The sequence below is a fragment of the Phyllostomus hastatus genome, unplaced genomic scaffold (genome assembly GCF_019186645.2).
Source record: "Phyllostomus hastatus isolate PE091 unplaced genomic scaffold, TTU_PhHast_1.1 phas_scaffold_216, whole genome shotgun sequence".
Lineage (NCBI taxonomy): Eukaryota > Metazoa > Chordata > Mammalia > Chiroptera > Phyllostomidae > Phyllostomus > Phyllostomus hastatus.
The window spans coordinates 20861528-20931773 of NW_025334018.1; the positions used below are offsets into that span (position 1 = coordinate 20861528).

Below are 70246 nucleotides of genomic sequence, written 5' to 3' on the forward strand. Positions count from 1 at the left end.
GTCATCGAACTCCCGTGATAAGAATTTCCTGAATCTGATAATGGCTAAGGTCTTGTCCAGTGGTTTGTCCTCCAGAAAACTAATGTCCACTTCAAATGCAGCTGCCCGGCACCCCCTGCCAGTGACTGGAGCGGGGTAGCCCTGGTGCGTGGGCCACACTCGGGAGGAACCGTGTGGAGCCCCCTCCACGCTTCCCCTGGACGCGAAGTGTTCCGTCCAACACCTTAGCTCATCATCGGGCAGGGAACCAGGGGTCACGTGGGACTGAATGGAAGAAAGGGTGATGTTGCAAGAATAAACATGCCAGTTATCATCTGTGAAGTCCTGGACGCTATCAGGATACTCCAAACCCAGTCCCTAAATAGGAGGCTAATTACTGCACACAGCTTTCGGGTGTATGCAGAATTGAAGTCGCCCCCAGATCCATTGAGTTGGCTCTTGGCGGGAGGATGCGCCTGTCTCAAAGCCTCATTGGTTGGGGGGGGGGGAATGTGCTTATGTGTCAGCGTTGAAGGTGGGTGTTTCTGGGATGAGGGGCAGCAGCTTCCTGGGACCTTTCTCTTGGGTCAGTGAATACACCATAGTCAGTTATTTTAAATAACTTTATTCTTAAATTTAACAAGCTCTTATTAGAAATGCTTTGGTATCAATACAATAAAAATACACTGCTTCCCCCCAATGAATCATGTCAAGTAACTGGAAAAGTTAAGTGTTTGTGCTCCCCACCTTTTTTTGCAATTTTTTCCACAAATAATAACTACTGCTTATTCACATGGCTTAATATGGGTGTCATTTTTTTGGATCTCCAAAAAAAAAAAAAAAAAAAAGAAAGAACGGAAAGAAAGAAAGAAAACAAAGTATCCAGCAGAGAAAGCTGCAAACATTTCTTAGTTTCTTCTCCAGAGGATGTTTACGTAGATGGTACACCTCTCAGATAACTTTTTTCCCCAGCTTTGCCATTCTCATTCTTAAAGCTGCAAACGAAAGAAAAAAAAACAGTTATAAAAAAGCCTTAATGTTCACTCTAAATGGCCATTTCATAGAAGGCAGGAAAGTTCGGCACATACCTCGGATGAGTTTCTCCAGCAATGCAAGCATCGTTTTAGTGGCACAAAAAGACAGTAGAAATAATGAGCTATGATTAACTTAGGGCAGAGGTAGGTTCAGAACTAGAAGGAGCCTATTTCTATCAAGATTAGAAAAATTAGTAGTGTGAACAAGGCATAAATTGAGTCAATTTAGTGTTAGTGCACAATTCCCCTCGGAGCCATAGAGAAATTCCGTTCCGGCCCACGACTGTGTCTGGGGCCTATTTCTGAGCTATGCACCACTACAAACAGGCACCGACACAGACTGGGTTCACGGTTAGCTTATCTTTCAACTCCTCAAACTGGGGGCTCCATCCTTGGATAGAGAAAGACAGAAATGGAAGTTTATGTAATGAAACAATGGGAACCAGTAATTGAAGTTGGAGTACTCATAAAATGTCTTTGTCAAGGTGGAAGTGTTTTCAAATAGCAAATATCTATTTTTGAGCATGGTCTACCTCGAAGGATATACTGGCTGCGGAAACCGATTTGAAAAAATGTCGATTTGGGATTCATGGCACTCCCCTCACGTTCGGGCTTTGATAGTCGGGGCTTCCGAGTCCAGCCGCGTCTGTCACGGTCCCAGGAGCTGAGGAGCTTGCAAGGCACCGATTGCTACATTCCGACTGCAAAGCTTTGTTTCATGAGAATAAAAGAGGGAAGGCGTGTTCTCTCATGTCTCAGCCATGTGCCATCCATTGTCTGCTAACAAACGACATGACGGTATCTCCCAGAACGTCTTGTCCAGGAACAGGACAGGGAACGAGGGTCCAACACTGGAAGGGGACAACGATCATTTTTCTTGTCGCTCTACTGACACGCGATGTTTTCATCCAAGTGAAAAAAAAAAGTCACATTCCCCTTGGGACTCGAAGGGGCACGGTCACTTCCGGTGGGCGGGGTCAAGGGCATCCGTTGAGTTTAGGGTCAGACCAGGAGCGTGCTCTCTGTTTTTGGGGGGTGCTGGGTGCGGACGGCTGCGAACCCCATCCTTCCACGACGGGAGGGAAACTGAGAGCTGGGTGTACCTCTATCCCGCCCAGAGCAAAGAAGAGAGCCGGGGTGCAGAGTTTCATCTTCAAGGACCTTCTCAAGGGTTTCTACCGCACCATGCGAGCGTTGCTTTAGCAGCACAGAAAGACGGTAGAAATAGAGCTACACTTAGCGAGGGGCCGAAGCAGGTGGAGCACGAGAGGGAACCTATCTCTGTAAAGATGCAAAAAATGAGTATCGCAGACACAGCGCGGCATTCAATGACTTTCTTCAAGGGCATCTTGGGCAGGTGCGTTCTTGGGAGTGGGGCAACCCAGTCCCCACTCTCTCTGTCCCCTTCCTTCAGGGGACAGTGAACTCCAGCTCCTCGAGTGTGCCGTTTCCTGTCCCAGTGCCTGCGGAAATCGGTGGTGTGAGTATCAAGTGCAGGCGTGGGGCCAGAGCAATGGGAAGGCTCCAGGGGCCACACCTGCAAACCTCGGCTGTGGGCTCCCCGTTTCGCTTCTTCTCCTTCCTGCTCTTCTCTGCTCTTCACCCGCCCTCCCCACGGCAGGCAGACTCCTGGTCCGGCTGCTGGAACTCGGGGGAGGAAAGCGTGCCCCTCCCCCTCCCTCTCAGCATCTCCTAGGGCTGCCAAGGTGGGCAACATTGGCACTGAGAGCCTGGGAAGCCCCTGGAGCTGAGGGTCCCTGCCTCTCCCTCCTGACATGTCATTGGCGCCTCGAAGAGGGGGAGCGGAGCAGAAGGAGCACCAGGGTAAGTGGGCGAGGGTGCGGAGGAGGCCCACCCTCTGGTTGGGGGCGGGGCGGGCCAAAGAGAAGTCCCAGTAAAAGCCTGCAGGGGGCGCTCGAGGTGGGGAGTGCTGGCTTTGAACTGTCCCCCGATCACGGCTCTTCCTGTTTCCATCAGCAGGTAGACACGGCGTTGCCTCAATGTCCTTGCCGTGGCGAGCCCTGTTCAAAGTTTTGCCTGAAAAATATTACCTGTAGGTTCTCGAGCCTCCACCTTTCCCATCTTTCTCCCTCTTTCACGCTCTTTGCCAAGTTAAGAACTGCCGCTAGCTAAAGCTTTCATAACAGCATTTACACTCACAGAAAACCAGTTCTGAACTACTGCACCTTCCAGAAGTATTTGTATTTAGCAGGGGACCCATTCCATAAATAAAGGAACTGACTGAAGTGGTGGATTTTTAAGTACTGACAATAGCATTTTGGGGGGCTGGAGGGGAGCAGCTGGCTCTACTTGGTGCTTGTGAAATCAAGGTGCAGAGGTGGCTGCATGTCCCCATCCACGGGTGTTCCCCCGAGGGCACGTGCCAATAGGAGGGACTTACTTAACAACCCGCTGCACACGTATTATCAGCTCTGCGATCCGCGCATGGAACTAGAGAACGGCGGTGCACAACAGCCTCAGGAGGGCAGGGAAGGCATTTGGAGCTTTCTGTTTATGAGATGCTCTGTGTGATAGCATGGAACCTTGCATTGTTACTTTGTCTGGAAGGCGTCTTCCTGTTTTCACTATTTCCATTCGGCGGCATAATTAGTGTTTTCTGGAAACGCTGTTACTCACTTCCTGTCTTTTTCTATGAGGTCAGCGTGTTGACCCGGTGGGGGTGAGGGGACCAGGGTGTGTGCAGCAGGAGCTGCCGCCCAAGTTCACCATTGGGAGGTTTTGGGGTGGGGTGCTGTCACCGCTCTCGACCTCACACAGTGCGCTCCCCTAAGTCTTCTGAATTTAAGGCGTGAAGTTTGCTGAGCAAACAGAGCTCATTCTCAGAGCAGAAGGGGACGTTTCGTCTTAGCAGGTTCCTTGGAGGGGACACACCATTCAACTCGGTGTCGGAAGGTGATGTAAGTGTCGGCTCACCCGGAGGCTAGAAATTCTTCCGATAACTAAGTTCATGATCGGTAAGCCTCATTTAACTCCGTAAAAGATGGGAATGGATCCATTTGATTGTAGTTTCGGCGAACAGAGACCAGGTTTCTTGGGTGCAGAGGGGGGCACCTTCCGGATCGGTACCGGAGCAGCACACGTCTGCAGAATTGTCGAGTTCTGCTTGCCCGCCTCGCTGGGACGCAAGGTGTTGCTTTTCAGTGAGAATTCCTCTGTTAGAGACATTTAAAGTGACTGTCCCTTTCATGTTGCCTGGATGTCTGGGTAGCCTATGTCTTAAGAGTACACCTTTTACAGCTGATAGGTCAGAGTCTTACTTAGTCTTTATCAATAATGAGTGGAATGCACTATTCTGGTACTAACAAGGACTCCAAAATGGAAGAATGATCACTTTTGTAGAAAAAAGTGTTATTGTCCATTCAATGCTAAGAAAGATAGATAGCTATAAAACTTTATAGAGCATGAGAAATGCCAATATATAGAAAATATAAATGTGCTGAGTTCGGGAAGACTATGCAAAATAAAATGTTATCGATAGTGTTCGATAGGTAAATTGACATTCTATTTTAAAATATAGAAAAGTAAAGGAAATAATAAAACTAGGCAAGTAGAGAAAAACAAGATATAGCCAAGTAACAAAATATTACACCGAAAATAAGATTTGTGTCATGTTCTTTCTTGCAAAAGTAAGGCCATTTGTTAGCGTATGTAGGAAGTTTAAGTCACAGAGAGGCCGGCATCCAGTTCTGGAGGGAAAAGATACGATACTTATGACCCAACTTATTAGCAATCCACATATTTCCCGACACAGCACGTCACTATGTTAGAAGACGAATGCCATGCTGCTAATGTCAGTCAATGCAATACCCAAATAAGGCAACCGTTAAAAAACTAGTTTTTCCTTATGGTTTGAATTGACTGACTCACTCACAGCGGCAACGGAACCAGCGTTAAGGACAAATCTCAGTGTGGGTTAGTCTACAGGGCGGTCAGAGAAGCTGAGAGCAGGCGGGCTGGCCGACACCCCAAAGGCAAGACGGTCACATGACGCGACAGCAGCGGCAAGCCTTGTCGTTTTTATTACCTGTCAGGGACGGGTCCTCGGTTCCGTCCCCCGCGCCCTGGACGGCCGGCGGAGACCGGTGCGCGGGGCTGCCCAGGCTTTCTTCCTGCTCTTGCCGGGAGATGGAGTTTTTGTGCGGAGGTGGATGGTGCGCGTCCTCACGGGGGTTGGCTTCTGCTCTCTTTCTAGGGAGCGGCGTCGGTTTGGCGGGCTGCTCGCCCTGGCTGTGGGGGGCGGCGGGGCGGGGGGGTGGCTTCTCCTCCTCTCCCTCCCCCTCCTCCTCCTCGTCAATCACAACCAGCTCCGCGTGGATGACCCCGTCGTACCCCGTCAGGAGCCTCTTTTCTTCCTCCTCGTCCTCTGCCTGCTGGTACCCCATGAAAATCATCGTCACGGGCTCTGCCCCATCCATGTCCGCAGGCAGGGAATGGACGATATTGTATCTGACGTCTTCCTCGTACCCCTGGCAAGCTGGCGAGGGGCCCTGGCGTTCCCACTCCCCAGCCGGGGCTTCTCTGGGACTCAGTCTCGCCTTCGGAGCAGGTGCGCCCCCGTCCTGCATCCCGTCCGACTCTTCCCAGGGGGTCGCCAGCCTCTTCTGGAGAGGGTGGGGGGGCGTCTCCTGGCCGCGCTGAGACATGGACCGGGGGTGAGGGACTGGCCGAGCGGGGCCGGCGTGGTGCCAGCCCGGGCCTCCGTCCTCCGCGGCGAGGCCGTTGTCCGCGCGGGGCAGGGGCGCGCCCCTCTCGTTCCCCAGTCCGTTCACTTTCGTCTTGACCCTGTCTTGGAAGTTTGGTCCGGGGGCTGCTTGCTCTCGCTGCGGAGTCGTGGGCCTGCAGAAGGGGTTGGCGAAGACGGGCTCGTGGTACTCGGTCGGGGATCTGGAGCTCCTCTCCGAGGCCTGTCTCAAGAGCTCCTCCACCTCCACGGGCGCCAGGCCGGCGGTGCCGTTGACCGCGGCCTGGGGGCCGGCGCCCACCGCGTACACCGACTTCCGCCCGTCGTCGTACACCTTGACTCCCGCGCCTCGGAAGTCGTCGGACGGCAGGGGGATGGACGACAGGACCGTGCTTTCTCCGGTCTTCAGGTCCTTTTTGACTTTGATCTCCATGGCGTACAAAGCTGTTGGGAGACACATTTGATCTTTGATTTCAGTTAACGTTTACTCTTGTGAACTAGCCTGTTTTCACAGGGTTTGTTTTTAAAAGTACTTTAAAAAGATGTTATTTATTTATTTTTAGAGAGGGGGAAAGGAGGGAGAAAGAGGGAAACATTCATGTGTGGTTTTTTTTCTCTCGAGCGCCCCCTATTGGGGACCTGGCCAGCAACCCAGGCATGTGCCCTGACTGGGAATTGAACCGGTGACCCTTTGGTTCGCAGGCTGGTGCTCATCCATTAAGCCATACCAGCCAGGGCTCTTTTTTAAATATTAAGTTCCCTTTGATGGTTTTCATGGGAGAGGTCTAGTTTTTAATTTCTGATTCTATTCGTGAGCTATGTAGTGAGCAGTACTGCAGTGATGTGGGTGTTTAGGTCAGGATGTCTGAAATCAGAGGGAAATGGGGAGGACTGGAGAAGAGAAGCGGATGGTTTCACTGCAGACCCAAAGATATGTTCTCTGTCATGAATAAACCCAACGAGACAGATTTCCACTCTTTTACGTGACTCGGCGGGAGGAATTTGACCTTCTCTTTGGTTAGGGCGGCGTGTGCCTCACCGCTGGTAAAGGTCTAGCACTGGGCACACGTTTTATTAAGTTGCCCCCTCGCTGCGCAGGTGAAACCACAGAGGAGAGTTCCTCTGTTTTCACGGCACGGAGGTTGTCCCTGCCTCTGCTGCTGGCTCATACACCTCCGGGGAGTTTGCAGACCGGACCACCGCTTACCCTGGAGGCTCAGGGTGTCACAGCAAGTTGCTGATATTGGTCAGTGGTAGAGTCTGAATTTGAGAACCTGCCTTTGGAGACGGATTACCCAGGTACCTTTTCTATCTTGTTCATCATCTTCTATTCCATCGTTTCTTTCTTTCCTCAGTCTGGAAGGTACGTAGGACTTCGGAAGGTCGGGGATGTTAGCATAGATGTCTTCAATCGACTCTGTAAAATTAATACTCATTCAGAAGACATCTAGGATATATGTATAACAATGGAAAAATTTCAGTGGGCTTATCAAAAATACTATGTCACTAGACATAGAGTAGAATGCTCAAAAACATACCTCTGGTCGTTTCTTCCTTTTCCACTTTCACAGACTATAAGAAAAAAGAATTCTTTACGTTAATACAGTTGAAAACATAGATTCTAAATGTGGCTCTACTTTGAAGAATTATGTACTATGCGTGGACTCACTTCGAGGGGAAATCATGATTTTGAGATTGGCCACTGCTCACCCTTATTATGTCTTCTGTCGTCCTCTCAATCGATTTCAGTTTCTTTAAAATTGCCTCTTCATTAGTGGAGATTTGCAGTTCAGCCTTTTCAAGATCTTGGATCTCTCCCTCAAGTCTGACAACAGAAAGAGACACTTTTTTATTGCTTAAGGCAATGCGCATGTCAGAGTTCTCAGATATATCTTCCCTTTGTCTGAACTTCCCTTGGAATATCGCCCGTGAGTGTTCCTGCGCCTTCTGGGGCTGCAGCGCCACACCACACCTCACACCGAGTGCACAGAAGGTGCCCAGCGCCTGACTTTGATTTAACAATTTTCTATTCAAGTTAAAAAAAAATTTAGGGGGTAAAAGGAATTCTTGGGAGAAGTATTTGACCCCTGCCCCATTTTCTTCACTGCGATGCCTCCTGTTCCTTCCAAATGAAACCGAGAAATTTCTTTTATAGAGAGACGTACATTTAAAGTTGAACCCATAAGAATGGTGCATCTGTAGTTCACCAACATTCCCTACCCAAGTCTCCATGTAAACCATTCAGGAAAATCGAGATAATTTTTTCTAGCCAATCAAACATCTTAGTTATTATACTTGACTTAACAGTCGCAGCTATTTAACACCTAAAGACCCTGCATGTCCTCACACCGAGAACGACACTTGGTTTTAGATGCACAGCTTCCAACGCGTGGTGCCGCGTGACAGCGAGTGGGGCGAAGAGACGAGCCGTGAGTGGACAGACTCTCGGACGGTGGCCTCAGCTGCTGTTGCTGACAAAAAAAATAAATGCTGGGGGAGATGGGCCCACGTGACCCAGGAAAGGGTAAGGGAACCTACTGGGACACAGAGACACAGACGTCTGAAATGGGACCGTCCCAAACATCCCGAGTGGGTCTCCTGACCAGTGCACAGCTGCATCAGTGCCAGATTCAAGCTCACTGCCGGGTGCGGCATCGTGACAGGCGTCCCGTGTAAAGACCTACAGACGCCGGCACCTGTGTCCGTAGCCAGGCCGGCCCCCAGCAGCTGTGACACCCTCGGCGTTTCTGGGCCAAACGCTCGTAAGCTCTCCAGCCGGCTGCCCGGGAGGACGGCCGACGAGAGGCGGCAGCTGGGCCTGGAGGCGACAGCTGTGCTCATGAGTGTCGGCAAAGGGGTTTGTTGGTTTTCTTGGCTTCCTTCTTGGAGACGCTCACGGACCTGGCACAGCTCGAAGGCCCTGTGTGGTTGTCACACCACCCACGTCCCTGGATTCTCACTCTCGACGATTCTCCCGCCTGTTGCTCCGGTTTCCAAGTTCTGACTGCGGCCACCGCTGGTCCCTGGCGGGTGCCCGTTCCCAGGGGAGGAGGTTTTCCTCCTGCAAATATCAAGCAGCACCCCTGGCTTCTGAGGAGCTGCCGAGGTGTGACTGCCATTCTATTAAAATCCCTTGTATCCATGGCGACGCATCAACAACAGAGCTGTGGGAACATGTGTTGGCTGCTAGAGTGGAAAGTTCTTTGGCCTGAGTGACAAATCCGGATTATTCTGTTTCTGCCCCTGGCTCTTCGGGAGAGCCGGTGCCTGGAGCCTCCCCGCCTCTCGCTTTCGCAGGGTGCGCAGAGAGCGTACAGGGCCTGCCTTACTCTACTCAGAAAGTCGGTGAAGCCAAGGAGACGTGACGTGCGTGAACGCACGCGGAGTGTGGTCGACGTCGGATGTGAGTGTCGTCACGGGGTCGGCGCTGAAGGTTTTCTGCGGCACCCTGTGTCTCCCTCCCCGCGTGCCGGAGACCGTGTCCCGCAGAACCCCTGGGTGGAACGCAAGGAAGGTCAAGTCGTTGCTGCCAGCAGCTCCCGCGCCTCAGGCTCCAGCGGTAGAACCCGGTGGACCCGGGTTTGAATCCCAGTCCGTCTGCCACTTTCCTAGGGGACCCCAGACAGGTCACCAGCGCTCGCTGAGCCTCATTGTCCTCATTCGCTCATTCGTTCGTTCACTCACAAATTTCGGCATCGCCTCTGCACCCGGCGCTGTCCACGTGTGGGGGACCCGGCGGAGCACAGGGCGTTTCCCTCCCGGCGGGGGGGACAACCTTCCCTGGGAGGGGCCGGATGCGAGTGCCGTCGGCTTTGCAAGCTGTGTTCGGTTTCTGTTGCATATGTAGTCTTCTTTTTTAATTTTTCCCTTTTATAACCTTTTCCTCACATAAACACCAGTTTTAGCTCACGGCTGTCCAAAAACAGGCCAGGGCGAGGTTCGACCCTGGGCTAGAGTTTGCCAGCTCTCCTGCAAATGTGTGTGTACGTCTACAAAAACATACATTCAATAAACAAATGAGTGTCTACACGTACGCCTGCACTGGATTACGAAGAAACATACTTCCATGAAGAAAGTAGAATGAGACCACAACAGAAGATGGAGGGGCGGGGGGAAGACAGCGGCTGGGGAGGGGCGCTGACTTGCACAGCGTGGTCCCGAGCGTCTCTCCGGTAAAGTGTCCCTGCAGCAGAGGCCTGAAGGGAATGAGGGGGCCTCGGCGGGTTTTGGGGGGGCTGCTTCAGAGGCGGGGGAGGTGAACACAAAGACTGGTGGGGTGAAGTGGCGTCAGAGCCTGGCGGTGGCCGCAGGGTCGCTGGCCTCGGGCGCCGGAAGGCCTTCGGGGAGCAGAGGAGGGAGTCACGTGCCGTGACTTGCAGCGTAAGCAGTGACGGACGTGGGCTGCTGCCCCGAAAGTGGACAAGCCTGGGGGTCGGCCGTGCTCATCCAGAAGGAGGTGGCTTGATCCGGGGCGGTTGCCAGTAGCAGGGCGAGAAGGGGTTGGATTCTGGAGATGTTTCAGAGGGAGAGCGGCTAGGGTTTGCTGATAGATTTTACATATGAGGTGGGAGACAACGCGGTGTCAAAGGTGATTCCAGTGACCGTGACCTGACTAACTGGACAACTGCAACCACAGTCGGCTGGACAGGAATCTGGGAGAGAAGAGAGGAGGTCGGAGGTGGGTGCCTTAACTTTGGATCAATCAGGTAGTGACATGGGGAAGAGATCTGGGTCTAGCAGTCGGAGCTCAGAGAGGTCTGGGTTGGAAGACATGAATTGGGACTTGGTATTTTTCTCCACAGATGTGGGTAAGATTTCCGAGAAAGCCAGGGACTCCTAGAACTGAGTCCTGGGCCACCTAAACATTGGGAAGTCTGGGCGTTGCTCACTACTCCCCGGGTTGAATACGGAAGAGAATAGCAGGCCCCGGGCTAGTACCAGCGTCCTCCTGTCTCCGCCCCTTTCGGTCCTGGGGCCCCGGGACGGGCGGGGCTCTCCGTCAGGGGACTCGGCGGATGCGCTGGGGTCTGCTGTTCTTTCCCTCTGCAGAGGAGCCCATGCGTGATGGAATATCACGCATATGCACACGTACATATTCATTTATATGGGTATACTTACACATTTAGTTTTAGATCTATGTACATGGGAACTTTTGGGGGAGGTTGTAGGAGCATCATTCTCTGACCTTCACCTTTTCGCCTCTCTGCCGACGGGTTAGGATTTCACAGTTGCTGCCGCCCCATCGTCAGAAGGTGATACCTTTCCAAGTGGCCACTGAGCTCCTGGAAATGCTGACTCAGTGTGGCGAGAACCAGGTGGCGAAGAGAAATATCCTCCCCACAGCCTCCGGGCTGTGCGGCGGGGCCCCACGGATGAGTGGGTCCCTCCTCTCACCGTCTGAGAGATGCGTGGCAGGCGCCAGGTGCCAAGTTAGACAAGCAGAGAACGTGAAAAAGGGTTTGTAATGCTCCCCATTATTGAAATCTTTCTCCTTGCCCATTTGCCGGGGAAATGGAGGGTTATTTTCCAGAGTTCCCCGGGTGAAAGCAGGTGGCTTTCATTTCGAGTACCGGTCTGCTAATGACCTCCCTTCGTCACCACGAGATAATGTCCCCTACCAATTGCTGACACGCAATTTCTCTGCTTTAGAAAAAGCACAGAACGTACATGCTGGATGCGCCAAGGAGGGGGTTATTTCGGTCGGCCATTTTTTTGCTGCTAAGGGTCCATGTATCTCTTTCTGTTTTTGGTGGAGTTAACAGAAGAGGAAAACCACCGGATGGAGTTTGCCGTTAGGGGCCAAACAGAGTGGAACTCAGGAGGAAAAAAAAAATCAACAGTTTGCGTCCTGTTTCACAGCACCCCTTGGTAGCAATTATAACAACACGCAGCATGGATGGAGCGTTCACACCGTGGCAGGCGCTGGCCTAACGAGCCCTCGCCACATGCCCCGCGGGTCCTGCCATCAGCTCTGATTGACAGACGGGCGGGCTGGACGGAGAGGCCCCCGGCCTGGCGGCCGCGCACCTGCGGCCGGACGGAGCCGGAAACCAGGTCTCTGCGTTCGGAGCCGGAGCTCCTAGCTCCTTCCTAATTAGCCGCCGTGGGAGCCAGACTCCTGGAGATGGATCCTTACGCACACGGACACAGCATTCTTCCCGCTCAGCGGTAGAAAAGGACGTCTCACTTTTTATGATAATAAAGGAGGTGAGGATGGAAGTGCTCGCACCCGTGTGGAAAGGTGCGGACTCAGCACGTGCAGAAGGGGCATTTCTGCCCCGACCTCCGTCAGGGGGTTCGGTTGGACGAGGGATGTCCCTGCTCGGGTAGACCGTTCAGTTGGACCGGGGCCGAAGTCCCCCCGTTGCCCGTCTCTTCTCTGGCGGCTTGAGTCTGGTTTCCGATCAGCATTTCAGAACAGTCTCCTTCCAAGAGCAGCTGGTGGGGTGGGGGGAGGGGGGTTCCCTGAGCGAGAGCCACTTCACAGGGAGACCTTCTTTGCTTGGACGCAGGACTGGTGTTCGGAGGAAGAAGCTGCAGGAATTAGGCGGAAAGCCGGCCGATGGAGTCTGCTGGTAATAGTGCAGTTTGGGTGTGATTACCAGCGCTGTGTCAGCCGTGCCGTTTATGGCCGGCCTCACGACGCACTTTGAAGGGACTGAGGAGTCGCTGCCTCTCGGGAGCCCCGGCGCCCTCATTACGACCCGGGGCTCCACCCAAAGAGGGGCCGGTGGCGCTTCTCTGGGGCGGCCTGGGTCAGCAGGGGTGGGACCCAGGCTGTGCGCTGAGACCAGCCGACGGGACACGGAGAGGACACCCCCAGCCCTCCTGCACCCCCCGAGCCTGACAAAGGGCGCCCCAGGGTCTCTGGGACTCATGGGCCCTCAGAAGGTGTTTGCCTCCAGCGGGGGCCGAATTCCGCCTGGAGCGGCGGGCAGTGGTGACCCTCGGCCCTTCCTCTGGGCTGGAGAGTTCCTGTCCTTTCTCCCCCACTGAGTCTTGGGAGGTCCGGAAGTGGCTGGTGGTTCACCTCTATTTCGTGATGGTTTGTGTGCAAAGGTCCACTTTTCCCCTCCCCCTCTACCCACGGAGACAGAAGGGAAGCCCACCTCCACGTACCGTGTTTTTTGGGCTATAAGACACACCTCCCCCACCCCCCGAAAACTTGGGAGGAAGAATGGTTGTTAATGCTGCTGTTGAGTTCTGTTTACATTCACGTTAGTGAAATATTATTTATGTTATTAAACACCACATTTTTTGCTTCAAAAAAATTTTTTTCCCTATTTTCCCCCTCTAAAACCTCGGCGCGTCTTATGGTCCGAAAGCACGGTGACACATGTGGCTTAGTGATGGAACCCCTCTCATCTGGGGACTAATCATAGGGTTCACAGAGGGTTTTCTTGAGGACGTAAATGAGGTCATGTCTCTGAACCGCTCCTCAGTGATGACTGGCTGCCTCTGCCCTTCCTCGCCTGCTGGGGAGGAGGAGGAACCGGGGGGGGGGTGGGCAGGCTGGGGGTCTGCTCCTCGGTTTCAATGTCCGTGAGGTTGGACCAAGCAGGTTGCTCACGGAGCCTCAGGGACAGCCTGTCCCGGCAAACCCTGTTCTAGGCGGAAAACCAAAGCTGCGCTCCAGCCTTATCCGGATTTGTAATGGCGTTTATGGGGATGGTGTTTATTTAGTCAACGTTATCCATGTAATAAATGAAGGAGTATGCGAGTGTTTGACAGCCTGCCGATACTCCCGCCCTCGCCCCGTTCCTCCTGCCCTTTTCAGCTGAGAACTCCTTGGGTTTTACGTGTCTCCCGCCCACAGGCTACATTTCCCAGCCCTCCTCGCCCCCCCCCCGGGCATTTAAATGGTGCCACGCGTTAAATCCTGGCCAGCGGGATACTAGCAGAAGTGACCTCTGCCACTCTCAGGCCATATCCCTGAAATGGAGCTGTCTGTCCTCCGCTTATCGCCCCTCCCTGCGCTGGAACGCGGAGGTGGAGGTGGGGAGCCGCCGCGAGCCACGGCCAAGGGCAGCCCTTCGGGGCGAGCGAAGAGCAGAGCCGAAAACAGCAGAACAGACGGCAAAACCACGGCTCTCAAGCACCCCAGGTGCCGCTGCCACGGGCGTGCCCTCGAATGACCCCCGGCCAGCACTGTTCACGCGTGCGACAGAGGTGAACCCTCGTCACCCCGGGGAGAGCTCAGCGATTCTGGACTCAAAGCCAGCTTGCTAACGACTGCACAGCCTTCCGGGGACGAGTCCCAGTGTGACCGACCTTATGAACTTTCTCATCATTTTTTTCCCCCCGCTGGTTGGCAGAATTAATTACTCCCTGGTTTCTTGGGTGTTGGGTAGTTAGCCAGGAAAAACAGAACAATAAATCAGTCTTTGCTCCTGGTGGTTAAGGAAGTTCCATGTTTCTAAATGATCTGTCAGATGCAGCGCGGTGGTGTTGACATTGGCTGGTTAATACGGACTGGCCCGAGTCTGCAGTGAGAGCAAGCTGTGGGTCAGAGGTCACAGAGCTGTCCCTTTAAACGGTGGCTCTGGAGTCCCCGAGGGCGCCATTCCGCACACGCCAGCAGCTGAGGTCTTTCCTCGGGCTGTCCCGCCAGAAGCGTGCTGGTCCCGCGTCACGGGCACGTAGGTTATTGCGAATGAGCCTCAGGCAAACGTATTTTATCTTCAGAGGTCATTCGGCTGAAGGTAACGGCACACTGTATTTCCTCAATAAAATCGAGAGTGTGTCCCCTAGTAGAATGTAGGCTGTTTGCTTTGCCTTTTTATTTTTCAACAGGGGCCCCCTAAACTTCACCAAACATTTAACAGATGTTTAGGAAGCACTCGCTACACGTCAGGCACCTGTGATTCACCGACCGAAATAAAAGCGAATCAGAACGGACGAAGCATGCCTCTCTGCACCCAGGAAGGGCAAGGACTGTCTCACCACCAGCCGAGGCCACGAGGCATGCGCATAACCACGAGGAGGCGCGGACCCACCGGCGCGGAGGGTCGCCTGCCGCCGTGAGCATGCGCGAGAGTGCAAGGGCCCTGGGCGCCCGGCAAGCGGGGGGCTGGCCCCACGCCAGACGCAGTGCGTCTCGCCCTGACCGTGTCCCACGTGTACCCGCAGAACCGCGACATGCAACACGGCGGCTTCCAGGCGGGAGCAGCAGCACGCTCCCCCGGGGCCAGCGTGGGGACGGGCGTGGGTCTGCCCTGACCGTCGCGAGCCGAGCGGATGTTCAGGAAAGGGGGAGAGTTCACGGCCTCGTGGGCGGAGCTTTTGCACAGGTGGGTCTCGTCACCAGCTCGCACGCGGAAAACATTAATAACTACCTCGGGGGCGATGACGCTGTCACGGTTAACTGTCGTGTAGGCACGTGATGTCGGAAGAGAGTGATTTAGGAGAAAAGTAAACCTCCTTAATCAGAGTCATATTTGGCCAGTGAGGGGTTTCATGGGCCATGGATACGAAGGAAGCAAACCGGTTTCCAGGGCCCCGGGCACTGTCCTGTGCGAGTCCCGAAGGTAGTTTTCAAATGAACGCAGGGCCGTGCACCCCCGAGGCCGGCGGGGCGAGCTGGTTCGTTCCGGGCTCCTCGGGTGCATCGGCGGGACGGGGCTGGGTGTGCGGTTTTTCATTACGGCCCGTGGAGAGCCGTGTAGTGCGTGCCCCACACTAAATAAGAGCTACAGGACTGTACTAGCAGTTCCAGTTGTCCTCTCTGTGGGTGGCTGGGGTTCCCCCACGTGGCCTTCAAACACTGTCCTGGCCGGGACGTGGCGAGCGAACTACGGATGTTCTTAGGCTTGCCTTTGGGAAGCTCTGTTGTTTTTTTAAAAACAAGCTGTGGGGGGAACCATGTTTAGTGAATAGACTACTTGTAATCGCATAACGAAACAGCAAACCGTATTCAGTGATGTACACAGACATCGACTCTCTCTGTTAGACATAATTGCCGGCTCTATGCCTCTCGGCCCTTTCCATTCTTCTCGACCAGGATCACAGGGCGGCCACTGTGCTTTCCACGTTCTAGCCACTTCATCTTGGCTTGGCTCCTGGTGCTAACTGCTCGCATTTGACGCCAAGAACAGGCCTCTGTTATTTGAAGACCCAGGAACAGGGGTAGAGCCAACAAGGACCCGTCAGCCTTGGGTGGTCTCGACGAACTGAGTGACTTTTGCCTCCCGGTAGACCAGACGCATTGCGAGGGTCGGGGGGACATCTCTGAGCTGGTGACGTCAGCCGTGAACCCTCCTGGGGGGTGAGGAGGCCTGTGTCCTGCAGCAGCGCAGACCCTGCTCTCGGACGATGGGTCTCTGCCCTTGGCCTTCCTCTCTCTGTGATGGGACCTGGAGGACGGGTCACTGGAACCACCCCCCAGCCCCCACCCCCCACCCGCCCGCATCATTCAGTTCCTCCTTCATTCCTTATTCACGTCGAGACCCCAAAGGTCCGCATCATCTCTGCCGGGGGTCTGACAACTGTGTGTCAGGTTGCTACCACGGTTTGGAACGAGATAATTACTGTAAAACACTTGGACAACCTGAAGGATCTAAAGAGAGATAGAAACAAATGGCACTTGTTCTGAGAAGCTTCTGAGGCTCACGTCTCCTCTGGAAGGCCGAAGACTTCACACCTTCACACGGGCAGGCCCTCGCAGACGGCCACTGAGACGGATCGGGAGTAATCTCGGCGAGGCGTGGTGGGGGGGGGTCTGCGGCCAGGGTGGTCCGGGTGTGGCTCACGGCTCGACTTCCGTGTCTTCAGGTGTAACACGGGGCTGTCGGACTTCCTTGGAGGATTATTGTTTTCTGAATAATGCTTAGCACGCAATAGGAGCTCCATAGGGGTAGTTGTTACTGAATTGAGGTGGGATGGGGAGAGGACCCTCAGACGTTATTCCTATCTACCTTTCAGCCTGTCGCTGAGCAGGAGAGTGCTGATTCTGGGCACCACCTAAAGCTATTTGGACTAACAACATGTCAATGAGGTGGGCAGGTAGGGGGGAGAGACTGCTGGGAGGGAGGGGTAGGGCAGGGACAGGAGAGGTGGGGAAGGGGGAAGGGCGAGGGGGTGGGTGGTGGGGAGACGACTGGGACGTGCCGTCAACGACTGCCCCTCGACCAGGGCGCCGCTACCCCGTGACCCTGCTGCCCTTGACTCAAGATGCTTGAGGGTTTATTCTCTTTAATGTTAAAAAGAATTTCAGGACTTTTCTTTGTAGTTCATTAATGTTCAAGTCATCGTCTAGTCTTCATCCGGTCCCCTTAAATCGGAGCCGTTTTCAAGTCTGTCCATTCATCATCGGTTTTTTCATTCATGAATTTATTAAGCTGTGTAGTCGCATCTCTGCTATGTGCTCGGCATTGTATTAGGCATTTTGGGGGTGGTAGTGGGTAGATTTCTTCCCCTTTTTTTCCTGGAAATTTGGTTTACTTAGCTCCTTTTGTTGAATTTAAAAAGCTCCTACATTAAAAAACGCCAGAATATCTGGGAAATTAAGAACAACAACAGATGAATGATCGCAAAGCCGGTACACCAATGAGTTAAATATGGAGAGCGAAAAACACGCTTGGAATGATTTTGACTCATGTAATTGCCTCGGATTAATTTCTTCAGTGTTTCTAGGCAACAGCACCTTTAAGAGGATGAAACAAATGGAGTTATTTTTCTCCCTTTCTGCCTGTTTCCCCCACTTTTCGCTTCCCCTTCCTACTGCCCCAGGACGGCAGCCCGTCGGGGTCCCTACGGCGTGACGCTGGGCACGGCCGTCAGGCCAGCAGGAAGGCGGACACAGGGGAATGGGTGTTTCCCAGGCAGCATGCCTCTGCCTGTCTGAGGGGACCTGTTTCTTTAAGGCACGGCTGCCCTGCACAGGGGGTGGGAGCATCAGGCAGGGGCTCAGCGAGGGTAGGAGCAAGGGTGATGTAAAGGGCGATGAGCCCCAGCCAGCGACCCAGTCCTTCCGGTGCTTTGGGCTCCTCCGTGGCCTGGGAGCTGCCCGCGGTCTCCGGGGCCGCTGAGTGGACGAGCGGCATGTGTGCCGTGGCCCGTGGCGTGGACTGCGTTCTCCGGTGTCCCCATCCCCCCTTCCCCCGCTCGTGGAGGAACCGCCCTGAGGTTGGTGGGGCGGCTGGGCCGCCCTTACACCTGTCCCCCCCTTCTCGTGACGCACACCCGCGTGGGAATCAGTGCATCAGGGGCACCTCCCCACTAGCACCGTATGCGGAAGGCGGCTGCTGTTTGGACTGGAATGAAAGTGCATCCAGCCCCTGGGCAGAGGGTCGGAGCGCTGCTCTGGAATACGCTAACGCCGCTCACTGGAGAGCGTTTCACCCTGAGTGGAGAACCCTGCTCAAAGAGAACGCAGCGGCTCCGCAGCGGCCTCCTCGGCAAAGTGGCCTCTTTGCATTTTCTGCTCTGACACTCCCGTCCGGCGCGCTGCGTGCTCCACCGAAGCCACGGGTCTTTGGACACGGGGGGAAGGAGCAGGGGTCTGCAGAGGAGCCGGGGGCGGGGCAGCCTGGAGACCGCGGGGCATCTGGGGAGGAGGGAGGGGCCCGGGTGCGGGCGGCACAGCTCCTCTGGACACAGCAGTCTGTGCTTGTGGGCCTCTGGACCGAGATCGGGGCTGAGTGTGCGCCTGGGTCTGCGGTCCGGGTCACCGGAGCTCGGGGCTCATTTGGGGGGCGAACTGAAGCTGTCTTCCTCCCGGGAACGTGTCCTCCCAAGGTCTCAATCGGGGGGCCAGGCAACCCACTGACAGCGTCCCAAAGCTGAGCACATGACTCAGAGGCACAGGGCACAAACACCCACCGATGATCGGAAATGCCGCCTCCTTCGGCACACAAGGTGGGAGGATGAACAAACAGACGGACTTCACCTAAAGGTCGCATGTGAGTCAGGGGAGCTGCCAGCGTGCTGTGTGAGTGTGTCTGTGCAAAGTGACGCGTGCAAGAGGGAGATCGGAGCATGGGTGGGAACTCGCACGTGCTGGGAAAGGAGGGTTGCAGGCGCAGGCAGGATCCACCTTCTGCAAAAGTTTTCTGCAGTAGCCAAGCCACAGTTGATTGTCGTGATGAAGGCTTTTAATTAGATTTTAGATCCTGGCTCTTCATGTCTTTGGTTGTGTGACTCGGGGCAAATTGGCCTCTATAAATGTCAGTGTTCACCTTTAAATGTTATGTGCCTCCCGCGGCGGTTGTGAGCATTCCGTGGACTGACGGAGACGGAGCGCTTCGCACGGCGCCTGGCCTGCGGGGCGTGCATGGTAAAGATGAACTCCTGTTACTAGCATGCGCGTCTCCAAGCCACAAGAACACCTGCCCGTTCTTTCCAAATTCTTGCTGCGTGCTCATCTCAGTTCACCGAAGAAAGAGATTTTCTGTGCTGGCCTAGAGAAAGGAGAACTCTTGGCCACAAGATGGACAAGTGTCCACAGAGCTGCAGGCGGTCTTTCTGACGCCCAAGAGGGAACGGCATCTAAAGTATATTTTTGGACACCTGTCCTGGGTCAGGCCCGCTGGGGGCTGTGTCACTCACAGCAGGCCTGTGATGTGGCCGTTGTCATCGTCCCACGGTCGCCAAGGAAACCGAGGCCCGAGGGGAGAAAAGAACGTGGTGGGGCTTAAGCTCTCTGGGGGCGGAGCCGGGATCCCAGGGTCAAAGGCTGGACTCCGAGTCCAACTCACAAAACCGTGAACGCCAAAGGAAGAGCAACTTCCTGGGTCAAGTCTGGTCGCGCTACAATCTGAGTTACCAGCCACGTTGCTATTTTGATGCTCCTATTAAAATCTTATCCTCCAGCTGAGAGGCCTGGCACAGGGCATATGTCACCCCTGGGTGGGCACCTAGGTCAGGTGATAGATAAAGGACACGGAGGGTTCTGGATCCTTCCCCTGCTTAGGGGAGGGGCTGGCGGGGCCGTTTGGAGCTAACACGCAAACCCAGTGCTATGTTTATCCGGCAACCAAAGCTTCTCCAGTACCCTGGGCAGTTGTTTCGGAGAAAGACTGCACTTAAAAACGTGCACCTGATTACTGAGCAGCTTTAGACACATCCGAGAAGGTTTGGTCGTCCGGTAAAGCTGCTCAGGCCACGGGATTTCTGTAATGCCGGGCAGAGACGGAGCCCGCTTCCCAGGGACAAGGCACAGATACTTTCTGTCTTCGCTGGCTGCTTTGGAACATGCTGTCTCTTGCACATTGTTAGCGAGATAAGCATGCCTTTGTGGGCACAAGGACGCAAATCCTTTACAAACTGTTTGCAAGTGCATCTCGTAAGGGCCGTTCCTTAAAGCAGTTTCCTAGGAGGCATGAGGGGCCTTACTGTACCCAGAGCGTTCACTCCTATAGCTCACTTTCAGCGGAGCAGCGGGAGGGCCCAGAACCTGACGTGCTTGGGGCCCAGGTTCCCCTTCACTGGCTCTGTGACCCTAATGACCTCCCTCAGCCTCTCTGAGCCCATCTCCTCGTCTGTGGGGTGGGGATGTGCACGCTGTCTCTCTAGGGAGTGTGAAGTGGCTTAACCCGAGGGCGAGGGCTTCGTACACCGTGGGAGGCCATCTGGAAAGACCCATGGCCGTTCCTGTTCTTTATGTTGGGGATCACCCTCTCCTGGTGCCCAGAAGGGGCCGTGATGAGTTAAGGACACCTGGACATCTGCAATAAAGTCGTAGTGAGGAGCCGGGACTTGGGTGAGGGACAGATGTGTCATCGGAAATTCAGCGAAGAGGGGCACGGAGCGTCCCGAGCGTGGGGGGAGCTCCCGGAGAAAGGACTTCCTGGGAGCCACGGCCGCGCCTGTCCAGGGCACGGGGCTGTGTGTGCGCGGCCGGGGCGTGGGCGGCGTAGGGGGCCGCCGGGGTTCTCCTCTGACCTGCCACTTCCCAGCGGACGAGTGATTTAATCTCTGCAAAAGGTGAAGGTGAGGACACCCACCTCCCAGGGTTGGGGAGATTAAATGAGACGGCAGATAGAAAAGGTGCCTGGAGGGTGTCATGGGGAGAAAACACATTTTCTCCTCCTCTTCCTCCGTCATATAGCAGCTCTAACTAGACAAGCCACTGTCATTACTACTAGAAGCTTTCACGCTCCTCCCAGCGCTCCGTCAAGGTCTGAAAGCAGCCGTGGGGTCTCGCCCCTTCTCTGGGGTCACTCGGAATGCAGCTGGAGCTTGGCCACGGGTCTGAGTCCAGTCACCGCCAGGGGCAGAGGAAGGGTTCCGTCTGCGGGAGGAGTCCCGGGAGGGGCTCGAGCGGGGCGAGGAGGCACCTGCGCGGGGCAGAGCGTTCTCGGGGGTGAAACTCGGGCCGGCTCCGGAGGTAAGGCTGCGGGCGGGGCGCGAGCAGAGCCGTCACCGGCGGAGCCGGACTTGGGCGAGGAGCTCTTGCGGAGAGGCGTCCGACGAAGAAGCGAGTTTTCTAAATTGTCGAGTTGACTTACTGCACTCATTTTAAAAATATTTGTTATCTACCCTGCAGACGCACTTCCTGTGTTCGAGCCAACAGCTGAGAGGGTTCTAGACACAAACATTGCAATGACAAAACCTAACTTCTTAGGAACAGTGAATTCTCAAAACACCTCAGTAAGAGGGAGTGGCCAGTGACTTTAGCTGTCACAGGCACAAGTGCGTGGAGTGAGTATCAGCCGGGAAAGAGGCAGCTCTTGGCCGTGTCGTGGGTTTTAGCCCCGCGGGATCTGCGTGTGCCGTGCGGCCAGGTGCGGTCACAGCGCAGCTACCGGGGACTCTGGCCCTGCAGGCGTTTCCTGCCGCCCCCACCAGAGAGCACACGCGTGCAGGGAGCCCAGCGTGGAGAGTGACCACGTGTCAAAGACGTGGAGGCTTTAAACGGCTGTTACTGTTCCACAAGGAGCCCCCTCTCTCCTCCGAGTGCAGGCTAGAGAACGGTTCTGACCTTCCCGGTCGCCCTCTCCCGTGCCGTCTCTGTCGTGCGATAGCACCAAGAACCCCGTCCGATGGCCGAGCTGTGTCCAGCTGTGCTCCCGTGCGTCGCCTCCTCTGAAACCCGGGCAGTTTAAAAACTCGGCGAGAGCGGAAGGTGCCGCCGCTGCACCGACGGTGTCCGACGGGCAGGGACGCACGTGGGGAAGCGAGGCCGCTGCCTGGGACCAAACGGTCGGGGGAGTGGACGAGAGAAAATGCGGCGAGTGAAGGAGCCCTCCCTGCGTGTCTTTTCCTCCCAAATGCCACGGGTGTGACTGGGCCTGGGGGAGGTGCCGTGTGCACACGCCTGTCACCTGTCACCTGTCCTAAGGGGAGAGTGGGGGTTGGGGCAGAGGAGCACTGCTTCGTGCTGACCTGCCGTGGGCCAGGAAGGCGCTTCTAGCGCCACGTCTACATTTTTGGTCGTCTCAGTGACAGTGAACGTCGGGTGTGGCTGCTGCCGTTTTGTAGACAAGGAAACAGGCCCATGGAGCCGTGGCCGAGTCACCAACATGTACTTTCAGACTAACTCCCGTGCCGCTGTACGTCAGTGACGTTGACAGGAAAATCGCTATGGCGTCCTTGTGGTGTGCGTCCCTAGTTTTTATTAGAGATCCGAATGGGAGGTCTGGTTGTGTCCCTGGAGATGAGAGCGGCTCCTGCACACGCAACGTGGGGACAAACCGAGATCCAGGTGGTCGCGGCGCACCGCGGCGAGGCCGTACCTGAGGATGCTCTGCTCCAGGAGCTGGATCTGGTGCTGGTCCTGCTGGTTCTGCCTCCGCATCTCCTCCTGCTCCCTCCCGCTGCAGACTCCGTCCAGAAGCCATTCCTCCCGCAAGGCCTTTTTCTGCGGGCAGGACACAGAAGGGAATTGGTCAACAGGTCCAGCATCTCTGGCGGCTTTCAAGTCCATGGACCCCAGTGGCCATGGCGAAGGGAAATCATTTTCTCTCACTGCCTTGCCCGAATGCCTTGCCTGGCATTGTCCTTCTTTGTGCCCTTCTGGACTCTTCATGAGCCCGTGTCAGTGGCTCTAAATCCTGTTTCTCCTTCAAGTTCTAGTTCAGGCCCCTCCTTCTCTACACAGACCTGGGCCCTCTTGCTGCACCCTGCCCCCGGCCCGGGCCTCACCTCGGGAGGGCTCCCCTCAGAGTCACGCAGCACCGTGTGCGCACAGGTACACGCTGTGTGTTTACTGCATGTTCATGGAGTCATGCAGGGACTCTCTCACTGGGGCTTTAGGGTTATTGGTGTGGTTGATGGGCTGTGTCTCGTGACCTTAAAGTAGAAACTCCCCGAAGCCATTCTGATATTCATCCCAATGACAGTACACAGCTGCCGCTCCCAGAAAAGTCTTTTGAGGGGATATTTGGAATGGTAGGCAAAACAAGAGATTGCTATTGTGTCTCAGACTAATTCAACATTAGTCTCAGGCTGTGCGGTCAACATTTATTGTTTTGCCTACTCAGTACCACTGCTTCCTTCCTGTTCTCTTTTCAGCCCTTACCCCAGGATATGTTTTTACTGATTGTGGGGAGAGAGGGAGGTGGGGGGGGAGAGAGAGAGAGAGAGAGAGAGAGAGAGAGAGAGAGGGAGAGAGAGAGAGAGAGAGAGAGAGAGAAATCGATGTGAGAGAAAAACAGCAATTAGTTGTCTCCTGTACATGCCCCCAACTAGGGATTGAACCTGCAACCCAGGTATGTCCCCTGACTGGGAATCGAACCTGCAGACTTTTGGTGCACAGGACGCTGCTCCAGCTAACTGAGCCACCCGGCCAGGGTGCTCCTGCTTTCTTCTGAGAACTTCCCTGGCTCTTGGCCCCTAAGTCCAGCTCTCTACTTATCCCAGTAATACAACTGCACAAAATTCACTGATCTGTAAATATTGGTGAGTTGAGTTCTTGTCAACTTAAACACAAGAGAAAAGATTTATGTTCCATCGTATGGAAAGAAACCCCCCTTGGATTTGCTTGAAAGAATCGTATTCCTAGACCTGAGCCTGAGAAGACTTAGAGCAAATGAAAGAGGCTTGTGAGTTTTGGGGGTGGGGGGGGTGGGGGCAGAGGCAGTGCTTAGTGAGCACCTGTGCGTGTCTCAGGTACAAACAGTTGGATACTGTGTTCAAAGGGTGTGCGTTTCTCTATTGTTCCTGAAGGAAAGTGCCCTGGCTACTTAGCACTGTTGTAAATCCTCTGCCCAGTAATCATCCACGGAGGGTGAGAAGAATGGAAACTGTTCTTTATTTTCTGGGACTTCTTTCTCTTCCACCATAAAGGGCATCAAGGGAGAGGAGTTTTTGTTTCCTTTCAAAAGATGCTAGAATTGATACTCCTGGCATATGAATGTCTCTGAATTTAAAAAAAGTAAGGAAGGTTGATTGTGCTCGGTAATCACCAAAGGATGGTTATTTTAAGGCAGTGGTTTTCAAATTATTTAAAAGTATGACTCAGACTAGAAATAACTGTTGTGTGACATCACACTCTGCAGGACAGGGGAAGCCCGGTCGGCTCTGGCGGAGGCGGGGGGGGCCTGGAGTCGGACGCAGGCCCGGGGCACAGCTCGGACACAGCCCGCCGGGGGAGCAGCCGCGTCCCAGGGTGCCCTGGCGGTGTCGGGCATTCCGGGTTCAGGCCGGTGCACCTGGACCACCGCTTTGCAACCAGAGGGTCTTCATCCCGGTGCCCTGGTCACTCAGTGAGTGGTGTTACCGAAGGCCAGGAGTTACCTCCTGAGGTCAGAGGTGCCAAGGAAATCTTAGTATGGCAGCAGTTGAAGAATTTACCTTGACTTTATTTCTGACGGGCTAGGGTGGTAGCTATGCGCAGTAAGGGGGACAGGCGATGCCTCTCTGAGGGAGCTACAGCCCTACACACCACCTGGACGGGGAGTTTTGACTTCAGCTGAGTTGCACAGAAATAACTTGGTGAAATCTGTTTGTGTTTCATTGATCTTCCCGGGAGTGCTCACTGCATTTCTTGGCCATGTCTACGACTCGCGTCCACTCCGTGGGACACCGTGAAGACAGTGGGCCCCCCGTGCTTTGAAATGAAGCATCCGATGCTGGACACGCCAGCTGGCATCGGAGCAAAGGCACACGCAGAGCCCGAACACCGAGGCCCGCCGGGATCTCAGGGCTCTGTTCGGAGGCGGCTCCGGGGTCCCTCGGACAGAGGGGCTGAGCTGGGTTCAGCCAGGTCCGCCCCACTTGGCGGGCCCTGCGAGCGCCCGGCGTGGTCTCACCGAGGGCTCGCGGCATCTGCGGGCGGCAGCCCTGGCATGTGAGTGACCTCCTGCCGTGGCGGCCCGTTCACACGGAGCCTGCGAGTCACGTGGTTGCACCCGTGGACTGAGCCACGTCAGAAACCGAGGAAACCCCACGTGGTTTCGTTACAAGATGACCACACCCTCGGGAGATGCGAAGCCTGATTTCAGATTGGAACTTTATTTTTGGTTATGATCTCATGTCTGTCAAAACAAACTGAAACAACACCCCCAAACATTGGATCCACGGTGTCCAGCTTTTAATGGCCAGCCCCCTGGGCCAGGCCAGACAGCGCCTATCCTGCGTGCCCTGGGGAAAGGATGGCCTTTCATTGATTTTAAAAGGGACTTCCCAGCTGGACCCACCCCCTGGCGTGTTAAGCAAGACTGTTCTGGGCCAAACTGCCAAGGCTGAATTCTCAAGTTCATCCAAGAAAATGAGGAAATCCAGGAATGAAGGATAACGAGTTACCATACCATATTTTCAGTTCTCTACACGTTTGCCTGAAGGTATTCCTGTCCTACGCGAATATCACTGGCCTGTCGGCCTCCCCTGTGGTTACGGAGGTGTTAGTAGGACTACGTTTCAGTGTCCTGTTGGAATCTGAGTGCCGTCAGATTATCGGAGCGCAAAATCACTGGCGTGAAATGAAAGACATGAGTTACCTTCAAATGCTGGTGCTTTAGTTTTTCTTCCTCTATTTTCAGCCGCTTCTGTGAGATTTCTTCCTGTATTTTTCTTTTATCCTGAAATGAGAAAGTTCCAGCATAATCATTTTTTTTCCAATTTGCTTAAAAATGTTTCCTTGGCATTGCTGTCATTAGCGGAAGGCTGGCCAGGGATAGGCTGTTGGCATCGGCGTGGAGCTGCTTTGGAAACTCCTGTTTCAAAGCAAAGGACAGCCGAGGGGGCCATTCAAAGCATTTCGCTGATGGAGAATGATACTGTGCTTTTTCAAAGAGAACTTACAAAGACTTTAATGCATTTCCTTTCTTCCTCCACTTCTCTGTCTCCCCCATTAGCCTAGCGAGATCGAGCTACGGAGTCGAGATCGGTAGCTAGAGAACAGTCACAGGGGCACAGGTCACAGCCGGGGGAGCCTGGCTGATGGGTTTGGGGTGACAGGCTCACCATGAGAGGGGCCAGGCGGGTGCCTGAGGCAGCCGGGAGGGGGGCCACTTTGGGGTGTGTGTGACTGGCCCTGTGCTGTGTGACTGAAGCGAATGCAGAACGGTATTCAGTGTGAACGGTCATTGAAAAAAATGTTAAAAATAGATACTCATGGAAGGAAAAGAACGGAGCCACAGAGCGGTGCGGTGGGAAGAGCGAACTGCGGGGCTGGGGCGGGGAGTCTCGAACGAGGCGTGAGGAGGGAAGCCTTGTGAGGGGAGAGACTCCTCCTGGGCATGAGGGCGAGGTGCTGTCGGAAGGCCTGTTCACTCGGGAAATCAGGGCCGGCTCCGGGAGCTGCAACACGGACTCTCCTTACCCCCTTGGGGGACCCCCGTGGGACAGTGGAGAAGGAGGGGTCAGATAATGCTTGTCCACACTAGGAGGGCTTTTCCCTGAGGTTAAAACATATCATGGAGATATACAGTATCCTTCCAAAGGTTTAAATTGCATGACCTCCCCAAACCCAGAAAGCACAGCTGTTAATGCACATGGGTTGTACTTTCTGGAAAAAAATAGCAGGCCTGCTAAACAGCCTGGGTTCAATTTCCACCTTCAGCATTTACCAGCTTTGTGTCCTTGGATGAAATTCCTCAGTTCGCTGTGCCTTAATCACCTCATGTACAAAGTGCGGGCAGCGACACTGTCTGCCCCGTGAGAGGAACTCTGAGTGAGCTGACACATGCGGAAGCTCCTAGAACACTGCTTATGCACAGAGTTCTAGAAGTATTTGTTTCATGATAGTAACTAAATAAACACATTACCCGTTAATCCCACAGAAAGCAACAGGCTGACTCTCATAATGCTTCCATTGGTCTGAAATGTTTTAGAGATTCCCTCCCTGGAATTATCTGAGACAGTTTACAAGCTACGCAAAAAGACCCTTGCTTCCTTTAAAAAAAAAATCAGAAAGGACATTATCCTCCCTCTTATTTATAAGAGTTGTTTTTCAATCTGCTTTCCAAATTAAGAACTCCCAAAGTGTAGAAGTGTGTTGCCAGTGAAGACATCTAAAAGAATCTGAAGCAGGCTCAAAGGGCAATTTGGAAGGAAGAGTTCCAAAAATTTTTGGCAGCCTTATCGACACAGGCGCACAGCTCCCTGATGCGACTCCTTTGAAGATAAAAGCTCTTCTTTGAGGAGCGGGTGCAGGTACGTTTGCTGAAGGAAAACAACGCACTGCTCTCCGGATCCGAGTCCGGCTCTGTGTGGAAGAAGGACATGGGACCTCGACAGTGTTCCTCCTTTCCATCCCCTGAGCCGCCCTTCTGGGGGGAAAAAAAAAGAGCTAGGCAGCAAGCACGGGCCCGTTCCTTTGCTTGGGTGAAATCTGCTCATTAGGAAGAAGAACTCTGAAAACTCCTGAGTCAGTTTTCCACTCGAACGAGAGGCTGTTGTTGAGCAAATATTAGTACTATTTTCAATGGACCGTGACACACATTTCGGTGAGTTTTTATAGGTATTCTTTCAGTTAATAGTTGTAATTACAAAGAGACATTGTGATGATTTTTATTTCGCAGAAGAGGAAAAGCAAAGCAAGTTCAGGGAGTGAAATAACGAACCCAAGCTCTCACAATGCATGAATGGCAGAACCGGAATTTTTTTTTTCCTATGTGGAAATTTTTCTCGTGAGTTAGGAGTTTAGCCTTAGTGTTCGTTTGTCCTTCAGAAACTAAGTTGGAGTGGCGACTACTACCCCAACACACGAAATCCTCTTTTATAAACTAAGTCAACTATAATACTTGATTTTACTTGCTTATGTTGGGTTTTTATTGATTAATTTTTTTCCCCCAAGAACAAAAGCTCCCAAATTCTTTTTTTTGAAGGCAAGATAATAAGGAAGTCAAAACCCACCAAAAACTGGGACTCTCCCCCGCAAAAGAAGTAAACAGTAGGCCACTATCTCTCAAGACTATTTAGGAGAAAAGAAGGCTACATAAAATATTAGGAACAGAATCCAGAGTACACAGAAGAATTATACACTTTGTCCAAGGGCAGAGTTGTTCCGCATCACAAGGACGGTTTGGTGTCAGGAAGATACAGTTATGAGGCACACTTCATCTCCTTGGCAAATCTAAAGGGAAAACTCATATGCATTGGCCGAAATTCACCATTTGTTGAAAAAATTTTTAATAAAGCAAATGAAAGGAGCATTCCCTAACTTGATAAAGTAGATAAATCTCAGCTCAGCAGTAAATAGTATGCCTCGTGTGGAAAGGGTGTCTGCTAACTCCACTATTATTAGCATCTCAAATATTAAACTGAATTAAATTCCAGTAGTAGCCCATAAAGTTGGATCAAAAAGAGCAAGAAAATTAGAGAAACAATTAGTGGAGTCCCATATTGATTTATAGAGCTGAATATAAAAATCACAATTAGAAGATAAAAGGGAAGAAAGAGCCCCATTTATTGTGGAAACTAAAAAACTAAAATTCCTCGGAGTGAGCTTAACATAAAACATCAACAAGAAAACCGTAAAAGATCCCCAACGGACACAACAAACTTGAGTTCAATACGTTATCGAATAGGATGACGTCATAAAGACATCTGTGATGTCAGCTTCCCTTGTTGTCCTCCGTGAATCGCTTGTTCTCCTGAGGTTTACGTGGTCCCTGTCAACACACCCGTAGTTCCATTGTGGGGGCTGTTCTGGGGGAGGATGTGTAGCAGCACCCCTGGCCACTACGGACCGGGTGCCAGCAGTACCCCAGGGGGTGACAATCAAAACTATCTCTTCCTTCTTTGTGACCACTGCAGACTCGGTCTGGGGGAGCACCCCCGACACAGGCCAATCTCCAATACCCACAAACTAGTGAAACCCATCACGTCTTGGTGCCTGAGACGAAGAAACAGGCGTCGTCAATGGCTGTGAAAACAGGTTTTAACTAATCGACATGCTGATTTACCAGTAAAAGCACGGGAGTGATTCACTCCCCCAGGCCTGTAGCTTACCAGCAGAAGACTGGTTTGTCAGAGGGGCCTTGGCCTCAACCCAGAGTGACACCCGCTGGGTGCTGTTACAGACAGGATGTGGGAGATTCTGCAGACATTGGAGTAAAGTCCGTTGTAAGAAATCCATGCCCAGGGCCGTTAGACTATCCGACCTGGTGCTATTGCCACCTTAAGAAATACCCTGGAGATCTACGAAGTCACTCTATCCTGAAACATGTCTAAGGAGAAAATTAGACCAGAGGGATTTTTCTGTTTTCAAAGTCATATACTACCTGGGGCTCATTCCTCAAGGAATTAGTGGAAAAAAAGGGAAGGAAGGAAGGAAAAAGGAAAAGAAAAAGAAAGAATAAATAAGTTGTCAGTGAGGGGAGCGTTAGGGACCCGCCAGCTGGCCGCGGCCCCGCGGCCCAAGACGGGGAGCCTGTCCCTGACCGCAGAGACCTCCTGCCTTTCCCTCCTGCGGGCCCATGCAGTGTCCTCACCGTTCAGCTGCCCCCTCCCCCCGCCCCGATCTGGAAGGACCCTGCTGCCCACCCTTGGGCTGGACGGACTGCAGGCTTTTACTCTCCGTCCACCTCCCATCGCACCCCTCGGGCACTGGTCAGCTGGCTTCCGCGTGAGCCTGGGGGGAGGTTTCCCCGAGAAGAGACGGATTCACGCCACCTTGAAGCAACAACCTCCAAACCTAAGCGCCAGAATCAGGTCTCCAGAGCCTTTGGATGCTTTGGTTTTGAGCTTGCATGTTTCCAACTACGGTGGAAACCATGCCCCGCTCCACGCCAACGTTACCAGCGGAAATGAAAGGGGGGGAACGACGCTAGTGTTCAGAGAGAACACGATCTCTCCGTGAGTGGACGAAGGCTGAACATTACGTGAGAGTCCACATTAGATCCACGTTGTCGGTGCTTAACCAGAAAATCCTGAATGAACCTCACCACTTCCTTAAGAGCAAAATCGCAAACAGTGACGCCAGTGACCGTTCCAGAAGAATGAGACAGGAACCCCCTTTACTAGGAGAAGTCAGTCCATTGTTTTTCCTTAAAAGAGCGTTCAAGTGTATCATGTTCATATTTATAATGAAAGAAAGTGCCATTCTGTCCATTTTCTACGTCTCGGAACCTGGTAGAAATGATTATATTTGCTCCCTTTAAATGTCAAGTGTGCCAATCCAGGCCCCTCGGGCCCTGATGCCGGAGCTGAGGGCCTGGGGCGCCCCAGTGGGAAGCCGGGGCTCCCCAGCCTCAGAGAGTTCCCCCCGTGCGTGCCCGACGCGACGCTGGCCTGGCTGGTGCAGAGTCCCGCGCACAGAGGGTCCCCATATGCCAGCACCCCACGCTCTGTCCTTGCGCTCCGAGGCCAACCATCAGCCTAGCGCTGCCCACCACGGATCTTCAAACTTCTGGGAACCAAGTCGCCCTTGGATGACCCAACCCTGGTGCACCGCGACCACGGGCAGCTACCCCAGCGGACACCTGCGCAGGGACCGAAGCACAGCCCAGGCGCGCTGTCACCCTCCGCCCCAGCGCTCGGGCTCCCACGGCCCAGGCCCGCCCTCTGCCCGCGGGGCAGGGAACGGTGCCGAGTCCCCTGCACCCACCCAAGCGCTGTGTCAGGACTCAACCCCGCCCACCGTCGGGCCCCCCGGACTGCGCCTGAGTCTGGAGGGAGGGGTGCCCGGAGCTTGGAGGTGCTTTCCCAGCCAGCACCCCCGGGACCCTTAACCCCCAGCCTGACCCCTATGGGCTGGGTTTCCCGGGCCATCAGAGGAGTATCATGAAACGGGGCTTTGGAATGCCCACCACCCCTGGCACACCCGGAGCCCGGTGACCGTCCACACTGCCTCTCCTGAGCGCAGAGGGAGCTTCCGCACGTGTCCACCCGCCCGAGAGCTCCCTGACCCCCGAGCCAAGGAGGCCGTGCTGGAGGCTCTCAGCCGGTGCCAGAAAGGAAAGACGACGTTGGCCGCACCACTCTGGTTCGGGACCACTACAGCCGTGGTCTGTACGGGGGGCGGGCCCAGAGCACAGGTGCCTTTAGGGAGAAAGGGGCGACCTTCTCCCTTGTGCCCAGGCCTGCGCCCCTGCCCCTGGGGCGGTGTTGTCCAGGGGAGGACACGGCTGCTACTCTCTCTGCCGCCCACCCTGATGCAAGCACCCCCCCAGCCCAGGCCCCACAGCCTCAGCCTCAGCCGGAGAACTGGGAGCCCGAGGTCACCCCTGGGTCCTGTTGGTCCAGGCCCTGCGCCACCACCTCCTGAGACTCTAACCTGCAGTTTTTTTTCCCCCGGCGAGCCCTGCTCTTCCCCAGCCTGAGTCACAGACTCGGCCAGGCCACCTCCCACCGCCCCCAGAGGCCCCCGTCCTTATGGGGGGCAGCACCCACGTGCAGAACCACGGCTACATCAGACATGTGCCTGCCGCCCACCCACCCCCTGCTCCGCCTTCTCCCAGAAACACACTTACCAGGGAGGCGTGTTTCTCCCATTTGCCCAGTTTGTATACTGAAAAGTTTGTACTCATTTTAAATAATCATTATAGGCATCGTTATCACATGGAGGTTGTCATAGTCTTTCTCTAAAGGTACATGTAATGGGATTTCTTCCACACCTCAGTGGTGGAAATAATGTCATTGCCAAACATTCCTGGAGGTGGGGGTGGTGGATTGAGGGGGAGGGTGTGTGCGAGTGTGCGAGTGTGTAGAAATCACACTGGTGGAGAACCAGTGAAGGACAGTGACCCCTGCTGGCAGAAATGGTCAAGCTTGGTTTCCCAAAATGGGCAATTAAATGAAATGAATTAGTTAGAATTGCAGTTGAATTTATTGGGATGACACTGTTATTGTCATGTAAGTGACTGTTGTCACACAGAGGTTTCAGGGGCACCACCGTATAATGCACTATCTGTATCGTGGGTCCCTCACCCCAATCAAGTCTCCTTCCCTCACCCTTAATCCCGCCCTCACCCCCTGCTCCCTCCCCCACCCCCTTTCCCTCCTGTCATCACCGCACTGCTGCCTGCGTACGTCTTTTTTCTTAATCTCTGCACCTCTTTCGTCTAGTCCCACAGCCCCGCTCCCCACTGAGAACTGTCCGTTTCTTCTATGACTGTGTTTCTGTTTTGTTTGTTTGTTTTGTTCATTAGATCCCACGTATAAGTGAAACCGTATGGCATTTGTCTTTCTCTGACTGGCTTGTGTCACTCAGCGTAGTATTCTCCAGGTCCATGCACGCTGTCACAAAGGGTAAGATTTCCTTCTTTTTTACGGCCACGTAATATTCCGTTGTGTGAATGTGCCACAGCTTTTTCATCTACTCATCTCTGATGGGCACTCGGGCTGCTTGCAAATCTTGGCGATTGTCAATGATGCTGCAGTGAACATTATTAGGGGCGCTCCTGTTCTTTCGAATTAGTGGGTTTGGGGTTCCTTCAGACATATTCCCAGCAGTGGAGTCTCTGGGTCATAAGGCAGTTCCATTTTTAGTTTTTCGAGGAAACTCCACACTGCTTTCCACAGGGGCTGCCCCCGTCTGCACTCCCACCCACAGTGCACGAGGGTCCCCTTTTCTCCACATCCCCGCCGGTGCTTGTTGTTTGTGGATTTACTGATGATGGCCGTTCTGACAGGTGTGAGGTGACATCTCATTGTAGTTTTAATTTGCGTCTCTGATAATTGGTGATATCAGACTACACTACAAGATCCCAGTGAACAACACAGCCTGGTACTGGCATAGGACAGGCATGTAGACCAATGGAACGGAACAGAGAGCCCAGAAATAAATCCATGCCTTTATGGTCAACTAATATGTGGCAAAGGAAGCAAAAACATACCATGGGGTGAAGACAGACTCTTCAATAAATGGTGTTAGGCAGATTGCACAGAAGTGTTCAAAGAATTGAAACTAAACCACCTTCTACACAAGAACAAACTCCAAACGGATAAAAGACTTAAATGTAAGTCTCAAAACTATAAAAATCCTGGAAGAAAAAATAGGCAGTAAAATCTCAAGCATGTCTCATAGCAGTATTTTTTTCTGACAGATCACTTGGGCAAGGGAAACAAAAGAAAAAAAATAAACAAGTGGAACTATATCAAACTAGAAAGTTTTGGCACAGCCAAGGAAACCAACAACAAAATGAGAAGACAACCCACTGACGAGGAGAACATAACAGCCAATGATACCCCTGATAGGGGGTTCATATCCAAAATTTATGAAGAGCTTGTGTAAGTCAAGATCACAGAACCCCCCAAACTATCCAACTAACAAATGGACGAAGGGCCTGAACCGGCACCTCTCCAAAGAGGCCATACAGATGGCCAGATGGTATGTGGGTGCCCCTTCCTGGTTCTGGTGCTCTCGGCTGGGGATCCCAGCATGGGGTCGGACCCCACGCTTCTCAGGGGAACCCCTGCAGCTGAGATATCCCTCCTGACCCTCTCAGCCACTCTCCGCCCGTGGGAGCGGGGCCAGCCCTTTTCACGTCTCTGCCCGTTCTGCCAGTCTCGATGTGGCTTCTTCTGTAAATCCTCGGTTACAAGACCTCTGTTCCGCTCGTCTTCAGGTTGCTGTCTGAGTCGGCTGTTGTGCATGTCAGTTGTGAGTCCACTGGTCCTGGGAGGAGGTGAGTGTCCGCAGACCCAGGACTTGAACCCAGGCAACGTGAATGCGGGCGGCTTCTCCCCTCTTCGCTGATTCACGACACCGTTTTCTGGGGTGGGACGTGAGTCCGGCTCCTCCCGACCTCCCCGGCCGTCCCCAGCAGCCGGCAGCAGGAGGGGCCTCCCGGCGGCAGGGGGCACGTTTCAGCTCCCTGCTCGCTGGCGTGGAGCGGCGGACAGCCCCCAGAGAAGGACACGCTGGCCGGTGTGACAGTGACGGCTGGGCCCAGCAGCGCCTCCCCGCCCCGTCCAGAGCCCGCCCGGGCTGGCTCCATCTCGGGTTCGAGACACGGCGAGGAACGTCGTGGCTGGAGGCAGGGCACCTCCAGTGTCTGGGCGACGCCAGGCTCACGGCAGGGTGGCTAAGGAACACCAGTGGGTGTCCTTCTGTTGTGCCGTGACGCCTGGCTGGGATCATCCAGGTGGTGAGAAAGGTGACTTTATAGTGTCACAGGTGTGATTCGGCTTTAAGGAAGGAGCACTTTTTCCTCGTAAGATCGTCATCCACAGCAAGTTATCCCTCTGCCAAACTCCACGGGAATGTCGGCGTGACTGAGCAGTAACGCGGCAGGGTAAGCTGTCAGTCACCCTGCAGCTGCGTGTCTAGCTCCGCGGCCGCTCTGCCCAAGGTCGTCATCGCCAGCTCGCGCCTTCCCAAACCCTCAGGAAACAGACGGACGTGGGACATGCCATCGGCGTCCCCAAGTTCCCCAGGGGCCTGCGCATCTCTCGGCCCCTGTGGGGACCTGGCACGTCAGCCGTGTAGTGACGTTAACCTTCTAAATACCTCCTGTTTCTGTTTCCGTCCGACGTGCTCCCCTGCGGAGGGTTTCTGTTCAGAGACGGGTGCCTAGGCCGTGCACTGTCCCCTCGGACTAGGTCGGCCGTGGACGCTCTCCAGGTCCCGTTCTGGGAGGGGCCGCCTCTGACTTAGTCTGAAAATGGATTTGTTTACAACGATGACGTCGCCGTGACCGTCCGTGATCCAGTGACATCAGCTCGGTCACACACTCGGTTAGAGTGAGCACAGCCCCTAGAAGTGTGGGCGTTCCAGAGATGTCACCGATATCGAGGCAGCCAATATGATACAATGCCCGAATCTGTCCAGAAGGCAGGATTGATCCTGAGTTGTTTAAGTGTTAGTTCACCCAAGATTTAGGTCCTCATATACAAACGCTATGTTCAGGGTGATGTTAGGGGTTCTGCAAGGTTACCAATGATGTGGAAGCAGATACTTTCTGCTTCTAGAGGAGCTTACGTTCTCGTGAAGGATGAAAATCATTTGTACAAGTAGCGACACCCTAAGAAGTCAAGTGGCAACTGCGGTTCTAAAGGCACGAGCAGGGCGCTGGGAGAGCCGAGGGGTTGCTTCCAGCCGCTGTGGTTGGGGGGCACTTTGGGGCAGCCCCTGAGGGCAGGGTGTTGGGTGGTCGCGGCAGAGCTGGGGACGGGGACGAAAGGGCGTTCAAGTCCCGGGCTCAACGTGAGCAAAGGCCTGGAAGCGGAAAAGTGGGACGCGATGTGGAACAGCAAGCCTGTTGGCATCCAAGCTGCCGTCCAGGGAGCCGCGGGAGGTGAAATCAGAACAACAGGATCGGGGCAGACCCTTGCGAGAGAGAGCAAGAGCTGAGTGACAGGACCGGGGGTCGGCGTTTCCTGATACGCCAACGTGGAGAGGGAGGGGAGGGTTCAGAGGGAAAGGCGAGATCAAGTTGAGACCGCCTTTTAAGGAGTTTAGGGCCCCTCACCGTGTGGTAGACATCGAGGGGGTAGCCAGTTAGGCCGCAGCTCACCCAGGCACCCAGGAGGCCAGGGTCGCTGGGACCAGAGGCAGCAGAGGGCGTGGACGGCAGAGAGAGACGCCGGGGAGGCAAACTGGCAGGCCCTGCAGCCGATGACGCAAGGACTCAGGAGAGGAAGAAGTCAGTCTAATGGGCGCCCGAGAGCAGAATCTCTGGTGGGGACAGGAAGTTCGGGAGGGGCCGGCAGGGTCCCACCACGCTGGAGGTGTCTCGGGAATGCGCAATGGGGAGATGTGACGGGCGGCTGGGGTGCTGGAGGGACGGGCATCAGACGTGGGAGTTTGGGAAGGGCTAGCTGCCGCAGGAGACAGTCAGAGCACAACAAGGGGCACTTTTAGGGAAAGACAAGGAGAGTTAAAGCCAGATCCTTCAGGAAGCACCCACATTTCAGGGCACAGGGGCAAGGGAGCCCACATGGAATCTCGTGTGGGGGTCAGTAAGATACTATTTATAACAGCACTCGGTGAACTGGGCCAAGGCAATCAGATGGTTTCAGACTCATTCTGCGAGAAGCTGGTACCTTCTGACTTTACAACAAGCCTTCCTGACATTTTTATTGTTCAAGGTCTCAAAGGCGCCATACTGGACAATGTTTGTTTGAATTTAAACACCACCCACCATGCAGCTTCCTGTTGTTGTGCAAAGAATGGTAACCTTGAACCCTAGGGACGTACCAGTGCAATATTCCTGGGAGAGTCCCGGGCCTCGCCGGAGGTTTACTAAGTTCCCGTGAAGGTGGATTTTTAAAACGATTGAAAAATGTCCGTAAAAGAACTTCTTGGAAAAGGGGCGAGCATTTCAAGGGGGAAGGTACGGATCACGCAGCACGGGCCATTTGCAAACAGAAACGGGGACCCACGGTCACGAACAGGCCCAGAGAGCAAGGGGAGAGAACAGCTGTGAGCGAGAGCAAACCACAGAGCTGCTGTCGCTGGGAGGCCGCAGTGAGCTCACCGCGCCAGGAATGCGGGTGAGCTGGCGGCACCTGTTGGAACAAGGTAAACACGGCCGACGTCCGGGGAGCCGGGAAGATGCAAAGCGTGTGGCAGACAGCGAGGCCCAGACACCACGTGTGTGTCCCGAAACACGCAGGATTAGGTTTTGGTGAGGACAGAAAGATAAAGGCATTCCTTACACCACTGCTGAGATGCACAGTGCAATGTTAATGCAACAGATAATTTGAATCATTGCACTCCGGCTTTCTTCCTTATTTTTTTTAAAGATTTTATTTATTTATATTTTAGAGAGGGAAGGGAGGGAGAAAGAGAGAGAGAGAAACATCAATGTGCTGTTGCTGGGGACTGTGGCCTGCAACCCAGGCATGTGCCCTGATTGGGAATCAAACCTGCGATGCTTTGGTTTGCAGCCCGCACTCAATCCACTGAGCTATGCCAGCCAGGGCTCTTCCTTATTTTTGATTAAGGAGGATAATAGTGATGCTGGAGAGGGCAGGACAAACATGCCGACAGGGAACCCGAAGCCCGAGAGGAAACAGAGAACCCGAAAGAGAGCCACTCAGGCCAGGGTGGGACTCGGACAGTCGACAGACATGGCAGAAGAGTACGGTCGGCGCAGCCGGCCTGGGAACCCTGGGTGCGGCACAGAGGCGGCGGCAGGGCGAGAGCAGCCAGTTCTCTGAGGGAGAAAAAAGGCGCATTATGAATATTTAAAGAATTTATGGGACAATCCCCGGCGAAGTTGTAGAGTGAATTATTAAACAGCGTTGTCGTTAGACAAGGAATGGCTAAGAGACAGCGCTGAAAGCAAAGCACTTTAAACCGACTTGCTTTTGCTTAATTTTTCAAGATCTGCAGATGGAGATGATGAGTCGTAGCCACGGCTGACACTCACTGTGTGTGTGTGTGTGTGTGTCAGGGACAACTGAAAGCACCTACGTGTATCCACTTATTTAACCTTCCCCAAGTCCCTGTGAGGTAGGGGCCGTGTTCACCCTCATTGTGTAAGTGAGGAAACCATTTTTAATGCTTTTTATCATCTGAGATGCAGTAATTATCCACCCATTTTTCTTCCAGTTTTCTAAATATTACAGTAACTCTTTAATTCAGCTGAATTTACTTTGATTTATGGTAAATGCTCAGGGTCAGATTTAATTTGTTTCTCAAATTTTTAACTAATCTGAACTTTGGAGAATTCTTTCCTATTGATTGACTTTTTATTTATTTACTAATTTTATCATTGATTAACTTTTAAAATTTCCTAAGTTTTGTGTACATTATGGTCTGGTTCCAGGTTATCTGTACAGTTTAATTATTGATTTTGGTAGCAATACTACCTAGGTTAGATTATGCACCAATGAGGTAAATTAACATTTCACTGGGTGGGTTTTTCTTTATTGTTCTTATCTAAAATGTCTTGATTAGTAGCAGTGGTTTATTTTTCTATTTGAACTTTGGAATAATTCTGTTGAATTTCAATAGAAACTAAATTAAGAACTCAACCAGTTTCGTATCCTTCCTCATTTCCCAACAAACCAACGAACCAACTAACCAACCAACCATCAGACAGATGAAATCAACTAACCAACCAATCGACGAAAAATCATATACTTGGTTGGAACTCTAGAAGTTACTCCTAATACTCATTACATCACCCAGAGACAATCAGAGATCAATCCTGTTATACTGCATATGGCTTATAGTTGTGTGACATATTACAGTGCATATAAAATTGGCATTTTTTACATGTTCAGTAGTCTGACCTATTTCTTTTAATATATCTAGACATAATGCATACCCTGTCATTAACTAGTCTTCTAGCTTATTTTTAATGGCTGCCTACTATTTCGTACACACACATATGCACCACATTTATTCAGCTTGTTCCTGTTTCCGGACATCGAGTTTACTTCCACTTTGGAATCCATTTTTGTGAGCTTCTCATTTTTCTTTAGTGTAAGTTTCTTGCCAATGAAATTCCAGGTCAAAGGATAAACCAGTTTGTAAGTTTTTTTTTTTTAATACCAGTTGCCAAATTGTCCTGTTTTAGCAATTTCATGCAGCTACCAGCAGTGAATGAGAAAGCTTCCTTAAATATTTTGGTTGGAACCGCATTAGACTTAAAATAAATTTGGAAACATAATGGTTTTTTTAAATATTCAAACTTTTGACTCAAGGAATAATGTGCTTCTCCAAACATATATTGCTTAGTTAAGTTTCATTATATAAATCCCGCATATTTGATGAGTAGGGCTGGGTTCCTTTTAAGTTTTACCCATTTTTTATTTTGTAGCTATGAGGAGTGGGGTAGTTTCACATTACATTTTATGACTCATTATTGATTTTCAGGAAGCTATTGATTTTCGTTCATACGTTGCATATCTGGCTAGTTCACTGCACTTCCCAGTCAATTCTTATCTTTAGAATGCATTAGCTTTCCCGAATCTTACGGTTGATCCGTGTTGCAGTTGGTGTTGAACCGAATTGTCTGTACCTCCAACGGCGGTGTTTTTCCTGCCGCGCCTTAGTCCTTCCCCAATGTGTCGGCAGACATGCGGCTCCCCAGACCCGGACGTTACCGCCCCGGGGGCTCTGTGTCGGCCAGAGTGCTCTGTTCAACGCCCAGCACCAAATTTTCAGAGCGACACTGACATTTTGGCAAGTGTCTAGAACGAGCCTGTGATCTGAGAAATGATAAAAATCAGCAAATGCAGTCGCGTGGCTTCCGTGACTAAGTCGTAACGATTGGGTGGCAGTTAAAGGAAGCCGGTTTCTGGCACATGATGTCCAAACCCACCCCGGAGAGGTGTTCTCAGTGGGATCAGGCGCTTGGGGGCGTGCTGACCCATCCGGCACCGGATGTGCGAAGGAGAAGCTGCGTGAGCCTCCCGTGAGCGAGGTGTGACTTCCTCCCGCTCCCTTATTTCTGCACGTAGCTTTGGAATACCTCCTTCTTACGTTAGCCAAGTCGGTTGAACGCGGTTATCACTACTGCTTACGGAGTCAGCTAAAAAGGCATGCATTTTCTACACCTCATTTTATTCCCTGATTTCAGTCTTTCCCAGCCTTACAAAAGATTTGAACCGATCTCTAAGCAGAGTTTGTGCTCTATTCTTTCATTCCTTTGTCTGTCATTTCTTGTGTGTTCCAATGAGTGGTGACAAAACCAAACCAAATGAGGATAAACAACAAACACGAAACAAGACCCTGAATAATCAAGGGGGGATGGTAACTGGGCTGCATCTTCAGTGGGGGGAAAATCTGTTGGCAGGCCTGATAGTCATTAGCTCTTTGTCTAAGAAATCTTGGCCAGAGGGGAGAGGCTGGGTAACAGGCGGGATGGAGGGAAGGCTGAGATACGGGGTGGTCTGGGATGGGGCTTTGATTCTGCCCCCACCTGCTAAGGCAGTAAGAAAGCCCCTAAATTGGAATCGCATTCTCTCCTTCCCCACTGCTTCCCCTGGCTGATGGGGGGTGGGGGGGGGAGGCTGCTAGGGGAGAGGACTGGTTTGGGTTTGGTCGAGTGACCCCAGAATCTCTTAGGCTCTTCTCCGTGCTCCACTTTGGGCTCCATCCACAGGCGTGGACACCGGGGGTCTGAGGACAAGCTCTGGGTGGGGGCGAGGCTTGTGGTTGGTCTGCTCGTTAGAGTTTATGGAGATGCTGTGGCCGAGAGTCTGACGTTCAGGAGAACGGAGAACGGATTCAAGTCCTTGACTTTGCTTGGCCTTAGGTTCTCCACCTGTAAAATGGGAATGGTGGCACCTACGTTGGGAGATACCCAGAGGACCGGGTAGCCGAGTGAGACAACATGAAAGTTTTTATTTTTAAAAGCCTAAATGCTACGGAAGAATAGGTGCTGTCCTTATTATTTTTAATCTCGGGATGCTTTTGCTCACGGGGTGTCCTTGATGGTCTAGACTGGTTAGCACACCCTGATTTTGAATAGACTGGTCTTTAACGTGTCCCGTCACCTTACGTCACTCGCGGACAGGGTCACGCATGCAGAACTCGGTGCTCAGCCCGGGACCCGGTTCCGATTTGCATCCAGAGCTCCAGAGGCTGACCCGGTTCTAGCTTATGCGGCTCCACGGAACACGCTCGTTGCTGGGGGTTTGCGTCCAGACTGCAGGCAGGGAGCCCGCCCCAGCCGCCCCTGTGATGACCGAGGGACGTGTCCTCCCCGCAGCGCTGGGTGAGCAGCTGCGGGTGGCACAGCTTCCCGAGGCGACCCCTTGGCCACTTAGATACGTGAACACATTCTTATTAATATTGACATATTTTATTTTTAAACTATTTAAAAAAGATTTTATTTATTTATTTTTAGAGAGACGGGAAGGGAAGGAGAAAGAGAGGGAAACATCAATGTGTGGTTGCCTCTTGTGCGCCCCCTACTGGTGACCTGGCCCAAAACCCAGGCCTGTGCCCTGACTGGGAATCGAACCGGTGACCCTTTGGTTTGTAGGCCTGTGCTCAATCCACTGACCTACACCAGCAAAGGCTAAATACTTTATTTTATTAAATTATTCTTAGTAGAAATAAGCTATTCTTAGTTTATTGTAAGACCAGCTATGTCCTTTGAGGCTGGAGACAGGGCGTGTGAGCACCGGACCAGGCCCCTTGCGGTCGGATGCTCGCTGGACTCCGGTGCTCAGACCGACGTGTGTCCACTCGGGTTTTCTACAGAGACGGCTCTTCCTCTGACCCTCGGTCGGGTTCAGAGAGTTCACGGGGGCCCTTGTCAGTGCAGGGCTTTGCGGGGAGCAGCGTTACCATCCTGCAGCACACGGGAAGACCTGGGCCCCTTTTCCGAAAGCAGCTTCCTTAATAAGCTCTCACTATTCTTCCGCCTCCTCACGCGGTCGGCGTCGTGGGTGGGCTGTTATACTTGGCAACCATGCGGCGGCACATGGGTTCGAAGGAACCTTTCCTGCTCTGGAGGAAGCGTGCCACCCCAGGGCAGGGCTGCGGAGAACTGCGCGGAGGCTGCATTGTTCAAATACTTTGGCCCAGGACTTGTCTCTTCAGGAGACTCCTCCAGCTCCTTGTACCCTCTGTGTGTGAGCGTCACTAGGTGTTTGTGGCAGACTGGGAGTCCCTCCTGTGCCTCTGTCTTAACCACGAGGTGTGCTGGACCCAAGGGGCACGATGCTGTTGCTTTAAGAAGTCCTTGTAGCACTCAACGATGTAATGCCCCTAGCACACGCTAGCGTCTGCCTCTACTCAACAGCCAGGTGGGCTCGCTCCTGCTTTTGCTCCCACGCTGGAACAGGCAGAATAAATGGGGAGGACGTAGGTGGCCGGCCTGGGGAATGCAAGGAGGGCCAGCTGCCCGGGCCTGGGACCTGCGATGGCCTCTACGGCTCCATGCTCAGAAGGGCCCGGCGTTCAGTCTAAAGCCCTGCTGCTCCCATCTAGAGATGCCGAGTGCGTCTTGACAAGGCTCCCCACGTTTTCTGTGTCCTGGGCCCCACGAGTGAGGTCGCAGGTCCTGCTTTGAGGTCGTCCACTGTCTTAGGACCTGCTAGAGGATCCCAGATACGGACACACCGGAAACGAGGCGACAGCTGAGTGACCAGTGGCGAGGCACCGCGTGCTGCAGAAGCGCCTCGAACCTGCCTGCGCTGACGTCAGTGTTTTAGCGTTGGCCTTTGGACCGGGGAGGTTTCTGTTCTGCCTAAAACCTTTCTGCCTCCTAAGCTCCCGGGTTTACCGGTCTAGAACAAGTTCTTTATTCTCTGGGAGAGGAAAGAAGTAGGGAGTGGATCCGGGAAATGTGAGCTCCTTCTTACTGTGGGTCACGTGCGGCTTTGGCCGGCAAATCTGGCTCCGTGGCTCAGATTCCAGCCTCGGGACTTTCTGTGGCCGCTTCCCAGCGGCGGCGGTCCTGGCTGGGCAGGTGCTCGCTCTGGCGGCCACTGTGACGATCACTGTGGTGATCTTGACTCTCTGAGTTCTGACGGGCTCTCCTCCTTCTCATCCACGCTCCGCCGTCACCCCCTCCCTGAGGTGAGTCCCGGACACTCTGCTGCAGATAACACCCCTCCCAGCCACCCTGACGCCCACGATCCCCCTCATTCCATTCTTCTGGTTTAAATGCGTAAGGCTTGGACACAGCAGCCACTCAATACCCATGAATCGAACACAGGGACGAGAGAGTGACCTGCTGACACACACCCTCCCAGTTACAGGTAAGCCTCTGTGAGAATTACAGTGCCGGCTAGACTCTTACCCCTTTCCTCCCCAGCTGGTCTGTTCTCTGACAACTGATTCAAGTGCTCAGGATTCTTCTGATCTCAGCCCCCCAAACATACCAGTTTTGGGAGGCGAGCCAGCTTGAGATCCAGGGGCTCCGGGGCCGAGTCTCCCCACGTTACTGAGTAACAGTGCTCTGCAGCACAGCAGGCACGGACAGAAGGCCGTGCGGGTTCCGCGCGCAGGAGGATGTCCGAGCGCAGGGGATGTGACTAATCCTTACGGCTCCTTTTCTGTCTCAGGGGAATTCACCTGGGCCTCTCCCCTGTTCTTCGGGGTGGGGGGTGTTGGCCGGGGTGAGCCCGCGGACAGGAACCCTGGGCCCGCTCAGCCAGCCCTTGGACACACCCCTCCCGAGAGTGCGCAGGCGTCCGCGTCGCGCGTTCCAGCGCGGTCCAGGCCAACTTCAAATCACCAGTCCCCCGCCTCCGCGCTCCTTTCGTAGAAAAATCAGCTATTTGTTCAGCCACGTGCTGACCTGGAAGGAGCCTCAGGAGACTTTCTCACCAAAGCCCTACTTCAGCCGGTTGAGACGGTCGTAGCTGGAAGCGGAACTCGCAGGCCAAGAGAGCCTGCGACCGTGACTTCGGAAGGAGAGCGCCGGTCACGGGTGAGGCCGTGGAGGAGGAACGCGCGAGTGGGCACGCAGAAGAGGACCGGCGCCCGCACGCCCACGCCGAGGCCCCTCGTTCCGGGCGACGGGTCCCGAGGGCTTTCCCGGCTTCGCCCTCTTTCCCTTTGGAAGACTCCGGACTCGTCTGCAGTTCGACCTGCCATCCCAGTAACCGGGTGTTTGGTTCGAGAGTCTAAGTGGCGCAGTCCATCTACTGACTGTGTTTGTTTAATCCTTTTTTTTTTAAAGGAGACAGCTCCCTGGTCCTGTCAAGTTCCAGGCATGTACATTTGTGTTTCCAATCCCTTGCCGTGGAAATAATGACTTTTCGGCGACTCCCCCGACCAGGTGGAATAAATGCAATGGCGGAGATTATTTTGTTTCACAGCCAGGAATTGGAAGAATACGTTTTAATATAAAAATAAAATAGATGCTAGAATGTCAAAAGTTTTTTTTTCCCCCTTTCTAACAGACTGACGTCTGGGAGTTGCTGGGTTTCGAAACACCGAGCAATTATCTTATGATTTTGTTCTAGAAGGAGATACACGGAAATTGTTGTCGCGTAGGGAAATAGGAGGAAAAGAGTTAAAACGAGGAGATTGTCCCTGGGTCAGAGATTCTGGAGGTTGTAAGCCCTTCCAAGAGTGAAACGACCCCTGCAGACTGGACAGCGTGTGCATGCCTGTCCCGGGGCGGGGGGACAGCTGAGGCGCTTCCTGGGTGGGGGTGGGGTGGGGCCGCAGAGCTGGCATTCCCAGGGCGCCCGGGAGGGAGGCGGGGGCGTGTGTTGTTTCCATGGACACGGCACCGCTCCAGTCATCCTCTAGGTGGGGACCCATGTGACCGGACTTAGCCCGGTGACTGGACTAAGCCAGTGGGAATTTGTTCCCATACACTTTTCCCAGTTTTCTCCTTATGACCTTTATGCAAACATAGGACTTCTAAGACAGAATTACTGTATGGTCTCACTTCGGGGATTTGCTTAATTCTTCCTCGTGGGAGAGGCTGAAGCTAGTGGAATAGCCCCCAAAGCCGCATTTTAAAACACCGTCCCCGAACGCACACGCCCGAGGTCTCTGGCCCGCTTGGAAGGCACAAGGAGCCTTGCTCTGGCTGCGTCTGCCTTCCCCTTGCTCGGTGACGACGCCCCGCGACGCCCCGCCCCGCCCCGCGGGCAGGTAGTCCCGCCTTCAGATCCCTGCGCCGTGCGCTGGAGGGGGCGAGAGCTTCGGGAAGGGGGTGGGGGGGCTCCAGTTTAAAAAAAATGGGGAACAAGGAGCTACTTGTGTGTTTCCCAGGACGCACCACTAGCTGATTAGGAGACAGGAGCCCAGAAGCAGCGGAACCGGTGCCCACACCACTCACACGGCCTCACACAGTAACCTTTACACAGCAGCTGTCAAGCTAAAGGCCAAGGCCAAAACCAGCCGAGCAGGGCCCAGTTCCTGTCCCTCAAAGCAGGACAGCTGAACCCGCGGCCAAGTTTAACAACCCAACCGAACACACCAACCCAAGCCACGCTCCAAACCAGCGTTCTCCGAGCAAGGAAATGGTCCCAACGAGGAGTTAGACGTTTCCCAAGCACTGCCTTCCGGAGAGCGCCAGTCACGGTCTCCTGGCCCCTTACCGCTGGCTGAGAAAATACCTCGACTCCCTGAGTCCTCTCTGGGTGCAACCGCGACGTTGTATCCATTTACTAAAACTCCTGAACTGGGGTTAGCACGATTACCTACACCATGCGAGTTTGAAGAGCAGAGAAAAAAAAAATATCTCCCTACCTACTCTGAGTTCGCACCAGTTGTTAAAAAAAAGAGAAAGTACTCATTTGCTGTCTGGCAGCCAATGTCGGGGACAGAATACGCTGAGAAATCGGGATGTTGACTTCCAAAGTGTCTCCCCTTGAAAAAGTGACCTCAGAAGTTGCGGCTCACGGTACACGACCGTGCCACAGATCCTCCGGTGCCTGCCAGGCAGGGGATTTAATAAAATTACGTTGAAAAAAGCCGGGTCATTTAAGGAGAGTAATTCATTTCTTGCCTTGACTCTTTCCCAGAACAAACATAAAAAATGCATTATTTTCCTTCCCGGTATTAGCGAAATATTTTCCAAATCCAGTGCGCTGCCTGCCCTGCCTCCCTCCGCCAGGGTCTCTCTCACTCGGCGGGTGAGTCTGCTGGAAAACGACACCCGAGAACTCATCTGATACGCGCTGCTGCGCCCTTTCCTCCCCTCTAACGCCCCAGCTGCGGCACAACATGCGTTTTCATTTCGTGAGGCTTTCTGCAACCTACCACCGCACTACAAATAAAAAGTTTCAAGTTGTTCCCCCCCCCCTTTCTTTTCTCTCCCCTTTTAAAAGATTTTAACTTTTGGGTGTATTGCCTTAAAAAAGTTCCCAAGTTACCAGGGATCTGTCTTTGGAGCTACCGTCTATGAAACATAAATTTAAAAAAAAAGTGCGTTTCTAAGGTACACAGAAGGTCAACAAAACTGCCTTAAAAGCTTCTGATGGCTGTTGGAAACGTAGGCAACAGCTTGTGCAGAAATCAAAACCATTTACTCGGAGCTGGTTCGGGAGCCCGGGGGGGGCGAGAGAGGGTCGCCAGGGCGAGGGGAGCGGCAGGGACGCCTCCGCGAGCGGTGACAGCCCCGTGCGCCCACCCTCGGGGCTGCGCGGCCGCCCGCCCGCCCGCGGGACAGCAGCGAGTCCGCGAGTCCCAGCTGTGCGCGCACTTACCGTGATGGCCTGGAGTCTCTCCTTGAGCAGATCGGCCTCTTCCATTCTGGCAGGCGGGGACCGGCAGCCGGGGAGGGGAGTCCCGAGCGAGCGACCATAAATCAGGGGCCGCGGTGGGGAGAGGCGCGGGGGCGACGCGGAGGCAGGAGCAGCGCGCTCGGGGAGCCCCGCCGGCCGAGAGGAGCCGCCGCCGCCGCCGCCGCCGCCGGCCGGGCCGCCGCGCCTGCGAGCAGATGCGCAGAGCCGGGCGGGCTGACACAGGCACCGAGCGCGCGCGGGGCGGCCACGCCGGGCTGCTGGCACCAGCTGACTGACAAGTTTGAACGGCAGCGCACCAGCCCTTTCCCCCGGGAGCCGCCAGCTCTTTGTTGTAACGTGCACAGGGAGCGCCGCGCATTGCTCATTAACTGTTCCTTGCCCAGGTCATTGTTTTCCGGGGCGGGGTGCGGCGGGGTGGGGAGGGGGGGCGCTCGGGGAGCCCAGCGCCGGGGGGTTTCCGCAGCCCCTGCCGTGGGGTGTGTGTGTGTGTGTGTGTGTGTGTGTGTGTGCGCGCGCGCGCGCGCACACTTCACTGGCCTCTCCTCCTCCAGGCTCTGCAGAGACTCAGCCTCCCGGGGCCTCGGCCAAGGCCCTTGCTTGTCCCCCGCCCTCGGATGGGCTGCCGTTAGTAGTAGCACACCCCAGAGTTTCTTTAGAACTTACCGCAGTGGGCAGTGCCCACAAGCTGCCTCCCCGCCACCCCCCAGACTCCGGCTGCAGGAACTTGTCTCAGACTTGGGTATCTTTGCGTTACGGAGACACCAAAGGCGCTAAGGTGGCTCGGGGTGGGTCTTGGCCCCCCCCCCGTGGTGTTCCGGTGCCGCGCCGACGTCAAGAACCACCCTCGGTGAGTTCTTGCATCTCCGTGGAATGCAGTGCTTTCTTGGACCGTGTTCAGAAATGACACTTGGCTTTCAGGAAGGTGCCCATTTTGACCTCACAGGTTACTCGAGGGTAAGGGTGAGCCTTTGACCCTGTGTGGAGACGTTCTGTAGCGCAGGCAGCCGGACACTGTGGCTACTCCTCTGCCCTTTAGCAAAAAGAAGTAGCCCTGGCTGGTGTGGCTCAGTGGGTTGAGTGTGGGCCTGCGAACCAAAGGGTCGCCTAATCAGTTCTGGGTCGGGGCACATGCCTGGGTTGCGTCCATCCCTGGTTAGGGGCGTGCAAGAGGCAACTACATGTTGATGTTTCTCTCCTTCCTTTCCCCTCTCTCTAAAAATGAATAAAATCTTAAAGAAAAAAGTCAAGCCCAGTGAAACTCTTAGAGCCAAGCAGAGGCCGGGAAGCTTTACAATGGACTCTGTCTGACTTCTTTTCCCTCCGTCTCTCTGATTCAGTTTGGAAGCAGTGCATCCTCATCCCCATCTTCCTCGTTGTCAGGTGCTTGGGTGCCTTCATAGCAACAGTCAGCTGGAGGGGCGGAAGGGACAAACTGACCATTGGACACGCAGTTTAACTTCCTCGCACTGCTGACGCCAGTAACACAGACAGCTACTATTTGCTGACTCCTCTGTGGAGGTGAAGGCTTTCCATCCCGTCTGTCTTACATGGTGCTGGGAGACAGATGCCACGGGCCCTACTTCAAAAACGAGGAAACTGAGGCTCAGGGAAGTAATTTCACAGACTAATTAGTAGCAAGGCCAGGGCTGGGACGGGACTGTCTGATGTTACAATAGCCGTTCCACAGGCTGGCCGGAGGAAACAGGGCAAGGAGAACGGGCTGAAGGGTTAGATCGGAGTTTGTGAGAGAGGGGGGACCCCCCCCCCACCAGGCCCTGGCCTCCTCCTCCGTGTAGTTCCCAGGACACTGATAGCCGGGTTCCAAACCCTCGGGCAGAGCCCTGTGGGAGTCTCCTCTGGACACACACGCTCGATGGCTCCCGTGAGAAAAGATTTCTGCATATTGCCATTCGGAGTCCGCCAGCGTAGCGCCTGAGGGGAACCCACCAGTTTCAAGTCTGCAATCGCACCTGAGAGCAGCTGGCTCCAGCACCCTCAGGAGAAGTCAGGGGGCCCAGAGAATGGGAGAATCGGTTTGGTGTGGGGCAAGTGTGATCACCATTGCATGGATAGTTCAGCTCAAAATAAATCAAACCTTCAAAACTTTTTGATTTTGTTTATCTGCCGATGCTGGCTGCATCTGAGCCAGGAGAGCAGCAGTGATAAATAGCTCCGTCAGAATCGCACAGTCGCTGCCCAGAACAGTTGGGCCTTCATCCAGTCATTCGTCTGGACCCTTTCCTAAAAACGATTTACCTCTCCAATCTCGCTTCTGCTCTGGGGAAACCCAAGGGTTCTCTAGTGGGGAGGGGGGCATTAAACCACAGAAGAGTATCAGGGAATTTCAGAGGGAGTGGGGTTGGGACAACTGATTGGTATCATCATGTGTTTATTTATTGATTTACTAATAATTGCTATTATGTTAAGGTATTTGTTATTCATATGTTCTGCATATATATATATATATATATATACACACACACATAAAATTTGGTATTTTAAAAAAGACTTTATTTATTTATTTTTAGAGAGGGAAGGGAGGGAGAAAGAGAGAGAGAAACATCAATGTGCAGTTGCTGGGGGCCGTGGCCTGCAACCTAGGCATGTGCCCTGGCTGGGAATCGAACCTGTGACACTCAATCCACTGAGCTACGCTAGCCAGGGCCATGTTCTGCATATATTTAATGGGCACATGTGATGTGTCAGGCACTGCACTAGGTGTCTGGGGTTCAGGAACAAATAACATTGCTGCTCTTCCAGAACTTGTATTTTCGCAGACAAGGAAAGATGCACAGCACAAGCAAGCAAAGTACCGGAAGTGAGAGGGTGGTGGTGTTAGTCTGAGTCCTCTGAGAAACCAGTGCCCAGGTGGGTTAGCTGGGCTGGGTTTTGTTAGCAGAGCGGCCCCGTGAGAGACAGCAGGGAGCCGGGAGGAAAGGCTGCAGCTGGGAAGTGTGGGAGAGCGATCGGACCCTGGTGCTGGTCCGACCCGAGCGAAGGCTCGAGGGAGGCACCACTGGGTGAGAAGAGCGTCGTCAGCAGTGCTGCCTGAGGAAGACTGCCAGCCTTCTAGGGAGCCTTAGCGTCCCAGTCAGCCGCCAGCGAGGCCCGGGTCTCCCAGGAAGGGGCCTGCCTTAGCGTGCCGGCCATCGGCCGGGAGCAGATCCCTGGGTGGGGAGGGCTGGCTCTTGCCACAGTCCAGGGGTGAATTTCAGTCAACAGCCGGGACAGGTGGCCAGTTGCGCTCCGGTGGTTGGATGCCGGAGAGACGCATCCTCACGACTGCCGTAGCGATGACTGCTCGGGGAAGAAAATAGAGCGAGGGAGGGGAATAAAGATGGGGATGGGGGCAAGGTGCAACCTAGAGGTGGGCCATCGGGCAGCCTCCATGGGGAGGGGGGGCATGGGAACGAGGCCCCAAGGGGGCGGGAGCTGGCGGTGAGCATTGCAGGAGCGCACCGTGCAGAGCGCACCGTGCAGAGCCCGGAGGGGGACTCTGTCTGGAGTATCTTAGGGACGAGGACGGGGAGGAGTGAAGAGAACGGTAACAGGCGATGGGGTTGGAAAGGTACCAGGCCTCAGTTCATGCGGGTCTTGGAGGCCACTGGGAGGACTTCGGCTTTCGCTCTGTGGGAGGTGGCAGGCCCTCGAGTCGTTCTGAGTGGACACGTGACGTGACCTGGCATGTTCTGCAAGGATGGTGGCCGGGCGACCGGGTGGGATGCTGCCGCAGTGACCCAGGTGAGAAACGACGGCAGCGTGAGCCAAGGTGGAGACAAAGAGGGCGGTGGGGATCGGTCGGACCGTGGATACGTGTTAAAGTAGAACCAACAGGATTTCCTGAGATTGGACGTGGGGGTTGAGAGAAAGAGGGTTCATGGTAACCCCGAGACTCTTGGACGAGCCAAGGGAAGTTGCCCCCAGTTGTGACAGGGAAACAGGGGAAATAGGTTTTGTTTTTTTTTTCCTTTTGAGGGTGAGGTTACATACCCAGAACTCAGTTTTGGGCCAGCCAATCAGCTATCACCCCGAGATGTGGAGCAGACGATTGGGTACATGAGCTTGGGGTTCAGGAAAGAAGTCTTATCGGGATTTGTAAAATTTATTGCCTCTCTGGTGGTAAGCAGGATGACAAAACGGAGAGTGTCGTCACCCACAGAGCAGGTTAATCAAGTGAACAGGGATGCCCATGAAATCCTCATGGGCAAACTCAGTCTTGGTGAAGTAGGTATGCGGTAGTGCCCTGTCTCCTCTCAAAGATCTTGTCCAACCAAGTTCACGAAATGTGCTGCTGTTTTCCAGCCAATGTAAAGGAGTGTGGCCAGAGCTAAAGGTTACGATCAATGCTCTGACCTTCTATTAGGGGTTGAGAGATGTCTGAGCTTCTGAGACGGCGCCTTTTCTTAGAATCGCATGCCGTCTGGTTGGAGAGGTGAGGCGCATGCTCGAAACCAGTGGGGGCACAAGATATCTTGTCATTGGAGCTGATAAAACCAAGTGCTGACTTCTGCTGTGTTTGGGACCAGGAGAGTGGGGCGTGTGAGTCGCAGTGACCTGGGGCACAGGCGACAAGGGCAACGTGAGTGGAAGGAGAGAGCGGTCAGGGCGAGGAAGCAGAACTTGAACAGCGGAAAAGTCATTCTTACGGGCAAATGGGGTCAGAGGACCAGAAAGGGGAGTGTCCGGCTTGGGGCAGGGAGGAGACGTTACAGAGAAAGACCGATGGAGGTTTCCATCCACACACAGAATTTGATGTTCGGGGAAGCGGACTAGGGCAGTGGGAGATGAAAGATCTAATTCGTAGTTCAGGAGCATGAAACTGTCAGCGCCTCCTGAACAGGAAGGGTGGGGCAGGGTGGTCTCGTGGGAAGGTAGGGAGCCCGGAATGGGGGTGCCCTCGGAAAGAGTCTAAAAAATTGGCAACGTTCTGTGAGAAGAGGAGAGGTCCCCAGGCCTCTTCCTGACCTCTACGAGGGCTGGACCCTGAGGTCCAGAGTCAACAAAGAAGGAGAACAAGTGATTAGAGGTGTACAGAAGGTGCTACTATAAATATTTCAGAACACAAGGGAAATGGCAATGGGAATGATTGATAAGGGAGGAATCCAAAAAAACATTCAGCCAGAAGTGCTAACAGAGAGAAGGATGAGAATGTGATACGCGCCAAATTAAGTACAAAACAGAAGCTTAGGTTAGAGATCTGGGATTGAAAAACAAAGAAACAAAAGCCACAGAGAAACAAAAGCCAAATAAAACAGTGGCAGAAAAATGGAAGGAAAGCAAATGCAGGAAGTGAATAGTTCTAGGATGTATACGTGAAAAGACTTTTCTAGGGTCTTTTTGAGAGCAGACCCTGTTTAAAAAAACGTGAGTGCTAACTCCCTTTCCGACTCTTCTTGCTCTCTTGCTCCCCCTTTTTTGTCCTTCTTTCCCTGGAGTGCGCGCCCACGTAGCGGGAGGTTTTGTGAACACTCTCAGTGCTTGGGACAGTGCTGGTACCTAGTGGACACTCAATATATGTCGAATGATGGTCATGGTCACCTTCTATTGGCTCTGCCAGTATGCGTCAGGTGCTTTGTAGACCTACTTCATGGGTTTGGAAATCAACGCTCAAAAAGATTAAATAATCTATCAAGCGGCTTCATACCCAGGAAGCTGTGAAATCGGACAGAACTTAAACATAGGACTTTTGGGTCCCAAAGCCTCCATCTGCTGTGTCAGATGCGACCTCTATTTTCTCCTACTTGGAATGAGACACCGTAGCATGAGGTTTAACTACGTGTATTATTACATGCCTAGAATAATGCCTTATGCGCAGCAAACAAATTTGATCGTTTTGACGATTTGTGGCACAGATTTTTAAGGACAGGACAGAGCCTATAGCCATATTTCCCCTTAGGAATTTGTCCGAAGATGAGGCTGTAACTTTTCTGTAAATGATGCACCCCAGAGGTACACCGTTAGCCTCCACCCCCACCCCCGAGGGAAAGAATCCTTCCAGCAGCCAGAAGCATGCGTGTGGCTAATTATGCTGCCTTCTCTTTGAACACCAGAGTATTTTCAGGCCGAGTTTCTTAGAATTCCAACAACTGCTGCATTTAGTGCAAAAGAGCATTTAACTAAACCAGTGGGACCTTTTAGAGATAAAGGAGACAGCTGTTTTCTGAACACGGCCTCAGTTACCCAATAGCCTATAGAAATAGCCACAGATAAAAAAAAACATCACCTACGAACAAACCAAACATACATAGTCAAACACACCCCACAAAATGCAAGTGTTCTGTAATTTATCTGTCTTCTCAGGTGCACACAGCAAGAAATGAATGTCGACCATATTTGGGATCTTATATTTGAACTTCCTCCACCTCAATGGGCAAATGGATGTGAAAATACCCAGCATTATAAAAAGTATGAGCATGGCTGTTAACCGGGGGAAAGTAAGAGGCTATATTTATCATTCCATCAAGATCAAGGGCAACAGGTGCCTCGGCACAATGAACTCTCCTTCACCAACTTGTGACTCACATGGGTAAGCCCTGGGGCGCTCGGACCCCAGCCTGGCGCGCGCTGCGGAGGGGCCCGAGAGCACCGCGTAGGTTGCACGTTACAGGGACTTGTTTTGAGAGCGATGGCGAGGGCCGCCGCCTTCCTCACTTCCTTTCCTTTGTTCGCTGTGGGAGGAAGCTTCCCTGCATTGTGTTCGGTGCTGGGTGTTGTCAGAAACACTGTTCCACTGCGACGCCTTCCCCCGACGCTTTCATTTTCAGCCAGTTGATTCAAAGGGAATGCTTAAACGATTTGGGCCAAAGAGTGTGCCTGAACTCGAAAGGCTCTTGAAGGGCGTCCGCACGGCCCGTGGCGGCCCGTGCAAGCTGGGTGTTTGAGTTGTTCCGCTCGCTTCTGCGTGTGCTCAGCTGCTTTTTGGACTTGAAAATGTTGAGCTGGCTTTGCGTTGTGGTTTGAAAAATTGTTTCTTCTTTTCCTCCCCAAGTCAGTGATTTTTAGCTGAAAGAGTAGCTGATTGCGAGTCTTAACGTTTGAGTGGCTGGAAGTTTTAGCCCTAGGTCTGCAGGAAGCAACACTGAGCGGGCCCCTTTGTGTTGCTGAAGTGTTTGCATTCCCTTTGATTTCCTGCTTCAGTGTGAGCCTCGCTTTCTGCCGGCCTAGCAAACGTGGCCTTCCGTCAGTGCTGGGAGCGCCAGTGCAAGTGGAGAAGTGGACACTGGTCTCGGAGGAGCTGTGCGCCCCGTAAAGAAGGAACGGCTCCCATGTCCTCCCGGATGCCCGAATTTCAACGTGGGGATTCCTGTTTCTGATGTTTAGATCTCAAAGACCTGTATTCCCTGATAAGGCTCCAGGAACAGTTTGGCCACCGCAGGAACACAGTTTGGGGACTGGACATGAATTGTGAAAGGGCGTCACTACTGAACGGCAGTCTGACTCACGTGTCCACGTCCGTCCCTACGTCACTCGTTGTGTAAACATCTCCTGTGTCGCCAGCAACGTGCCCTGGGCTGACGACGGAGGTGAGCAAGACAATGAGCTCTTGTCAGTGCACAGGAGACAAGTAAACACTGTGTGAAAGTTGCCAAGTCACCGAAGCCAGGCTCAGGGTGGGGGAGGGCCTCCGTCCCCCTGAGTCATGCGGGCAGACAGGACAGCTGACCCCAGCTGGGCATCTGCGTGTTGTTGATCTGGGCGACTGTGGTTCATTCACCAAGAGGATGGATCAAGGTGAGAGGTAGGAAAGCAAAGACAAATTATACAGTCATAGCCTCTGGTGTTCTAAATCGTTGTAGATAAACTGGCCAATCTCCCCAGCTACAGATTGCTTAGCAGGGGATGGGAGGACACCCTCACCAAATTGCCCGTGTGCAGGTGCATAAATCCCCAGCGTGTTCTGTGTAAGATGTGTGGTATTCAGACACGACACATATGCATACATATCTACACACGTGTTGTAAATGTAATCATCTATATACATTTGTTAATGACCAGTTAATACCCAATTGACATCCAATTCACATCCGTTGAAATCTTAACTCTCCACTATTAGAAAGCTGATAAGTATAGGTGGTTATAGATTCAGAGAGACATGGGCTTCTATTCCAACATCTCCACGTAGTGGATGGGTAAGCTTTGAAAAATCACTTAGTAGCTCAGAGAAACTTAGCGTAGCAACAGTTGCCACAAAGTGTGTTGATCAAGGTTAAGTGACTATTTAGGCGAGGGCGGTCATGGAGTGTAACAGGTCCTTAACACGTGGCCCCTAGGATTACCATTGACTGTCTTATTGTGGAAGTCCAGTTCTCAGAAAGGCTGTGAAACGTCGCGGGCACACTGCTGGTTCTTTCAGGACTTGCACGTTTTGTTTTTTTTTTTAAGATTTTATTTATTTATTTTTTAGAGAGGGAAGGGAGGGAGAAAGAGAGAGAGAGAAAGAAACATCAATGTGCAGTTGCTGGGGGCTGTGACCTGCAATCCAGGCATGTGCCCTGACTGGGAATCGAACCTGCGACACTTTGGTTCGAGGCCCGCGCTCAATCCACTGAGCTACGCCAGCCAGGGCTTGGACTTCCATGTTTGCTGGATGTGTAGGCCAGCGCTGAAGTTGCCTTGTTCAGAGTCTCATCCTTCTCTGTGGACCAAGACGCTGTCACACGTGTTCATTTCCAGCATGGGGAAACTGAGGCACGGGTGGACAGACGTGGACAGAGAGACCATCTCCTTCAATGGGAACGTTCTCTGTCCAGCAGTCCTCCCAAGAGGCTGACCGTGGAGACCTTGGGAGGCTTGGTCTGCCCCTCTGTCACGACGGAAATATACCATCAGCTTATCAAGCCGACTGGCTTCTGGCCAGCCGTCGCCCTGCAAGCGAAGGGTGCGAGCTGGTCGCCTTTCTGTGGCTTTACGTGGCGCAGCCAGGAACGGGCCACCCATCAGCGGGTCTGCCCTTCAGTCCGTTCCTCTGAGAAGCGCGAGGCCATGAAGCTCTGCTCCCTGACAGGTCGGATTTCAGGCCGTTGTAATTCTAGCCCGAAGACTTCTGGAAGCGTGTGTTTTGGAGGATGCCCACTGAACGTTTTCTCCTAAAATGTTTAACGGGTCTCTCTTTGGGGAGACGTTTGCTGGGTGAGTGAGGACAGCGGTGACTACTTGCCCCACAGAGGGCTTTATGAAGGAACCTAAAAAAAAAAGTGGAAAAGAAGACCAAAAAAAAAACACCCCCAAACATTTTATCTGGAAGTTTTACTTTATTTTAGCACAGTGTGAAACACCTTTGTTATTTCATCATTCGCTCCTCTCCTTCCCTCTCCCTTCCCCCCTCTCGCCTCTCCTCTTCTTCTTCGGTGAGATCCTCACTGCTGGGTTGGATTGCCTAACGTGCGCCCAGGGCAAAGACCGAAAGAGGCGCATTCCGCAGTCAGGCAATGGCGTGGGCGGGGTGAGCATTTAAGGGAACAGCAAGCTCCAAGAGATACAGTGGCCACAAACAGATCTGTGGGAGCTCCCTGCGCGCTGGAGGCCGACGAGAGCCCTTATTTCCCGTGAGAGGGGAAGGTCTGGACTCTAGGACACACGGGGACGGACAGAGACAGCTGCCACTTCAGACCCACGCCTGCTGTCCATCACTCATTTTTTTTTTCCCAAAATCTCCATGACAAACTATTCCTTTTGTACAGATCCAATTTTAATCTTGTAACATGAAAATGTGTTCAGGGGAGAAATTGAAAAAAAAAAACCCAAAAAACAATTTCAATGCAAGTTTCTCCCTGAGGGAAATGCCGCGGAGCAACCTGTGACACTCTGTGGCTCGCGGACCTTGGGGCTCTCGGAGATGAAACCCTGCGCCGTCACGGCCCCACAATAGCAGCCGGCCTGTGGAGGCCGCCCCCAAACAGGGGAACAATGGTGATTCGGCTGGGAAAGGAAGGCCGGGCCAGATGCCTATCTCTGGCTAATCCTGCCCTGGGCTTGATTAACTGACCAAGGTTGGCCCACTTGACATTAGATTTTTATCGGGCTATATTCTTATTCCCTCCTTTATTTACACGCTTCTTTGGGAAAGGGATAGGACTCAGGGAATAGAATAAAACTCAGAGATCCTTTTCGGGGGTGGGGCGGATCCATTTTCCTTTCTTTGAATTTGCCAAAGGTGTGTGTGCGCACGTGAGAGAGCAGGAGGAGGCGTTTCAGAATGGCCGAGGGGCGTCGGTGTTGCAGCTCCCGGAGGTGTGGAGGGGGTCAGCTCAGTGCCAGCACAGCCGCGGAGGCACTTAGAGTCTGCCTGGGGCTCTGTGCGGTGGGGACCCTTCTCCCCTTTCCCACACGTCTACCCCGTGCAAAGGCCCACGCTCAGGGTGCACATCTCACTAAGGGTGAAATGGAGAGGGCCTTGCAGGCCGATAGATACGAGGGGTGGCCCCCAAACACCACGTTGTGCACAGAGAGGAGAAGCAGCGACTCCCTAAGCTAGGGCTCCGGATAAAGAAGGGCTTGTCCACCGGTAAGAATGTAATGATTCAGTTCTGTGCATTTGTTCATTGGTGACCGTTTTTTCCCCTGACGTCCTGACATTCCACCGAAGCAAAGCTGCACGGCCCTCCCCTCGGGAACCAACGCAGAGGGCGCTCCGTGTGCAAGCTTCATTATGCTGCGGAGCAGAATGTTCTGGCCGATTGAATGGGTAGTACATGGCGGCCCGCTGGGCCCCTCTGTTTGGGAGAAATATTCGACTCCTACAGAGAAGTCCCAAATGTTAGCTGATTCATGGTCAGTTTTTGTTTGCTGTTCAGTATTTACTGTAGCCCAAACCACTGGTTTTGTTTAGCCCTTGCCTCCCTCCCTCCCTCCCTCCCTCCCTCCCTTCTGTCTTTCCACTATGGCATTTCTCTACTTTGACTAAGATTCCGCAATAAACAAAGAAGAGCTTTTAGCTGCTAAGCTGAGCTTTTAAATTTCTCAATCCATTTGCTCCAAAGGTGCCGAGTTCACACAACACTCGGGTTTCGCCTTACAGGAGCCGGGTGGCGGGGGCGGGCGCCGGGATCCTGCTCTGTGCACCTTTGGGAATGCTGCGAGGTCAGGGCGTGTGCCTGCGGGCAGACAGCCGAGGTTCAGAAACTGCTAGAAACACCCCGAGTAGGCAAGAAACTCATCCGGATACAGGAGGCTGTCGAAAAGCCACGCACCTCAGCTTAGGAGACCGATGAGTTATTATCAGGGAGGGGTGCTTCGGTGTACGCGGCCCGAGTCTCTGACTCCAACCCGCAGAAGCCTGGCTCAGATCCCGAGTGAGAGCTGTGCAACAGAAGGCCCTGCCCTCCGGCCTGGTGAGAGACTCCGAAGGCTGGGGAGGCTCGGACCCAGGTCCATGAGCAGAACTAGGCGTCCAGAAGAGAGGAGTCCTGCAGCGGGGGGTTGGGGGGTTGGGGGGGCAGGGGACTCCTGAATCGGCAGCTGCTGCAGCCGAGCTCCCCAGAGGGAGAGCCAGGAATTCCAATACTGGAATAGGCGTGGGCCCCTTGGATCAGCGGGAGTGGGGACGGACTTGACTCTGAGGAGTGGACGGCCCTTGGGCCTGGGGGCTCAAGGGTCAAAGCTAATTGCAATGGCTGCCGTCTCCTTGATGGCGTCCCTGGATCTCCAGGCCTGGGGTGGCCCCGGAGAAAGGTCTTTCGATGCACAATGGCTATTCCAGTGTCCGAGTGTCAATTCAACACGACAGAAAGAAGAATTTTCCAAAGTCACTTTGATAAGGCATTGGAACAAGAGTTGAGAGTCCCCGTTGCGAACAGCAGTATCATTGCAGCTCTCACTCCAGTCTCTGTCGGTAGCTCTCGGCTCTTTCTGCCAAACCGAGCAGTGCTGATACGTTTGGAGCCCGCAGCCGAGGCTCGCACCCACGCAGCGTGCATCACTGACCCCGCGCCTCGGCCGCGCTCGTTTCCACCCTCTCACCCGAGCGTGCACACAGCTCTTGGATGTCACCAGCCCCCTCACTACCACCTAAAGGAAGCCCACCTTGTCCCTCCCCCTCTTCCCTCCCTCCCTGTAACCACAGAGTTGTCATTCTCAGGTAGAACCGACCGACCTACACGAGTCTAGGTAATCTACCGCCCCTCCACGTGTTTATGGGTCGGTCTGCACGGGCTGTTTCGTGGCAAAACCACTCCCCACGTCCGAGGGGAAGGTGAGCTTGCTTACTTCGGCATTCACGCTTTGCTGAGAGGCCGAGTCCTGTGAGTAAAGAAGGGCCCCTTTCTCTAAGGCAGCAGCTTGGAACGAGTGGGCCCACCGTGGGAACGACACTGTACGGTTCGCCGGCGCGTCGGCTGGTGCGGCGTGGGTGCCCGCGCGGTTGGTTGGAGAGGACGACTCGCTCGAGTGACAAAGTCCTGGTTTCCAGCGTGTCGCTGGGAATCCCGTGACAACCGAGGGTCTCTGGAGACCGGCACCTCTGTCCCCATGGGAGCCTGTTCTGTGCCGTGAAGAAAGGCTTGTCGTGCCCCGAGAGGTCCTGCATCCGGGCGGTGTTTGTTGCGTATGGACCGCGCACCAGCCCCTCCGTACCCGCAGCTGGCGAGGGGGTTCCGAGCAGCCGAGCCCTCTGCCGGCTCCGTCGGGCCTTAGATGTCAGTGGTGAAAACCAAACAGAGGAAAAGCAAACACGTGAGCCCGGCTGTCGGTGGTGGTACGGGCTGCAGAGGAGGTGCTGGTGCGGGGCCGGGTGAGGGGGATGGGCAGTGGTGCCGGCGGGGATGGGAGCCGTCCAGGAAGGCCTCTCGCAGGAGATAGTGTTTGAATTGTTCCAAGCCGAGGACGCAGGGATCTTTCTGAATTGAAGTTCTCTTTCCGTACTTCTGGGCCTATGAAATTTGCCTAATACCACTGTCCTGGTTTTTATTTGCTCTTTCTGAATGAGCCACACCTTTTTGCCACTGCCACAGAAGTATTTACCGAGCAGCCACGTTGAGCACAAGTGAGTTTGCTTGCTGCCTTTTAAGAGTCACAATGAATATCTCGCAGCTGGGGAAACCGCCCCCGGGTCATGGGGGAGACCGTTACACATAACATCGCCTCGGACTTCAACAGCCAGGCTTGAGCTCTGAGCGTGGTTATTTGAGAGAGGATAGGGTTTTTTTCCCCCTAATGGAATGTGACTCTGCTTTTAGTAATTCTATATATGTAAACCTACGGTGACATTGGTGGCCTGGGAGGTATGTCTCTTTGATGGCTGACCCAGGAAGTTGTCCCGGTCTTTTCGGAATTTAGCGGTGTGGAAAGAAGCGTCATTCAGGTAACCCCCCAGCTGTGGTAGGGCTGCAGGCCTCCTCGGAAACCCCTCTCCGTCCAGGTCCGTCCGGTGTCCACAGCCCACCCAGACTCACTCAGAGCCTCTGTTTTTAAAAGCAGCTTTACTGAGATGCAATTTGCATACCACGCAACTCACCCATTACAGTGACTTTTCAGTCCATGTCGAGTTGGGCATCTCTCGCCTCCCTCTGTTGTGGAACACTTTTCTTACTCCAGAAGGAAGCCCACCCCCTTAGCCCTCACTCCCACCCCCCTGCGGCCCCAGCCCCAGGCCAGCGCGGGTCCGCTTCCTGTCCCCAGGATTTGCCTGTTCTGGGCTTTGCAGAGGTCAGGATGCGTACAGCGTACGGCCTTGGTTTCGAGTCCTTTTACCCGACATCGTGTTTCCGAAGTTCAGCCACGTTGCCGCACGTATTGTAGCGTCATCTATTTTTGTTGCCTGACAGTGTTCCATGGTACAGAGTGACCGCATTTCGTCTACCTAGTCGTCAGCTGGTGGACATTTGGGCTGTGTCTGCGCTTCGGCTTTTTTGAACATCGCTCAAAGTTTCTTATTCCATCTCTTCATTCTCCTACTCAGAGCGTCCACTCCCTCACTGCACAGGTCCGAGTTCAAGTTCAGAGATAGGAGAGGACTGGGAGAGTCCAGTGGTCCAGTTCATACGGAGGTGCGGATGACTGGTCACTAAGTGTGTTTTACAAGGATGTGAGAACTCAGCTTGGCCCTGGTGAGACAGGTGCGGACAGTACTGTTTGAGAGATGGAGACGTGTTCCCAATGCTCTTCTCTCACCCTGGTGGCCGCCGGCACCGTTTTCCCCACGGCCACAAAGTTCCCAAAGAAGCAGTTTAGCAGCCGCTTCTGAAAAGGTGCCGGTCCCCTGGACAGTTCTGGGTTTCGTCCTGGGTTCTTGGGTTCTTCTCCGTAGTCATTGCCCTTGGGTGAACGAAGAGAGTTATTATCCTGAGTGCAGTCACCGTGGTAACACCCTGTGATGTGCCCCCTCCCCCCCCGAGATCCATCACTCCTCCCAGAACCGTGACGCCAACGGTTCCATCCCACCTGCTCTCCAGCCCGCGGACCCTCCCACCTCCCCACTGTGTGTCACCCACTGCTGTCCTCCCTTTCCTCCTGACCCAGCTGACACTCCACGTGCAGTCGGCAGTCGGCTTGGCCACGCACTTTGTATACTCTCTCGGTTCCCTTTCCGCTGTGGCTTCAGTGTTTGTCCCCGACGAAGCCACCACATCTGTCTCTGTGTTTACTGCACGGCTTCCTGCGAGAGTCAGGACAGGAGTGGAGAAAAACAAGAGCCTTTGCTCCCTGGATAATTTGTGTGGCTTTGCCCCATTGTGAAGGAAGGACCACCCACTTCCCCAGTGGGCCTCCCGGGCTTTTTGCTTCATCCTTGATGCTGCCTGGAAATTGTGTCCCTTTTTTATTGACTCCCCCCTTTCTGGTTAGTTTCCTTCACGTCTCTGCTGAGACCCCAGATGCCTTCTCCGGTCTCCTCAGTCACACCCGAAGGAGAATTCTGCAGATTCTAAAGGCCTTCTTGTGGTCCCCACCAGAAGAGCTAATCCACGGCTCAAATGTACTGGATCCCAAATGGGACGTCTGACCTTGGCCCCTGCAAGTGCTTCCTCTCCATTTGTCTCCTGCAGAGCTGATGGCCACCTGCTCTTTTCATTCCTCCGGGCGAAATTCCTAGAGGTACCCCGACCCCCTCTCTCTCCCCCTCCGCATCCACGCAGTCAGAAAACCTCACCTGTCCGACCTGTAACTGGTACACGTGGTCTGACCATTGGGCGTCCTGTCCGCTCTCAGCACCCTCCTGCCCGCCCACTGTTTATCGTCTCCACCCCGCACCGGTCTCCCTGCTCCCGTCTCTGCTCCTGAGCATTTGTTCAGCAAGAGTGCACTGTGCTGCCGTCCAAGGCAGATCCCGCTGCTTCTCTGCTCGAAACCCTTGCTGGGGAAGCAGAAATGGTAACCGTGGCCACAACACCCCACGTAGACCGACCCCACCCACCTTCTCTGACTGTGTCCCTCCTGATCGGTGAGCCAGTGCCCTCCCCCATGCCCCCCCCCCGTACCCCCAGGGCCTGGCACTGGCCTCTGCCTCCAAGTCCAGTCCCTTAGGTCCCCATGTGACCGGCCCCTTCGCTTGCTGAAAGATTTCTCGAATGTCCTCTTCTCCAACAGGTACACCCAGGCCTGTACCCTGCTTAAAACTGTCCAGTAACTCCTCCCTGCCCTTTGTCCCCACCCTGGTCTGGTTCTGCATGGTGCTTCCCGCCTTCCAACACACGATGGGGTCTCTCTATTTCTTTCATGTCCGCGTCTTACTTTTTGTTCCCTGTCTCCCCCCGCTAGAGTGTAAGCTCCGTGAAGTCTGGGATTTTTGTCCGTTTTGTTCACAGGCACTTGGTGCTGGCCCAGAGAGGGAGCTGAGTAACTATTTGAGCCATCCATTAATCTGAGATTGAAAAATGCATTCGGTACTGCCTATTGACTTTATTGATTGAATTGCTTTACTATGTGAAATATCAAGTTTTTTGAAAATTTGTTACTGGAATCATCTATTCAATCTGATGCATGTTTAAAAAAGATATATAAGTATATATATTTATATTCATCACCCCCATTTCCACCCTTATTATAAACTTCCATTGAAATGGTTATGTTAAGGGCTTGCTATCGAAAAATCTTTGTTTTAGCCTACATTCTATTTAACAGCCGCATTCTTTTGATTACTAAAACCTAAAATCATGCATTTATTTTAAAAAGAGACGCTCGAAGCAGCGTTATTGGCCTCACGTCCTGGAATTTGGCGTTGAGGACTCCCTGGAATTCTCCGACCGCTGGAGCCCTCGCTGAGAGCTAAGAATAGCACAGACCTTGAACTTCAATGGAGGCAACTGTGACAGGAATTTTTAGAAGGCGTGTGAGGCTGTGGCCGCACCAGAGAGCTCGGCAGGAGGTGTTCTGTCATCGTCGAACGGCACATCTTTTCAATGGTACATTTCATTGCTCTAAATGCAAGGGGGAAAGCTCGTAGGATCCGGACTGTTGGTTTTGTCCTTTCTGTTCAGGTCTTACTAAATGTCAGCGCGAGAGAACGCAGGGCAAAGGTTCTGCAGAAGCCGTGCTTACTGCCACATCTTATGGGAGTCATTCTGAGGCTCCCCAGAAAGACATGTGGCAATTTTGTTTGGCATCAGATTATACTTTTCGAATTTGTTTTAGACCCAGGATCCTCCTTTTTTGTTGTTGTTTTTGTCTGCGGGCTTCCAGGGTAGGTTCAAGTTCAGCCTGGTGTTCTCTGGGACAGGCAGGGGCCTGGGCTCCTGCTCTGGGCCCCCCAGCACCCCCGTTGCCCCCTCCAGTGTCCGGGTCCAGGACGATGAGAGCTCCGTGCTCCCCAGGATGGGCCTCCTGCCCTCGCCCCACCCGGCGTGTCCCCCTTCCGTGGAAACCTGTCTCCAGCTGGATGACTGCTGGGGGCGGGGGAGGCTTGCCAACATGTTTTTTTTTTTTCTTGTAAAATAAGGAAATTATCTCAGATCCCTTCCTGCTGTAAAACCTTGGGATTCTGTCTCTTCTCTGGGCAAAAGCGAAAACCGCTGATTATAAACTTCCCTAAGAGAAGGGTGCCGTCTTCATCCTGCTTGTGGACGTGTCCTTTCTGTTCTGTCGGGCTCCCCGCCCCCTCCCCCTTCCTCCGTGGTATTCACGGAAATATAATACGGACCTAAAATAGTGTTCTGCTTACAGCCCCTTTCCTGGGGGACGGGTCTGCCTCAAACCCAGCTTCTGGGTGTTCGGGTTTCAAGTCCCCAGCTGGGACCGCCGGGCAGCGCGTGCCCTGACCCCGGGGTCCCTCCCGGTCTTGGTGAGGGTTCCCGCACCCGGCGTGCGGCCGCGTGCTTCCCGCTTCTGGGCTCCGCCTGGAGCCCCGAGTCCTCGGCGGGACCCTTCGTTACCGAGGGCAGCACCGCTGCGCACGGTCTGATGAACTCAGTCCTCGCAGGCAGCTCTCCGAGACAGTGTGCTGCGGGTTCGAGAAAAGCGAACGGATGTCCCTGTCCGTCCCGCATCGCACACGCCCCTGCTGAGACTCACTGTTGGCAGACCCCCCCCGCCCCCGGGATCCTGGACCGTGAAGCGCTCTGGGGAATGCAGAAGATCACAGCCGTTGCCCCGATGACAAGCCGAGCTAATTTTGCCCGGATCCGACCCCGTGGTTCCAGGGAGTCTCGCCATTCCAGCCCCGTCCCTGGGAGGACACACCACGGTGACGACACCCAGAGCATTGCCAGCTGCTCCTCAGGCGCTGACCCCCGCCCGCCCCCCAGGATTTCCTTTCCAGCGTCCAGACATTCCCTTGGCATTTCCAACACCTTCTGGAACACGGGGCCTTCCATGCCCCGCCCGTCAGCCCCGCTTTGCCGCTGGTGGGCCGCTGCAGCCAGACCGTGGGAGCACAGAAAATGTCAGACGCGTGAATCCGCAGTGAGCCCGGAGGGGCCGCCGGGCGGAGCGGGGGACAGGTGCGGCCACCCAGAACACAGGCGGGGCTGTGGTCTCTCAGGGAACACAGGCCGGCGACCTGCAGGTGGGGACTCCGTGAGGTTCGGGGTGTTTCCAGAGCTTTCCTCTCGGTTCCTGCGTGACGGGCAGACACCCACAGTCGGAACTGATGACAGTATTGCTTTCTTCGTTACCAAGGCAACTTTATTACGGAAACTCGGTGAGATATTATCAAGCAAACAGTCATGACGTGTCGCTAAAGAGCCTCTGTGAAGGAAAATAAATTCTAAATGAAAGGGAAGCGATGATTTAGATCAAGGTTTCCCAACACTAAATGCTGCTCTTTTTGTGATGCAAACACATTCTGCAGGGTGGGGGGAGATTCTGGAATCTACCTTTTGGTTCACCTGCATTTTCTGCAGATGGATAAAGGGCGGAGTTGAGGGTGGTCGGAAATGAAGCGACGTTGGCGGCACCTACTTAAGGAACAGCTGTCCAAGGGTCTGGCATTTCCCGAGGAGGAGGAAGGGGAGGGGATGAAAGGCCCTAAAATCCTCCCCACCTTCACGCAGTAAAGCCTCAGGAGGTGCCCCTGCTGAGATCACGGCTGGTGCTACAAGATGGAAAGCTTCTAAAAAGCGGGCCGGTTTCAAAGGCGGGGTGTGCAGCTCCGCACGGCAGTGCTGCATGCGTGTGTGTGTGTGTGTGTGTGTGTGCCCATCAGGATTCTTTGGGGAAACTCGCCCTATCCCAGCCCCTTCCTTCTTTTTTAAACCTTTTGGTTAAATGGTACCATTCTGTTAAAGGGCAGCCTGGCATCTTCTATCGACATTTCCAGGGCGTGCAGCACTGGAACTTGTAAGCCCGCATGCATGTGTCGCAGACACACAACCTCACAAAGACAAGACACGCAGGTTAGGCTGCAACGCTGGTGCATCAGTCAAGTTCTGGAAACGTCCTGAGTGTCCTCCGGCAGAGCGCTGGCGAGACGCACGGCTGCACGGCCGGCCCGCGGGGTGTTACGCAGCTCCTAAGAGGAGCTCTGTGTCGGGAGCTTCTCGTGGGATAGATTTACGTACGCAAAGCCGTGCCCGCTCTAGGATTAACAGAGAACACACGACGTAGAATAATATACATTCAGTGATCCTTCTTCGTAGTTATTTCTATATACGGTTGATTTTCTGGACATTAGATTCAAATCCCACGAATATTGTATGAGCAGTCCTCTAAAGTTAGTAACAAATAGGATGTCCATGGACTTCATCGTAGCTGACTTAGGTGTGAGGTCCGCGTCCGCATGGCTGGCTGTAACTCCATCTTTGCCTGCCGGTGCCCGGGCAATTCTCCCCACCACCAGGGTCAGGGCCCCACCCTGCCTCTTTGCTGCCCCATCCGCACACCTTGTCCAGGTGGGGTCGCCATGGGCTCTACAGGGTGCAGGCGGGAGCGGTGGCCCCGGGCAGGGAGGAAGCAGCTGGGGATGGGCTGGGAGTGCCACTGCCAGCGGGCGGTGAAGTGTCACCGCGCTGGTGGACCTGCAGGGGTCGGGGGCAGGGGGGGGGGGGGGGGTTTGGGGACCGCCCTCTCCTGGCTCTCAGCGTCCCGGGGACCTGGCCCGTGGCGACGCTCTGGGAGTGTCCTCGGTGTGCACAAGTGTGCAGAACCTGAGTGACGTTTGGGAGGTGGGTTGGGAGAAGGCAGCTCTATGGCCAAGTCAGCGCAGGAGGCGCAGCCGCCGTTTCCCTGGTCCTCTCTCCTTCCAGCAACTGCGCGCACCCTCGTTCTCGGGCACCCGAGTTTTTTTTTACAACCATTTATCTCTCTCTTCTCCTCCACGAAACTTGCCTTGCCCTGACTTGCTCGCTCCATTCTAAGGCCTATTTATAACACGCGCGGCTTAGAGTGGACTGGAAAGCCTGACTCATCCGCTCTCACTTGTAATCACCACCTCGCCCGCCCTAGCATCCCGACTGGGCTCGCTCGGCTGCCTACGGAAAGCGGCAGCGACCAAGTTTCGCTTCTAAGAGCTAGAAGGCGTTCTGCAAATGATAAAGGGCTGAGGCTCCATGGTTAAGACGTTTTCCACCCCTTGGTTTGCATTCTTGAATGTCAAGTAGCAGTGACAATAATTTATAGTGAGAACTTGCTAGGCGCCAGGTCGGGGGAGTTCTTTACGTGGATGGAGCCACTCGATTTTCAGACCAACCCGCTGGGGGAGGTCCTGTGAGCACTGGCGCAGGGGCGGGCTGAGGGCTGGGGGTCCGGGTTCGGGGCTTGTGCCCGGAGAGAGAGGAGGGAGGTCGGGTCCAGCTGCCCTGGCGCGCGGCTGTGTTCTGGGGACGACGGCTAGGTATGTGAGAGGCAAGCCTGACCTGCAAATGTGGCTGTGACCGTGGCCTGGTCCATATGGGGAGGGGGGCACCTTAGCAGCAGACCAGGTATCACACTCAAATTCCCCTCACTGGCCCCCCTGGGCACCTCACCTGTAGCTGTTCTTCCGGGGCCCCGCCCGGGCCTCCTGTTGGACCCAAGCAGCCCAATTTCTGTTTCCGAAACAGCCTGCGCTTCCTGGCCTGGAGCTGGCAGCCTCTGAGAGGAGCGAGGCCTCCCTCCCGCCGTGCAAATTGTGTCCCCCCCCACTGATGCCTCCCCCCACCTCTCCCGGAGCTGTTCTTCGGCGCAAACACGTCTCTGCTCCATCCGCGCTGCGCCGGCTCCTGGCACTGCTCCTTTGTTTCCATGAGGATGACGCGCTGGTTACCTCTAATCGCCTGTGCTGCGTATCGATAGCTTTTCTCCTAGCAAAGCTTTCCGCTCGGAGAGGGTAGAACCACGGGACACATCTCCTCCGGGCACCGTGGATCGAAGGGGGAGAGCCGTGCACTGACCCCGAAACCCGCCTGGGGTCCCGGCTCTGATGTTTTCCAGCCGGGACCTCAGGCGACGGCTGGAGCCTCCCTCTCTTCATCCGTGAAATGGGTTGATGAGAGCGGTCTCACAGGGCTGCTCTGGACGTCAGCGTGGGGAGGTGTGTGAAAGGGAGCGTGGGAGCCCCAGACACTTGTGAGTTAGTCAGACTATTTGCTCATCGCGTCTTTCCCAAATGAACGACTGTTTGTTGCCACGGTCAGACTTTCCTGCCATTTCCGTACCTTTATTAGGGACGGCAGAATGTCCCAGAATCCGTGGGCTTCGTTGTAAACATCTCCACTAGAACGACCAGCTTCTAAGCGTCATCCGAGTTCCTCACAGCAGCTATTTCGGACTTTATGGTCTCCCCAGCCCCTGACTGCCTCCTGCTCCTCCTGCTACCTTTGCGGAGGGAAGGGCTGTGGGCGGGCCTGGTAGTTCTCAGACCTTGGTGCCGCTGCTGCTCAGCGGGAGGCCTCGTTAAGGCAGAGATTGCGGGCCAGAACCCCGTGTTTCTGATTCGGTAGGTCCAGGGAGAGCCTGAGAATGTGCTTCTAATAAGCTCCCGTGTGAGGCTAGGCTGCGAAGGGCTTCAGCGCTGAGCTGGGGGTGGGGGTTGGCATTGAACGAGGGTGGGCAGAGCGTGGCACTGCGGTGATGATGGGTGTTGGGAAGAGACACTGCGTTTTTGACATTTGGTGTGTCCCTTGAGCCTGCTGGCACACGCCCTGAGACAGCTAGGGCTAGCTCACGGATTCCTAGGGAGACCTCAAGACCGTTCCATGTGTGTTGTGGAATGGGCAAAAACATACAAACAAACGAAAAAAACCCAAACTTGAATGGATGCACATGCAGGCCCTTAACGAGACGGTGGAGATTCGGGGAGAAGTTCGGACCTCGCCGGCCGGGCGCAGCCCTCTGGGGACCACTTTGCCGTGAGCCGCTTCACGTCTGCGGCGGCTGGTGGGGTCCCCTGGCCTTGCTCTCTGTTGGTGGCGCTTCGACGTGTGGTGTTCTGTAAGTGCCACGGATCCGGGGAGGAAACCGTCATACCCCCCCCCCCCAAAATGTCGTTTTTGTGACCTTTACCGAAACGTGGGCAAGAATCTATGGAGACTATAAGAGTAAGTGTTTTAATTGTAGCCAAGATCCTTATCCGTGTTTGAGTCTCTGACTTCTCTGACCTGGTGAGCAGATTCTGCTGCAAGGAGCAAGCGGCAGTGTTTAGTCAAGGACACGGGCGAGTGTGAGAAGCTTCAGGGGGACGTCGCTTCCCGGTGAAGAGGACCCTGGACCTAGGAGTCAGGGCCTGGGTTCCAGCCCAGGTCCATAATCCACACGCTGCCAGGTTTGAGCAAGTCACTCAAATAGTCTGGTCTCTGTGTTTGGACTGTAAAATAAGGTGGGTGGATGAGATAATTCTGGAGATACTAAATCTAAAGTTCAATGACAGTGTTAATGGGAAAATGGGCTCATGAAGTAAAATCACCCAGGGGGAATTCAGACCGGGATCTCGCAGGACTAATGCTCTAACTGACGTCAGAGAGAGGACTGAACTCTTTGAGGAAGGTGGAGAGGGCCGGCCCGAACGAAGGCTGCGACACACCTTGGCATATCAGCCGCTTGTTTAATGTAATTTCCTCCCGGGGGCCCGTGTCAACAATCAGGCGCGCACAAAGAAAGCCGTTGACTCAGAGTTGCCATGCATCTGGGGCTGCGGCAGGGCCAGCTTCGATGGTGCAATTTGATTAAGCATCTGGATCGTTTACCCGAGATCTTCATCAACTGAAACTCAATGATAAATTGCTCTGAACAAATGGGCCGCCAAATGTCATCTGTGAAGGCATCCTCCTGGAATTCAGTTACATCATTTGGTGATGGTAATGGCATGGAACAATTCTGAACTTGATTTCTTTGGTATTGAGACATGAAGATTTAGCTTTTTTTCAGTGGAGTAAACCACATTATTTTGTGTTTATAGGAATGATGATAAATTAAAAAAATAGATAATTTTTTTACCAAGGAGAAGTAAAGATTTATAAGCAACACTTAGATGAAAACACTCCCTTCTTACTTCTCTTATCTTACACAGGGAGCGAAGGAGAAACCCAGAGCAATCGCCGGGGGAGAGGTGTAGGTTTGTCGGCCTTGCTGAGGCCGTGGGGGAAAGCTCTCGAAAAATTGTGAATGAAGGTTGTTTCTGATGCACTTCCCCCATCTCTTTTCATTCATTTCCAAACAATTTAATACAGGTCTTCCAGGTCTAAGGAACACATGTGCTGGAATCCATTCTCAGTCCCTTTGTGTTTTTCGGCTAGAATGCAATACGTGTGCTGAACTTTTGGTGGCAACAGGACCGAATAGAGTAAGGGCGCTGAAGTGGTGACAGTCCCAGGGGACGAGACTTAAGAAATCTTGAAAGTCTTAATCACCCAAGGATGTGTCCTTGTATAGAGGGATTCATTCTGCGATGACACTGAACACAAACCATGTTCTAGTTTGTTTTCTAACCCGTTTTTTAAACAAAGTATATCGTCTATAGGTACATTACTCATGGATGCATTAGAAGATCTTTCCTACCACGTGTCCCTGCTTTTTGCTTGTTTAAATCAATAGCTAAAATATCCTAATAAGGCCATACTAATAGTTCTCCAGGCATTGTCATGCTGATCAAGTATTGAACACACATTTCCATTGGTTTAAGTGTTAAGTATCTTATTTGCCTTGAAATGTTTTTTTTTCTATGACTATTTTTCAGCAAATACACCAACAGATGTTGAGGATATGAAGCCTTAAATATAGAAACTTGTAAGCAGAAATCAGTAAAAAAAAGTCAATTTGGTAAAAGTATTTCTGAGTCACCTGCTGTGTATATCACGTTGACTTCGATTCCCTGGCTGTGGAAAGCTTCCCCTGGCCAGCACTAGAAAGAGGGAGAGAGGAAGAGAAACACACATTCTCAGTCTGAGACGCACTGCAAGCCCATATGACGCTGGTCGATTTTTTCATACGATGGGCTGTGCGTCTGGGCCTCTCTGGGGCCACGGCAAATGCCCAAAGCGGGGAGGGGCGACGTGGGGACGTTCTGACCCCGGGTACACCGAACTTCGAGACCCTCTTCTTGTAAAATCCCTGTTTATTGTGGAAATGAGTCTGCCTCCCGGAATTTATGCTCACGCGCAGTTGGGAGTTCTTGTGAACAGCATCCCCTTAACTCAAACATCTTGGACTGGCTCGCAGCGCTAGGGAGTAAGAAACGCCGCCGCGCTAATTGGAAGGTCTCAGTACGCCGTCTGCGAAACCCGGGAGCCCGGTGCGTGATCCCGGCTCGGACGCCCCCGCTGGCGCTGCTTCTGTGGTTGCAGCGAGTAACATGCCAGAC

General features: G+C 53.7%; 1 protein-coding gene across 1 annotated transcript; it reads right to left on the bottom strand.

Annotated features, from left to right (window-relative positions):
- Positions 1 to 588: 588 nt before the first annotated feature.
- PALMD (palmdelphin) lies at positions 589 to 46439 on the bottom strand. Its single transcript, XM_045816699.1, has 8 exons — positions 46069 to 46439; positions 25593 to 25673; positions 22389 to 22513; positions 7426 to 7540; positions 7254 to 7287; positions 7019 to 7132; positions 5059 to 6159; positions 589 to 974 (listed from the first exon to the last, which is right to left on the bottom strand). Exons 1-8 carry the CDS (start codon positions 46111 to 46113, stop codon positions 931 to 933), a joined length of 1659 nt encoding a protein of 552 aa, XP_045672655.1. The 5' UTR covers positions 46114 to 46439; the 3' UTR covers positions 589 to 930.
- Positions 46440 to 70246: the final 23807 nt, after the last annotated feature.

What these genes read in the sequence shown, in the direction of transcription:
- PALMD (XM_045816699.1), bottom strand. Translation starts at nt 46,113, where the DNA reads ATGGAAGAGGCCGATCTGCTCAAGGAGAGACTCCAGGCCATCACG. An exon ending in TAAAGCACCAGCATTTGAAG is followed by an intron (nt 22,514 to 25,592) that starts GTAACTCATGTC and finishes TCCTGCCCGCAG; the next exon opens with AAAAAGGCCTTGCGGGAGGA. An exon ending in CGAGGACCCGTCCCTGACAG is followed by an intron (nt 975 to 5,058) that starts GTAATAAAAACG and finishes TTTCGTTTGCAG; the next exon opens with CTTTAAGAATGAGAATGGCA.